Source organism: Erythranthe guttata, chromosome 10 (genome assembly GCF_056151865.1).
Source record: "Erythranthe guttata isolate IM_541 chromosome 10, IM_541, whole genome shotgun sequence".
Taxonomy (NCBI): domain Eukaryota; kingdom Viridiplantae; phylum Streptophyta; class Magnoliopsida; order Lamiales; family Phrymaceae; genus Erythranthe; species Erythranthe guttata.
In genome coordinates, this window is record NC_142542.1 from 3,375,672 (window position 1) to 3,444,589 (window position 68,918).

The 68,918-nt window shown below is 33.7% G+C and overlaps 12 protein-coding genes and 1 pseudogene across 12 annotated transcripts in view; 3 read left to right on the forward strand and 10 right to left on the reverse strand.

Annotated features, from left to right (window-relative positions):
- Positions 1 to 7,540: 7,540 nt before the first annotated feature.
- LOC105960072 (GDSL esterase/lipase At5g03610) lies at positions 7,541 to 11,141 on the reverse strand. The gene is made up of 5 exons (XM_012984241.2): positions 10,859 to 11,141; positions 10,506 to 10,739; positions 9,240 to 9,517; positions 8,135 to 8,441; positions 7,541 to 8,037 (listed from the first exon to the last, which is right to left on the reverse strand). The coding sequence occupies exons 1-5, from the start codon at positions 10,914 to 10,916 to the stop codon at positions 7,817 to 7,819; spliced, it is 1,098 nt and encodes a 365-aa protein (XP_012839695.2). The 5' UTR covers positions 10,917 to 11,141; the 3' UTR covers positions 7,541 to 7,816.
- A 2,845-nt stretch (positions 11,142 to 13,986) lies between these two features.
- Positions 13,987 to 16,437, reverse strand: LOC105960074 (GDSL esterase/lipase At5g03610). The gene is made up of 5 exons (XM_012984243.2): positions 16,246 to 16,437; positions 15,907 to 16,128; positions 14,917 to 15,197; positions 14,428 to 14,734; positions 13,987 to 14,313 (listed from the first exon to the last, which is right to left on the reverse strand). Exons 1-5 carry the CDS (start codon positions 16,295 to 16,297, stop codon positions 14,096 to 14,098), a joined length of 1,080 nt encoding a protein of 359 aa, XP_012839697.2. The 5' UTR covers positions 16,298 to 16,437; the 3' UTR covers positions 13,987 to 14,095.
- Positions 16,438 to 16,882: 445 nt separating this feature from the next.
- On the reverse strand, positions 16,883 to 20,232 carry LOC105960043 (GDSL esterase/lipase At5g03610). The gene is made up of 5 exons (XM_088824010.1): positions 20,131 to 20,232; positions 19,699 to 19,908; positions 18,308 to 18,582; positions 17,345 to 17,651; positions 16,883 to 17,220 (listed from the first exon to the last, which is right to left on the reverse strand). Exons 1-5 carry the CDS (start codon positions 20,174 to 20,176, stop codon positions 17,009 to 17,011), a joined length of 1,050 nt encoding a protein of 349 aa, XP_088680136.1. The 5' UTR covers positions 20,177 to 20,232; the 3' UTR covers positions 16,883 to 17,008.
- Positions 20,233 to 26,487: 6,255 nt separating this feature from the next.
- Positions 26,488 to 29,844, reverse strand: LOC105960075 (GDSL esterase/lipase At5g03610). Its single transcript, XM_012984244.2, has 5 exons — positions 29,767 to 29,844; positions 29,202 to 29,387; positions 27,982 to 28,256; positions 27,010 to 27,316; positions 26,488 to 26,885 (listed from the first exon to the last, which is right to left on the reverse strand). Exons 1-5 carry the CDS (start codon positions 29,810 to 29,812, stop codon positions 26,674 to 26,676), a joined length of 1,026 nt encoding a protein of 341 aa, XP_012839698.2. The 5' UTR covers positions 29,813 to 29,844; the 3' UTR covers positions 26,488 to 26,673.
- A 4,608-nt stretch (positions 29,845 to 34,452) lies between these two features.
- LOC105960076 (GDSL esterase/lipase At5g03610) lies at positions 34,453 to 37,554 on the reverse strand. Its single transcript, XM_012984245.2, has 5 exons — positions 37,466 to 37,554; positions 36,873 to 37,058; positions 35,926 to 36,200; positions 34,896 to 35,202; positions 34,453 to 34,784 (listed from the first exon to the last, which is right to left on the reverse strand). The coding sequence occupies exons 1-5, from the start codon at positions 37,509 to 37,511 to the stop codon at positions 34,573 to 34,575; spliced, it is 1,026 nt and encodes a 341-aa protein (XP_012839699.2). The 5' UTR covers positions 37,512 to 37,554; the 3' UTR covers positions 34,453 to 34,572.
- Positions 37,555 to 40,466: 2,912 nt separating this feature from the next.
- Positions 40,467 to 41,173, forward strand: LOC105960044 (uncharacterized). The gene is made up of 2 exons (XM_012984214.2): positions 40,467 to 40,744; positions 40,807 to 41,173. The coding sequence occupies exons 1-2, from the start codon at positions 40,467 to 40,469 to the stop codon at positions 41,171 to 41,173; spliced, it is 645 nt and encodes a 214-aa protein (XP_012839668.2).
- An 8-nt stretch (positions 41,174 to 41,181) lies between these two features.
- Positions 41,182 to 42,282, forward strand: LOC148767296 (uncharacterized; annotated as a pseudogene).
- A 2,457-nt stretch (positions 42,283 to 44,739) lies between these two features.
- On the reverse strand, positions 44,740 to 45,066 carry LOC105960052 (uncharacterized). The gene has a single exon (XM_012984221.2). It carries the CDS (start codon positions 45,064 to 45,066, stop codon positions 44,740 to 44,742), a length of 327 nt encoding a protein of 108 aa, XP_012839675.1.
- Positions 45,067 to 50,152: 5,086 nt separating this feature from the next.
- Positions 50,153 to 53,451, reverse strand: URH1 (uridine-ribohydrolase 1). Its single transcript, XM_012984247.2, has 9 exons — positions 53,079 to 53,451; positions 51,777 to 51,892; positions 51,623 to 51,682; positions 51,336 to 51,518; positions 51,145 to 51,249; positions 50,938 to 51,034; positions 50,741 to 50,848; positions 50,501 to 50,636; positions 50,153 to 50,392 (listed from the first exon to the last, which is right to left on the reverse strand). The coding sequence occupies exons 1-9, from the start codon at positions 53,167 to 53,169 to the stop codon at positions 50,284 to 50,286; spliced, it is 1,005 nt and encodes a 334-aa protein (XP_012839701.2). The 5' UTR covers positions 53,170 to 53,451; the 3' UTR covers positions 50,153 to 50,283.
- A 1,958-nt stretch (positions 53,452 to 55,409) lies between these two features.
- TAF12 (TBP-associated factor 12) lies at positions 55,410 to 59,465 on the reverse strand. The gene is made up of 9 exons (XM_088823745.1): positions 58,999 to 59,465; positions 58,486 to 58,641; positions 57,545 to 58,108; positions 56,456 to 56,530; positions 56,260 to 56,338; positions 56,117 to 56,181; positions 55,970 to 56,005; positions 55,620 to 55,799; positions 55,410 to 55,459 (listed from the first exon to the last, which is right to left on the reverse strand). The coding sequence occupies exons 1-8, from the start codon at positions 59,425 to 59,427 to the stop codon at positions 55,656 to 55,658; spliced, it is 1,548 nt and encodes a 515-aa protein (XP_088679871.1). The 5' UTR covers positions 59,428 to 59,465; the 3' UTR covers positions 55,410 to 55,459; positions 55,620 to 55,655.
- Positions 59,466 to 60,068: 603 nt separating this feature from the next.
- Positions 60,069 to 63,319, reverse strand: LOC105960054 (uncharacterized). The gene is made up of 11 exons (XM_088823746.1): positions 63,019 to 63,319; positions 62,533 to 62,624; positions 62,284 to 62,341; positions 61,966 to 62,157; positions 61,710 to 61,786; positions 61,517 to 61,599; positions 61,357 to 61,408; positions 61,198 to 61,266; positions 60,970 to 61,056; positions 60,424 to 60,488; positions 60,069 to 60,289 (listed from the first exon to the last, which is right to left on the reverse strand). The coding sequence occupies exons 1-11, from the start codon at positions 63,152 to 63,154 to the stop codon at positions 60,190 to 60,192; spliced, it is 1,011 nt and encodes a 336-aa protein (XP_088679872.1). The 5' UTR covers positions 63,155 to 63,319; the 3' UTR covers positions 60,069 to 60,189.
- Positions 63,320 to 65,294: 1,975 nt separating this feature from the next.
- Positions 65,295 to 66,224, forward strand: LOC105960055 (A20/AN1-like zinc finger family protein). The gene has a single exon (XM_012984225.2). The coding sequence runs from the start codon at positions 65,594 to 65,596 to the stop codon at positions 66,032 to 66,034; it is 441 nt and encodes a 146-aa protein (XP_012839679.1). The 5' UTR covers positions 65,295 to 65,593; the 3' UTR covers positions 66,035 to 66,224.
- A 463-nt stretch (positions 66,225 to 66,687) lies between these two features.
- LOC105960045 (purple acid phosphatase 22) overlaps positions 66,688 to 68,918 on the reverse strand; it is a 2,629-nt gene continuing 398 nt past the window's right edge. The window contains exons 2-5 of the mRNA XM_012984215.2: positions 68,775 to 68,918; positions 67,370 to 67,938; positions 67,142 to 67,230; positions 66,688 to 67,022 (exon numbers count right to left, since the gene is read on the reverse strand). The exon at positions 68,775 to 68,918 is cut by the window's right edge and continues 148 nt beyond it. Of these exons, the coding sequence (XP_012839669.2) occupies positions 66,803 to 67,022; positions 67,142 to 67,230; positions 67,370 to 67,938; positions 68,775 to 68,918 (1,022 nt within the window). The 3' untranslated portion in view covers positions 66,688 to 66,802. The remainder of the gene's footprint in view (positions 67,023 to 67,141; positions 67,231 to 67,369; positions 67,939 to 68,774) is intronic.

Sequence of the window (68,918 nt, forward strand, 5' to 3'; positions counted from 1 at the left end):
TTAATTTGATAGACTCCCCTAAATAAATTAAAATACTCAGTTTGCCCTTTTAGTTACAATTTAAAACCCTAACCCTTAATCTTTTCTCCCACTCCCTCCCACATTTTTCTAGCCGTCATTTCTCCCCTCTCCCACTCTCTCTCTTTTTTTTTCTCTCTCCCTAACTCTCTCTCTCTTCTCTTTATTTCTCTCTCTTCATCTCTCTCTGCCCACAGCCCTCCGCCGCCGCGGCTGCTCCCCCACCTCCTTGCGCCGCCTTGCCGCTGCTCCACTCACTTCCTTACGCTGCCGTCGTCGCTGCTCCACCACTGACTTGTCGCTGCTCCGCCACGGCCTTGTGCCGGCCGTCGTTGCTCCTCCCACCGCCTTGAACTCCGTATTAAATCATCCACTTCACCTTTTTAAGTTATGTTTTTAATTTATGAATGTCCATCCATCTTTAATTTATTTTTTTAAGCTCTGAATTCTTACTATTTCACCTTTTTTAATTGTTTTTTTTTTATGAAAACCAACTGAATTCGAAAATTTTAAATTGTGTCCGACAATGTGTAGTCAGATCTAATGGGGAATTTCAGATCTGGAACCGGTGGTGTTTGATTGTATATATTTACTGCATTTATCAAAAAAAAAAAAAACCAGATCTACTATGTTTTTGAATTTTGGAAGATCTGTGAACAATTAATATTAAAATCTTTTTCTTTGGATTAATTTAATTTTTTTATTATAAATATATGTAATTTCTTTTTGTATTTATTTGAAGATGTTTCGAAATGCCTCAAGTGTGAGAGCTTTGTTTGTCGTAGTAGAAATTTAATCAGTAGTGGTTATTTAGTCATATACAGTCATATGTAGTCATGTATAGTCATGGCTACATATAACTATACATGACTATAGGACTTGTAGTATACTATAGTCATTTGTAGTTGATTTTAGCTCAGTAAATTTATCAACAAAAAAAATCATTTTCTTTTGTATTTTTCATGTAATCTAACTCGCACGTTCTTTTTTGCTATGTAACTCGTATTTTTTGTTGCAGGTTTTGCTTTTATTATAATTTTATGACAAACAGAGAATAAGATGCGATGAAGTGCCTTGTGAAGTTGGATTCATGCTACAATAGTCTAAACTTTATGTCACTATATAATTATAGATAATTATAAATAACTACAGTCACATGTAGTAACATAGGTTTTTAGAGTCCTTAAATAACTTTATGTTTTCATAATTACCCAAGAAAAAGTCCTTAAATGTTTTCATAACAATAGTACTATTGCCTCTCCAGGGATATCTCAAAAGAAGATTTTTAGAGGTTAACATATCCCTATATATTTTTCATATGAGAGGTGTATATCAAATGAACCCTTTTATATATATATATATATATATATATATATATATATATATATATATATATATATATATGAGCATAAATACAAAGATCATCTGATCGAATCACTAATAAATATTCTTTCTCTTTTCTAAATAATTGTCCATTTTCATATTTACACAAATATTATGTAAAATCACATAAAAATAACTAAAATAACCCTTATAATTTAATATTTATAAGAGAAAGTTAATGCTTAGAGTTGAATTAATAAGGTTAGAAAGGAAGAAAAAAATACATTTGATACGGTAAAGTTATTCCATGAATTTAGAACTTGTGAACATCCCTACACCAGATGATGGCACACACATATAAGTTGAGTTAATTGCATTATGTACCCCACGTATTATATTGAATTGCTAACACATCCCTCAATTATTAATCTTAGCACATAAACCTCATGTGATCTGAAGAAAAAAAATCTTGGGGCTCATGACCATGTAATTCACGTGTGCCAACACAGACGTGAAATCTACGACTGTTCTGTAATTTTCAACTATGTTGCAAAAAAGTCCTTAAATGTTTTCATAATTACCCAAGAAAAAAACACTAGAAAATTTATAGTTATTTTAATTATAAAATTATTATAAAAATAATAATAACTCTCTCTCTCTCTCTCTCTCTCTCTCTCTCTCTCTCTCTATATATATATATATATATATATATATATATATATATATATATATATATATATATATATATATATATATATATATATATATATATATATATATATATAATTCATTGAAATTTAATAAAATAAATTACAAGATTTAAGATAGAAGATATACATTATGTAAAAGAATGAATTAATTAAATTTTTATAAACAATGGAATAGGTCAATAGAAAATATACATTTTTTTGCTAGAGTCTTCACAAATTTCATGAAAAAACAATAATATAAAATTAAGATAAGATTTTGGTGACCTTCTCACGCGTTTCTTCTTGAACCACATAATATGCGTGCTTAATGTGGTTGTACCCCAAAGGTACAACCGCAATGCTGCAAACATAATTGAGGGCAAATATGTAAATGCACTACTATATTAACGGTGTTACCTTTTTAACGTACGATTAAAAATAAGATAACCCTTATTATAGTAAGGGTGAAAGTTGGAATGGAATTTACAATTTTCGTTGATTTTGATCCCAAAAGTTCCAATTTGGGAATAACTTTTCTCATTCCAATTTTCAAAATTTCGATTTCAGATACTTTCCGAGTGTTTTGGATTGAAATTAGAATATAACAAATACTTGAATTTTTTTATTTCCAATCCGGTTTAATTTCAGAAAAGGATTGAAATTAGAATATAACAAATACTTAAAATTTTTTATTTCCAATCCGGTTTAATTTCAGAAAATCCGATTTTTTCCCAAAGAAATACACCAATGAATATTTATATACTTTTACCTTATGGGCCATGTTGGGGAGCTAAAGTATTTCATTTGCCATTTTTCATGTAAAAAAAATACCTAGTTTAGACTTTTATCATTTCGAGTGTTTAAAATTTTACATTATTTGAAAATAGGTGCGTACAATCAAAAGAAAATAGGTATCTAGTGCAATTGAAATCGTTATAGGTATTTAAAAAAATAGAATTAATCATATGAGTAGTTGTAGATTAACGATTTTATGAACGTGATATTCTTAATCTTTAGAATATATGAAAGTTTACGACTTTTTGAACAAGTTAAAACTCATGTGATTTCCAAAAATTCTGAAATTCCGAAATTTCCATATATGACTTTTGGAATTTGAATGAATTTCTAGATTTCGATATTTTTAGAATTGTAATTGGAATCCGTTTTGTACTTCTGAAAAAGCAAAATGATTTTTTTCTAAAAATATTAATTTTGATCCGATTCATCCGACTTTTATCAGTTCCGATATATGCAAGTCCTAAGAGAAATGGCCCCTTAATAAAGAAACAATTAGGTTAGATCGGACCCATTCCTCGGTGGACCTCACTTGATGACAAGAGTTGATCATATCACTAAATAAACCATTAAGCACATGTTTGATTGGCTATTATAAAATTGGTTACTTCTAGAAAAGCAAAATAGAAATAATACACAACATGACAATTATTAATTAGTAACTAACACTATGCATGCATGTGTGGTCCCCCCGAAAGAGAGATGAGTCTGTGTCAATTAATTTCATGTTCGAATTCTCTTGTTAACGGTTGCTAGATTGAGCTTGTCACACATGGTTAGCCTAATGTAGTTTACATATCTCGTATGATTTTGTAAGTTATTATATGAGAGTGTAGGTAAGTAGGCTAACTGCGGATTTTTTCATTATTACCAGGGGAAAAAAAACACTATGCATGTGTGATTATAATTAGTAGTGTAGTTAGTATATAGTTCAGTCAGTCAAATCATTATTAAAGAAAAAATATTCCCTATATATTTATGTTTATATGTTTTGATGTGTTTCTTTTATGTAATGTTGTTCTAGCTTGAATGGTAAAGTATGCTTGAATAGTAAAGTATGCAGTTAACTCTTTGGAAGGTATAGAACTTAAAACCCAACTAGTGCATTGCATATTTCTTTTTTTCTTTTTGAATATTTATGACTTTTTAAAATATTTATAGCACTATATTTTAAATATTTCTTTAAATTCTTAATTTTTATATATAATATGGTACTGCTATTTAAATACACATTTAAATTCTTTTATATATATATATATATATATATATATATATATATATATATATATATATATATATCATAAAATTTCATGTGATAGTTTACAAGATTGGCTACACATTTTGCTACTAGAAACTATAATTAATTTACAGTTTTATGAACATTTTCACCAAGTTTATGTCTAAATATTTCCTAAATTATCACAAAATTTGTAAATGATCTTTTTTATATTTGAAGTATTTACATATTTCTATTATTTAATGTGTATACTATTTATAAAAAAATAAAAATTCACGAGTGCTACCCCGCGAACCCTCGTAAACTTTTAGTCCAATCTCAAACACTCTTGGTAAAAAATCTGAATTCGCCACTGGCTACCATACTCCCACAATACTTCTAAAAAACCTAATAATTTATATAGAATTTTATTATGTTTCAAATAATATAGTATAGGGCGATTGGCAAAAATGCCCATCATATGGGACTTAAATGCATTTTGGTCCACAAAAAAAACAGTCTCTCAATTAAATCCATCCCCATGTCTTTAGTCTAAAAATACCCTCCATAATATAATTCTTATCAATTCCACCCATTATGCTCTAATTTTTTTAATATTACACATTGACCCCGGATTTAAACAAATATATCACATTAACCCCAATTTTTTTTTTCAAAAAATAATTTTTTTTTTCTGAAATGTTTTTTTTTCCGACCAGATTCCAGCGTTGACTTTTTTTTTTTTTGAATACTTTTTTTTTCCTGAAACTTTTTTTCCGGCCGGTGAACCACCGTTGACTTTTTTTTTTCTTTGAATTTTGTTTTTCTTAGACAAAAAAATATTTTAATTAATATTACTATCTTGACTACTAAACTACTGTCTCAGACACTAATATTAACGTTGGGGACAATAATATTATGAATATTATTTTCCCGAACAGTAATATTATTAATATTATTGTCTAAGATAGTTAAATACTGTTGGAGACAGTCGTTTAGCAGTCAAGACAGTAATATTAATTAAAATAATTTTTTTTAAGAAAAAAAAAAGTCAATTAACAGTTAAATTGCTGTCTCCGAGAGTTACATAACTGATGGGGACAGTAATTTAGTAGCAAAGACAATAATATTAATTAAAATATTTTTGAAGGAAAAAAAAAAAAAGTCAATTTACAGTTAAATTACTGTCTCCGACAGTTAAATAACTGTCGGATACAGTTTTTTAGCAGCCATGACAGTAATATTAATTAAAATATTTTTTTTGAGAAAAAACAAAAAAAAAAAATGTGTCAACGCCGGAGACCGCGGTCAACGGCAGTTGACCGGCAGGAAAAAAATTCTGGGGAAAAAAAATCAACGCCGGCGGTCTCCGGCGGTCAATGCCGGTCAACGGCGGCGACCGGCGGTCTCCGGTGGTGGTGGGTCAAAATTGAAATTAGGGTTAAAATTGGTTAATATGAAATTGGGCTAAATTTGGGTGTAAATCATAAAATTGGAGTTGAATTGAGTTTCATTGAATTGGGGGTAATTTTGGTATATATAAATGGATTTTCCTTATTTGCAAATAAGTTTGAATGGGGTGGATTTATTTGAAAGATAAAAAAGTTGGATGTCCCTCTTTTAATTAAGTACATTTGTCATGGGCCTATTTGCCATTTACCCTATATTATAATGATTTCTTTTTGGTCTTGAGGTCCTGAATATGAAATTATGATTCTTATGCCTCGTTTGTTTGCCAAAATAAAATTAGTCAAGATAAGATTAAATAGTCTAACAAAAAATTGTATTATCGAACCTTGGATGATCCAATAAGAAATATGCCTAGAAGACACGATAAACCATAATAACATAATATTTGCGGATCGACCCGACAAGTTATTGGGGATACAAATATAGATTTAGTTAATCATGATTAATCTTCCGAACTAAACTAGACCTAAATATAGATTTAGACTGGGTAACCGCTAATATATCATTCTTAGCTTTAATTAGTACAGGTTGATGGTGTCTGATCAGCTTTAAAAGAAAAAGGAAAGAAAAACACAATAGTGCCTAATCAATTCAAATAAAGCGTGACAGTATTAAGCAAATGGATGCATGATTGCAATTTGGAATTAATATTTATTAACTGCACAATATATATACTATACTCCTACTAACTATATATCTAGGGTAGTTAATTCGGTAAAATTGTGCCAAACTATACCGAAATTTTCAGTAGATAAAAAATTAGTATGTCAAATAATTTTCATGTTGTTAGCGATCTGAAATATACGGTTCGATTTGGTAACTAAAGAATTATCGAAATTTTTATTAAACATATTTAAAAAATTAATTTAAGTTCAACTTTTTATTACTTTAAAGAATTTAAAGTATAAATATTGATATTAGATATAAATTATGTATAAAATAATAAATAAAAATAGAGTATTTGGTAATCCCGAATTACCAAAATTTTGGAAATAAAACCCGAACAAGGAATCGAATACTTACCAATCAGTATTCGGTACACATCAATTTTTTTTATTAAGCACGGCTCAACTGATTTACCGAATCGATATATGAATACTCCTAATTATATATATTAATTCTGAATACAAAATAGCATCTAACAACGAATGAGTTAACGAAAAGATATGTTGAAACCAACTCCAAATTGTCATGGAATATTTCATTCAATATTAATATTTTATTAGGCTAATAGTTGTTATTTAAAAAAAAAATGAAATTATTTTTTTGCAAACCTCCTGAGGATTAGTATACATTTTTATTTGTACAATTTGTATATCGTTTTCTTGTTGGTATAACTTTTTGTCGCGCCACATTGACTATTAGAAATGAATTAGTAACTCATGAAGTTGGTAAACTACATGACAATAAAGCTAATACTTATTAATTAAACAATTATTCTATATTTCGCTGAATTAGTAAAATTTTACAGCGCTCAAATATATTAATTTATAAAGATTTAAACGTAAAACATTGGTAAAGCAAGTTGATTTTTAATCGGCATGAACCTTGAATTTTGGTATGTTTCATATTATTTTGAATTTGTCACATGTGATTTGTTTGGGCTGGACATATTAAACATTAATATATGGTGTGTTTCTGGAAAATTAATATCGATCGGGTGTTAGACGCAGATCCGTTCCAATCAATACGTGAATTTAACGGGCCCGACCCGTTAGACTCATTAACACTAAATAAAATATTTAATATATATATAATGAAGGAATCGCAATTAACTATATAGGTGCACTGGATAAACATACGTTCTCGTATAATAGCTTGCAAACCATACGAGAGGCGTAAAACCACACTAGACTAACAATGTGTGACAAACTCGACCTAGTGACTATTGTCAAAGGATTTCGAACCTGAATCAACTGACACATTCTTACTTGTTCCAACCGCTAGATCATCTGCTGCGCTACTATATATTAAGATCTTATATCTATGGATAATGGATCTATCTAAAGTTTAGCTTAGCATAATAGAGTTTTAAAATTAAGAACCATATTATTACAAATTCTCTTGAATCTAGTAAGATAAACAAATAGACAATAATAGCCTTTTACCATCTCTGCCTCCAATTACAACAAGAATACTACCATAACATAACAATTTTTTCAAGTCACAACAATTTAACCCAACACTAATTACTAAAAAAAAAATAACAATTTGAAAAACTAACCCGAAAAATAGGTGACGTTAAGAACACGAACATCAACGTAAAACACAAAACAGATAACTAACTAATTGAAAGAAATTAGTTTTACGAAAATTGAAATAATTGTCCAAGACTCGACTTCAAGGTCGTGTAGACAGCATGCCATCCAGCCTCGGTTGGATGTGACGAGTCCCAAAAGAATGCAGATTTCGGATCGCTACAAACTGTGTACATTTTTACACCTTTTTCGTCGACACTTCCGCAGAAGTATTCGCTGCTTATCCCCATGCAACATGGCTTCAATGGAGTCTCGAACTTCAAGTCCCCTGTTTTATAAGATCAAAACACTTTCGACTAAGTAAGAAATTGGAGTTTTCTTTTCAATAATCGAATAGAAAAAAAAAAACTCGGGAAAAATATTACCTTGAGGATTGCCTTTTTGTTCGAGCACGGTATTGAAAGAGTTGTAGAGATCAAGAATGAAAAAAGTGGAGCTATTCGTATCGTTGTTCAATTTTGCGACCGTTTGCTGCAAGAGAAGGTTGTGAAAATTGGTAGCTAAGTTCCGAGTGGCATTGCATTGCTGGTATGAAGATAACTCCGTGAATCGAGGGAGGCACCCTAACGGCTCCAAAGCTGTCACGATTACTTTCGTTGCTCCCATTTTTTGAAGTCGTTTTAGGTTTATCGACAGTTGATTGATCACGAGAGGGATGAAACTTGGCAGACCCTGAATTACACAACGGATTTTTCAGCAATTTTTTTTTTGTTAGTATAATCGATTTAATTTAGTAAGTTAATGAAAATCAGAAGTCATCAATTAAGAAAGGCAGAATTTTTTGCTAAAAGCTCTTCAATATTTTTTGCTAAAAGTTCTTCTGCAAAATGTACAAATGGCGGGGCGAGTATGCAAATTAGTTAAGCTCTCTCGAGAAATTACTCATGTAGCAAGTTCTCGATAAAAGCACGAACCAGAACCCATAAATCTTGTGGATATATGTAGGGAACAATAATACCCTTATTAACTAGGATTTGTATATGGAAAAAACACTATGTAAGTTTGATACTTGAAAATTCAATAATTTCTGAAAATAGTACGTGGCCCTGCATCATGGATATATATATATATATATATGTGTGTGTGTGTGTGTGTGTGTGTGAGAAACTAGGAAAATAACAATTATGTTGATATCATTTAATTTTGTTTTCATCATTAAATTGACAAAGAAAGTGTCAATTACTGCTGCTCTGTCCCATTGATATCCACCAGCCTCTAGTGCAGCCAAATTTATGAAGCAAAAAAACACAAAAAAAAAAAAAAAAAAAGGAAAAGAAAATCTTCCCTTAGCTTGTAACAAAAATATATCCCTATATAGTAGTTTCATCGTACGAAAAATGAACGGTGATATAATCGCAAGAAACATAAATATGATATGCTCGTGAATCGTATATAATTATATAAATCATGTTGAAGAAATAAGTAGCAGAGCCAGTGGTTATATAAGTTGAGTATAATTAATTAAGGTACCTGGATTGTGCCACCGGTGGCTAGATACGCACCGTAATCATTCCCGGCAAGAGAAAGAAGAACGACGGAAGAATGCAAATCCAATGTGGTGTAAACAGATTCATTGATCAGCTTCTCGAGGAAGTCGATTTGAGTGGTCATGTTCGGCAAAACGTTGGCCAAAGTGTCGAAAACTCCGCTCCCTCCGTAGGCGAAGTTCACCCCGTTTCGCAGCTTTTTCCCGCCAAATAATTTCATCCATCGGTAGGCTACTGGTGACTTGAGTCCCAAGAACTTGGCTGTTGTTATTAATTACATGTCAATTATTACTACAATATTTATACAATCATCAAAAGTTGGAGCGACAATTCAATTTTTACAAGGGACCTTTTCGAAAAGGAAAAAAAAAATGAAAATGACAAGTGGCAATTGGAGTTCATTATGAAATTGGAAAAAAATTCAATTTTAGCAAGCATCGTGATGATAGAGACAACACCGTTTGACGACCACTCGTTTTGTGAAATTGCATCAACTATATATATGTGGACGTGCGATATTTTGAATTGTTTCGTCTTTTCCACGATATTTTTGTATCGCCTTTAATTTTATCGGTGTATTCGACTATTATAGTTGGCCATAGTCTACAATTGAAAGGACCATTGCTTTAATATAGGGGGTGCAAAATGCAATAAAATAAAATTGGATCTTAACTAATAAGCCAAAAGTGATTATAAGAAAAGTGATAACAATAGTGTAGCAGTAGATGCAAAAGTGATTTTGCTGAATGAAATGATTCGCAGTAAAAGTTATTTCAACAATACTTATATATCTTAATCGCTTCACTAATCCCAAACATACTTAGCTTGTACACGCATATATCAAAATATTATTTTTTTAATTTTTATTTTTGTAATAAAAAAAGCTGGTTGTAAATAATAAATAATGCAAAGATTTTTCTTGAAATTGTTTTTTTCTTTTTTCTTTTTTAAATAAAATCACAAATAAAGCAAGATTTATGAATACATGCAAAAAAGCAAGAAAGCAGCACTTAACCCACCAAACGAAGAAAAAAGGAAAGCCCCATGTTTTAATTTTAAAAAAGTGTGAAAAGAAAAAAAAGATAAAGTGGACGTGGACGAATGATTTAATTTAATAAATAAAAATGCAATATTAATGGTGGCAACTGGCAAAACCAGAGAGTAGAAAAGAAGTAAAAGAAAAGAAGAAAAAAAAGGTAGTTTATTTATTTTTTGTTTTAATTAAATTGGACTTAATTTATTGATTTACCGATGTAATCAGTGAGTACACGGCCGTCGGAAAATCGGCCGGCGGGCTTCCCGGGAAAAGTGGTTCCGTACGGTTCCTTCCACGAGTTTGCTAAAGATTTTCTGACATTTCCTGTGTCTGCATACGAGTCCCCAAATACAAACAGCTTTGCTGGTCGGAAACCGTTATCATCTGTCTCCTCCTTCTCCCGGCGGTGGTGGTGGTGGGGTGAATCTTGGGCCTCCACGATTAATCCTGCAATGTTTTTTTAAGACGATATACTTCTTGTTTAAATTAAGTTCCGTATTTTGTTAATTAAAACATTAAATATATTATCGATTAAGAGAGAGAGAGTCTAGAGAGAGAGAGAGTACCTGATGAGATGAGAAAGATGCAGCAAAAGAAGAAGATAGAAAGATTGGAGGATTCCATTACAGAGAATTAATACTGCTAGCTACTACTATATTCAGTGGTGATGTTATTTATTTGTGGAGAGCAAATAATACTGTATCTATATATAATATACTTTGGGTAAGGAATGGTTTAAAATAATATTTTTTTATAAGTATCTTTCAAATGTATGAACAGAGTGATGAAAAAGGGATGAACAACAACTTGTCGTCAATATTAATTAGTTTTCTCACTAGACGGCTCCACGGTTTGGAATTTTATATATATCGATCTACTTTATGTTTTTTTTCTTTCTTTTAATTAACATTTTTAAAATAATTTTTTTTAGGAAATAAACATGAATTAGTAATTATAATGATGTCGTCAAAAAATCCAAGGTAGATTTTCTACATTATCGATTGATTAACTCATTGGATATATTGCTATTCGCGCTACAATTAGACACGGCCATGGCCGGTTCGTGCCGGTTCGCGGGTGCATCACGTCTCCGTTTCCACAACCCGAGCTATGCTTTCCTAAAATCAAACGAGAAATCCTCTCTCGAGTTCATTCCCATTTATAATCAATTCAACTGTTGGCCAAACAATCGAAAGCATTTAATACAATAAAACATAAACAGAATCAAAGAACGACAAATGGATCACAGATCTGAAAATCAAAATCAATATATACAAGGTTTCATTTCCCTAAAAAAAAATGCTCAGTTCATTACAAACATAGCATCAAAATGAAGAACACGAGAAATCATAAACTAAACGTAAAGAAAAGCTTATGAAAAACCCGAGTCGAAACCCTCATCGAAACTTCCCGCGAAGAACTGGCGAAAACCGAAGAGAAAACCGAAGAAAAGGTCGAGATATTGTCGAGATCTTCAAAAATGAATAACAGACCTTCTATTTATAGCAGGAAATCAAAGAAAAATATCTTGTCTCGAATTCTGTGCCCAGATCGCGATCTGGGCTTCTTGGATCGCGATCTGGCAGCCTTGGAAACTGCGCACCGCCTTTCCAGATCGCGATACGGGAATGGTGGATCGCGATCTGATTCTCGATCAAAAAATGTACTGTGAGACCACCCAGATCGCGATCCAGGAAGTCTGGATCGCGATCTGGGTCCTGATCAAGAAAACCTTCTGTAAGACCCCCCAGATCGCAATACAGAAAGGCTGGATCGCGATCTGGGCTTCTGCGCCATCTTCAAACACTGTTTTGACCCTTTTTTACCCCGAATTTGACAATTTTGCATTTCACAAAAAAGGTGTAGATATTGAAGTTAGCTTTCTAAGGCCACTTTAATCAGCTCAATCGGAGGTCGTATGCAAAAGTTATGCTTGAAATACGAAACAGTGCCACACCCGCGATAATGCACTTTTGCACGTGTTTGGTTTGATTTTCGGCTTCGCTTACAAAATCGTTTCGAATCGGCAAAAATAGCTTCTCCTTACCTAAAATATAAATAAAACAAGAAACGCATAATATATACAAATAAAGCCGAAACTCGGACGAACGAAGACCAAAACTTGAAGATTTGATAAGCGAAAATCGTGCAAAACGAACACTTATGGGGGGGGGGGGGGGGGGGGAATTCAAAAAATAGCAAATAACGGCCGGTTCACCGGCCGTTATTTGCTTTTTTTGGAATTTTCTTGATTTTTTTTTTTTTTAAATCCGGGTGAACCGTCGGGCTGGACCGGCAGTTCACGGTTCACCAATTCATAGAACCGGGCCCGTCCCGGGACGACGGGCCGGTTCACGGGTTCTGGGCCGGTTCCGGGCCTAAAACCGGCCCATGGGCGTGTCTAGCCACAATGATGTGGTGAGGAAATAAATATACATGATCCACGTACTTTAAGTGTGAACTAATGCCCTTGTGTACTACAAAATGCGATAGCTGTTAAGTCATCTTAAAGAATCCGTCTTTTTTTCTAAAGTTGATCGAACATTGTACTAGATATTGGACAATTTTGAACGAAAATACACATCCGGTTGTGTATAAAAAGGGTGTCTATTTCTTTTTCTCTTGTACTCAATTTACTCCCAATTTTTTTTCTTCACGTTTCTTCCCTAATTTCTTTTCACAACTTACAAATTTCACCCAAATTTTCTAAAAAAAAAAATTATATTATGATAATTATTTATAATTTCCTTTTAAATTTATGAAAATTTGCAATTTTGTTCCCAACCTAAAAATATCACCCAAAATTTATGAATTTCATTTATTCTGGATAATATTTTTAAATTCTTTTTCAATTTTTATAATTTCATTTTCAGCCCAAAAATTCTCAATTCAAAATGCTTCCCGTGGTTCTAATTCTCAAAATTCATGCATTCCATGTTACGTCCAAACACTACATGCCATATTTTTCTAGAACCACTTGTCGATGCAACTTGATTATTTACGTAATAAAGTAAAAAAATATCGGGGGTCACTTTGTCGCAATTTGCAGTACATGGACACATATAGGACATTGATGATAATACAAGGGTACAATTTGTATTTAACCCAATTATAAATAGGCAAAACGTATTTTTGTAAAAATAGTAGGAGAAAAAGAATCTGAAGTTTTGTGATTATACTTGCGTTGACCTGTTGGTGTGAAAATCTCCCAGTCTTTGTTTTGTTTTTTCGCCCCAATTAATTGATTAGAGAAAATATCCTAATTGAGTATGCTACATTAAATATACACCGACATGAGTAACCTTACCTTTGACCGGAATGTCACATTATGGAATTCCATTAATAGATACATCTTTAATTGTTTTTTTAGTTTTATTTAGAAGTTCATTAATTGATAAATATATTCACATAAATACTTTTAATATATTTTTTTCACAAAATTATCCTTAACCCCTCTTAACAACCCAGATCAAAAAATTAAATTTTAAAATCAATTTTAATTCCTTCCGGCGTTGTTGTATTGATCGACAATATATGTTACTGTGTTGATGGGTCAACACAACTGATATTTAAAAGAAAAATTTGTTATTTTTTCCCTTCTATTTGCTTGTTACCACTTACCACCGCTATTACAAGCGTAGTAACTCTGTTATATTAGTTTAGTAGAAACTATTATACTGTTGACGGGTCAACATTGCCAAAAAAAAAAGAAAATTAATGTTGTTTTGTTAACATTTGGAACATGAATGTTTCATCAGCAGAACCACTAATCAATTGAGCACAAAATAGAAACACACATTCTATTAAAACTGAAATAACTGTCCAAGGCTCGACTTCAAAATCGTGTAGACAGCATGCCATCCAGCCTCGGTTGGATGCGACGAGTCCCAAAAGAACGCAGTTTTCGGATCGCTGCAAACAGTGTACATTTTTACACCTTTTTCGTCCACACTTCCGCATGAGTATTTTTCGCTTACGCCCATGCAACATGGCTTCAATGGAGTCTCAAACTTCGAATTCCCTATTTTATATCGATCAATACATTTCCACCAAGTAAGAAATGTTGGTTCATTTTTTTAATTCTAAATATAATTATAATATAATCGAATATAAAGCACACGGAAACAAATATTACCTTGAGAATCGCCTTTTTGTTCGAGCACAGTAGTGAAAGAGTTGTAGAGATCAAGAATGAAAAAAGTGGGGCTTTTCGTTTCGTTGTTCAATTTGGCGACCGATTGCTGCAAGAGAAGGTTGTGATAGTTGACAGCTAAGTTCTGAGTGGCATTGCATTGCTGGAATGAAGATGACTGCGTGATTCGAGGGAGGCATCCCAATGGCTCCAAAGCTGTCACTATTACTTTCGCCGCTCCCATTTTTTGAAGTCGTTTTAAGTTCAACGATAGTTGATTGATCACGACAGGGATGAAAGTTTGCAGTCCCTAAGAATTTATACGTACAATCGCAAGAAACATAAAAAAATTATATTCAACGTACGTGCATAATTTAGGGATTAATTGGTAGTGATTAATTATATTATTATAGTTTGAAGTTATAATTAAGTATATATATATATATATATATATATATATATATATATATATATATATATATATGTATATACCTGGTTAGTGCCACCATTGGCTAGAAAAGCAGCGTAATCATTCCCGGCAAGAGAAACGAGAACGACGGAGGAATGCAAATCCAAAGCGGTGCAAACGGAGTTGTTTGTTAGTTTCTCTAAGAAGTCGATTTGAGTGGTCATGTTTGGCAACACGTTTCCCAATGTGTCGAACACTCCGCTCCCTCCGTATGCGAAGTTCGTCCCGTATTGCAGCTTTGCTAATTTCCCGCCAAATTTCGTCCATATGTAGGCTATTGGAGACTTGAGTCCCAAGAAATTGGCTGTGTAATACATGTCATTAATTATTATGTTATAGCATCACGAATCATGCATGATTGATAGAGACGTACGACACTTTTTGTCGACTAGTTTTGCGCAACTTGCACGCGTACGTCAACTATATATGTTGACGTACGTGTGATATATTTTTGAATTGTACGTGCGTTGTCATCGATATTAATTTTGGTATCGTTTGTATATATGTTCGGTATAATATATTCGACAATTAGCTACCCCTAATGTATAATCAAAAGGACCACTCTGAGTTTGCTTTATGTACATGGGTGCCAAATGCAATAAAATTAAACAAGGAATTAAATAATTGCATGAAAGATAGATTATATATAAGAGTACATATAGTGGATGCAAAGTGATATTACTGAATGAGATGATTCGCATGAAAAGTTGTTTATATATATATATATATATATATATATATATATATATATATATATATATATATAACCCTATATATATATAGGGTTATTATTACTATATGTTAATTTCTTAATGCAAGATTTAACATTACATGCAAAAAAGCAAGGAAGCAGCACTTAGCCCACCAAACGAAGAAAAAGGGAAGCCCCATGTTTTAAAGTTGAAACCCAAAAAGCTTATAATAAAGTGGAGAAAGTAAAAAAGATAAAGTGGACGAATGATGAGATCAAGATGCCATGTTTTTTTTTATTAAATTAATTAATTGGACTTTACCAATGTAATCAGTGAGGACACGGCCATCGGAAAATCGGCCGGCGGGCTTTCCCGGGAAAGTGGTTCCGTACGGTTCCTTCCACGAGTTTCCCAATGCTTTTCTTACGTTTCCTGTGTCTGCGTACGAGTCTCCAAACACAAACATCTTTCTTGGTCGGAAACCGTTATTGCCTGTCTCCTCCCGGCGGTGGTGGAGTGAATCTTGTGCCCCTACAATATATCCTGCAAGAAGATTTCATGAGAGAGAGAGAGAGAGAGAGAGAGAGAGAGAGAGAGAGAGAGAGAGAGAGAGAGAGAGAGAGAGAGAGAGAGAGAGAGAGAGAGAGAGAGAGAGAGTACCTGAGATGAGGAAAATGCAGCTGAAGAAGATAAGGAAATTGGAGGATTCCATTAGAGGGAATATAATGCTACTACAATATAATTACTATAAGTGGTGATGTTATATGACGAGAGGAAAGAATATTACTGTATATATATATATATATATATATATACTTTGGGTTGGAATAGGGACTTGTTACTTTAAATAATGACTATTTAAAAAACATACATCAATAATTAAATAGGGCGGTTAGAACAAATACCGATTTTTTCTCATTCAATATCATAGACTTGAATACAATGTTTTAGCATATTTTTAACAATGCTTTCTTAGGTCAGTACCATAAATTAAAAAAATATTAGCAAAGTACTAAAATACCCCTCATCATATGTTTCAATTATTCAAATTTCAGATCACATTTTTTTTTACAAAATATAATACCAAGAAAACAAAATTTATTCATGTCTTTTTTGATCTTGGAAGTCAATTTTCAAGTTTTGTTTTTTGAAATCCGTCCCCATTTTTCGACACATACAAGTCGATTTTTTTTGTTTTTTCGACATATCAGGACTCCAACTCCAAAAAACCTAATAACCTTCAAGAACCTATCCTTGTTTTCCATAGTACGGAGTCGAAAAATAGTATTTCGAATATATTTCTCAGGGTTTGAAGATTAAACGTACACTTGAATCTGGTATAGCCGTTGTTTAAACTAAAATCTAATAAACATTACCTTTATATATTAATAATAATGAATAACCAAAACATATTTAACTAAAATTAAAATAATTGTGAAAGACTCGACTTCAAAATCGTGTAGACCGCTTTCCATCCAGCCTGAGTTGGATGCGACGAGTCCCAAAAGAATGCCGATTTCGGGTTGCTACAAAGTGTGTACAATTTTGTACCATTTTCGTCCGCACTTCCGCATGAGAACTCGTTGCTTATGCCCATGCAACATGGCTTCAATGGCGTCTCAAACTTCAACTTCCCTATTTTATATCATAATACGAGCAATTATAACATTTATAAACGAGATTTTAATTGCAAAAAAAACCCAATGTACTACTGTTTTACAAATGAGACATGTCAAATGGAACTCGGAAAAAATATTACCTTTATGATTGTTTTTACGTTGGAGCACTGTAGTGAAAGATTTGTAGAGATCAAGAATGAAAAAAGTGGGGTTATTCGTTTCGTTGTTCAGTTTGGCTACCGTTTGCCGTAAGAGAAGGTTGTGAAAGTTGACATCTAAGTTCTGAGTGGCATTGCATTTCTTGAACGAAGACGACTCTGTCGTTCGAGGGAGGCACCCTAATGGCTCCAAAGCTGTCACGATTACTTTCGTTGCTCCCATTTTTTGAATTCGTTTTAGGTTCGTCGATAGTTGATTGATCACAAGAGGAATGAAACTTCGCAGGCCCTGAGAATTTATACAACAAATAATATTTTTAAGAAAAAAAGATGTAGAGTATGATAGACTTAATTCATGAATTAATTATTAGGGTTTTATTGATATAACTCACTTTTCATGGGGTTACCTACTAAAAAAAGGCATTAGATTGATCGAGTAGTGTTTTAACAATTCGATATACAGAGCTCTATAAATTAATACAGTCGATACCAACCAAATGCAAATCATTTAGAAATATTAATTAATTTAATTAGCAAAATATATGGTGTCTTTGATTTGGGACTAAGAGAAAATTTTATTTAAACGAGGTTACTTATTTATCGAGGTTCTACTGCAACACAACTAAACCCAAATAAATCTCCACAATGAAAATCCGATCAGTTCTTATTTTGATCTATTCCAGAAGAATGCGTAATCAAGACGACGAATCTGAGTCGAGCTCATTGTTTCCAAGCCTTATTTATTTATCTGAAAAATTAATTCTTGTACTAAATTGCAAAGCTTGACTGTTTTTAAATTTAATTGATAATTTTGCTATTAAAAAATGCCATAACAAGAGAGGGTCTCGTTTCTCTCGAGAACTAGGACCGGCCCTAGGTACTGAGTTAAATGTAATTAATAAACCTAATTAGTACTGAGTTATATAATTGAACCTTAAAGTGTACCTGGTTAGTGCCACCATTGGCAAGAAAAGCACCATAATCATTCCCAGCAAGAGCAACAAGAACGACGGAGGAGTGCAAATCCAAAGTCGTGTAAACCGAGTCGTTTATTAGTTTCTCGAAGAAGTCGATTTGAGTTGTCATATTAGGCAAAAAATCGCCCAGAGTGTCAAAAACCCCGCTCCCTCCGAAGGCGAAGTTCATACCGTGTCTCAATTTCTTAACTCCCAATTTCATCTGTGCGTACGCTATTGGAGACTTGATTCGCAAGAACTTGGCTACATGCATCTCATTAATATAATTAGTATCAAAAGTTTGAACAAAATAATGCAGTTTAATTATCAAGAACTTGGATAAAACACATTTTTTTTAATAAATAGATATAACAGATCGAGTTAACAAGTAGTAAAATTTGAATTTTTTTTTTCTTTTGTAATAAATAGAGTCATTCATATTAAATTGCTCAATTTAGTAAATATTTATAGATTTAGTTAAATTAGTAGATTTTAGTAGTATATTTTATATTATAAATACAACAAAATATATATATATATATATATAATAATAATAATAATAATTTGAGGATGGAGAAGATAATAAAAAATGGGGTAAAAGAAATATATATTTATATAATATAAATATATATAAATGTGCATATATTATATTAGATATCGTTTTGGGTGGTTGCACGCATATTAAGAAAATATATAAATGTGCACATATTATACTAAAAATAACATAGTAAATACTAAAATACTTCCATCATAAATTATTTTTAAATTAACTAATTAAGAGAGGTAAGAGGCAAAATTGAGATAAATACAATTAATACTTTATTGGTACTCTAAAATGATAAATAATTTTGGACAAATAAAAAAGATAAATGTACGATCAAATGGTTGGAATTATTGACTAAATTTTAATAGATGGATCCATGGTTGACTATCTAATTGTTGGCTATAACCGACTAATCACAGTGGACGGTAAGTGACTCGCTGAATGAGTTATATTCACACACAAGTAGAAAAATCAACATTAATCCTCTCAAAAGAAAAGGTCAACATTTATTAAATTGGATTTTATTTCTCTAATCCAATTATATTGCATATAAGTGGAGTAGTTAATTAGTTTATATTTATGTATGTTTTCTCGGAAAAAATAGCAAGAAAGAGACACAATATAAAAAAGGCATACACGAAATTACATAGATTAGATCTTTCACACAGATTAAAAATCATCTAGACATGTAACATTCATTAGGTGTAGCATAGAAATAACCATAAAAAAAAATAGTGATGCATGTGTGTAAATCACGACGGAGTAATTAATCGACGGCACAAACAAACGCAAGATTTTACGAGTTAGCTTATAAGTTTAATTAATAATATAATTACCGATGAAATCAGTGAGGACACGACCATCGGAGAAGCGGCCGGAGGGTTTTCTCGGGAAAGTGATTCCATACGGTTCCCTCCACGAGCTTGCTAAACCTTTATCCAGATTTCCAGTATCCGCATACGAATCTCCAAATACAAACATACGATTATATCTCTTGTCCGAATGATTATATCTCTTGTGCGAACCTTGCGCCCCTACGAGTACTCCTGCGAATTTCATTTAAGAAGATAATTCGAATTTTCAATTAAATTTTAATATTGCAATTTACAAGTATTACTTATTATAATACTTTTCGATCACGCGGTAAGTTGATGATGCATAGGCATTATATGTACATTAATTAGATTGAGAAATTAAATAGAAAGATGTGGCGATCGACCAGCGATAATCTAATTAAATTTACTTAGAATTAAAAATATATATATTACCTGAGGCGAGGAGAATGCAGCAGATGAAGAAATTGGAAGCTTCCATTAGAGAGGAAATTGTGATAAAAAGATTGCAAGCTAAGACAAAGGTTTATATATACTCTGCATAAGACATCGCACGTGCTTCTTTATTTATTTTATTTTTTTAAATAATTTAATAATAAATAGATGAAGCGTTTCCAGGGTATGAACAGTGAACAATGATGAAATTAAAGTTTGAACAAAGAATTTGTCACGTGTTATTTATGGTCCAAATTAGAAGTTCACAGTATGTGGCTTTTGATTTTCTTTCTTTTCTTTTATTTTTCTTCTTTTTTTGTTCTAGGATTTTTTTTTGCATATTTGCTGAATTAATTAAATGCATATAGACGAAAATTATTTTATAGTTATAAAATAGAAAATTGAGATAAAAGATTTTAACCTAGGATAGAAATAATATAAACTTGCAATTTTATGGTATTCTTAATGGTATCTTTAGTTTTTTCCTATTTTTTTTTCTCTATTCCTTTTAAAAGTAAGGATTTTGATATTCTAGCATAAAATTATTACGCTATGATTGGAATAAATTATAATGGATTTTGATTAATCTTGACCGGATTCAATTTCATATCGAAATAAAATTATGTTTGGATATTTTGGTTTGACCAATTTTGCTCTTTGATTTGGAATATATATTTATTTATTCTAATTCTTTTTACTATGTTAGTCTTTAGATTTTTTTTTTTTTTTTTTTTTGGTCGTTGAAATATTTTTGTTATTTTTTTATGTACTTGTTAGATCATTTGATAAATGGTTAATTGAGGAATGTGTCAAATTCATTATGTAAGGTGATATTTGTTTCGATCGATTTAACCATTTTTTACTCTTGATCAAATGATTCATTTACATATTAAGAATATTTTCAAATGCTAACATATGGCTCACCTAGGGTGGTGTAAAAAACGAGCTGGGAGAGCAAAGCAGATCAGTAGCTTGACAACTTGATGATCCTGAGGTACCTGCGATCATAGAACACATGAACTAAGCCGGGGGTTGATCCGGCGGAAACCCCTCCGACGCTCAAGTCAGACGTGCTGATAGTAGAAATAGTCCAGAGAATACATATTGTAGTATTGCTCAGTTAGTAGGATGTACCTTATAGAATGAGTTCAAATGTGTATTTATAGCTTAGTTGAGATTGTCGGGCCCAAACCTTGCTTGAAGGTGATTGGGCCTCGGTGATAGTGGTCTTCGATATTGGGCTCGTGGCCCAATAGGTAAATAATTTGTAGGCCCATTGGGTTGGGCCAATTAGGCATATCATTAAGCCCCCCACTCTCGAGTCGATGTGGGGGCCATGTTGAAATGGGTGACATATCGTGTCGAGAGTAAAAATTGTATTAGTCGATGGTGTGCGATAACGCGTTGGAGCGTGTGTCGGAGGGGCGTGAATGCGCATTGGTGCATAGCGCGACCAAGTTGTCGCGATGTAAGTTAATTGAGTCGTCGGTTTTGTCCCGCGACGATGTAGTAGCGAATTATCTCCTCGTGGGAGTTGTCTCGTCGCGGGGTAATAGTGTTGATCGAGTTATCTCCTCGTGGGAGTTGTCTCACGATAATGTAGTAGCACAGATCAAGTAATCTCCTCGTGGGAGTTGTCTCTGGGGTAATAGAGTTGATCGAGTTATGTCCTCGTGGAAGTTGTCTCACGATAATGTAGTAGCACGGAGCTAGTATTCTCCTCGTGTGAGTTGTTATTTTTCGACATTGTCAATGTTTTGACGCGTTGCTTATATGTGTTTACATATAGCCTTGTGCGTGATGTACTTGAGGAGGGGATCAGACTCTCAAGATTTTTTTTATAGGGGTCGTGCCCCTTGTTAGACCTCTTGGGTCTTAAGTATGTTTGGACCGTGGCCACATTTTAATGAATGACCCATCGAAAACAAGTAGATAAATTTGAGTAATCAAGCTGGCCAGGCTATATAGATTCTCATACTATCTCTAAGTGCTTCTAGGGTTGTAATTGTGCTAACTTGAGCTTGCGATTATATAGTGAATTTCGGGCGAGTTGTCTCCTCATGGGAGTTGTCTCACGGTGAGTAATATTATCGAGCGAGGTGGTTGCACGTGGGAGTTGCCTTGCAACAGATTTGTAGTCGAGCGAGTTGGCTCCTCGTGGGAGTTGTCTCGCTGCGGGTTGTGGTACCGAGCGAGTTGACTCCTCGTAGGAGTTGTCTCGCTGCGGGTTCGTAGTACCGAGCGAGTTGGCTCCTCGTGGGAGTTGCCTCGCTGCGGGTCGTAGGATGGAGCGAGTGGTCTCCTCGTAGGAGTTATCTCGTTGTGGGTTCGTAGACCCGAGGGAGTTGACTCCTCGTGGGAGTTGCGTCGCAACGGGTTATATGACTGAGCGAGTTATCTCTTCGTGGGAGTTGTCTTGCTGCCGGTTGTAGTACCGAGCGAGTTGGCTCCTCGTGGAAGTTGTCTCGCTACGGGTTGTTGTACCGAGCGACTTGGCTCATCGTGGGAGTTATCTCGCTGCAAATTGTGGGACGGAGCGAGTGGTCTCCTCGTGGGAGTTATCTCGCTGTGGTTATGAGACCCGAGGGAGTTGGCTCCTCGTGGGAGTTACCTCACAACGAGTTATAGGACGTAGCGAGTGGTCTCCTCGTGGGAGTTATCTTGCTATGGTTTCGTAGACCCGAGGGAGTTGGCTCCTCGTGGGAGTTGTCTCGCTGCGGGTTGTAGGACGGAACGAGTGGTCTCCTAGTAGGAGTTGTCCCGCTGTGGGTGTGAGACCTGAGGGAGTTGGCTCCTCGTGGTAGTTGTCTCGCTGCGGGGTAGTACTGAGCGAGTTGTCTCCTCGTGGGAGTTGTCTCGCAAGCCCCCCACTCTCGAGACGATGTGGGAGCCACGTCGAAAAGGGTACTGAATCGTGTCGAGAGTAGATCGGTGTTGTAGTGTTTCTTTAATCGTTGGCGTGGCGTGGAGAAATAATATTTTTTATTTATCCGTTTGATAGTGAGCGCGATTTGGTAGGCGCGTTGAAGAGCTCGCGCAATTTGGTGAAGGGCATTGAAATTCTCGTACGATTCGGTGAAGCGAGTCAAAATCTACGCGCAATTTGGTAGAGACTAGGCAAAGTTGCGCGCAATTTGGTGGGAGGACGCAGTCCAAGGGTGCCTTGGGAAGTGCGCGCGCGTGTGCGCGCTCTAATGAAGTTTTTTCTTTTTTTTTTGCCAACTGAAGCGCGCGCGCGTCAGCGCGTGTGCGCCAAGCGCGCGTGTGCGCCACGCGCGCCTCTAGTCGTTTTTTTTTTTTTTTTTTTTTTTTTTTCTTTTCTGCTGACCCGCGCGTCAGTAGCGTGTTCTCCACGCGCGCGTGCTAAGCACGCGCGCCCTTTCTTTTTTTTTTTGTTTTTTTTTTGTCCTGAGCTGCGCGCGCCCCGAGGAGAAGGTGGCGCGCGGCTTGGCTTGGAATTTTTTTTTTTTTTAATCTTCATCTTCTTGTTTCTTTTTCTCTTTTACTTCTGTTTTTTCATCTTTTTCTTTTTTCTTTTTCTTTCTTCTTCTTTTCTTTTTTTCTTCTTCTTTCTTCTTTCTTTCTTCTTCTAATTCTTCTTCTTTTACTCTCTTTTTTCTTCTTCTTGTTCTTGTATTTTTTCATCTTCTTTTTTCTTCTTCTTTCTTCTTCTCTTTTTTCATCTTCTTTTTTTTTTCTTCTATTTTTTCATCTTCTTCTTTTTTATTTTTCTTTCTTTTTTTTTTTTTTTTTTTTTTTTTTTTTTGTCTTTTTTCTTCATCTTATTCTGGGGTCTCTCGTGCGCGATTTTACCCCTCCCCCTTTTTTTTTTTTTGTTTTTTGGTGGTTGATATTCACCCCCTTGGGGATGTTCTATTTTTTGAGTAGGAAGATTATCCTCGTCTCTTGCGATGTGATGTGAACCCCCTTGGCGATGTTCTATTTTTTGAGTAGGGAGATTATCCTCGTTCCTTGAGATGGGATGTGCACCCCCTTGGGGATGTTCCATTTTTTTAGTAGGGAGATTATACCTCGTCTCTTGAGATGTGATGTGAACCCACTTGGGGTTGAAAGGTAAGGGTGATGCCCAACCTTAGGATGGGGATAACTGCCCACTGTAGGATGAGGCGCTCGAGACCTATGGTCTGAGGTGGATGCGCACGGTTGTGCCATTGGTTCGCGCGTGCGCGTCAGACCCTTTTTTCTGTTTTTTGAAGTAGGGACGTGAAACACTTGATGGGATGTGAAACCCCTTGGGGTTGAAAGGTAAGTGGATGTACCACCCTTGAGATGAGATACCCAACTTTAGGATGGGATAGCCCCCCATTTAGGATGAGGCGATCACGAACCACTGGGGTGAGATGCCCAACCTTGGCGATATATGGTGCCACTGATTCAGTGGCAGCACGAGTTGAATCTTCCGTGATCATACGCTGAAGGTCTTCTTCGGTTATTTGAACCGTTCGAGAAGTAAGTAGAAATTGATCATGTTGAGGACCCAGTGGGGCCTCACGAGGAGGAGCGTTGGCTCCTGCTGTGACGATGTATGGTGCCACTGCTTCAGTGGTAGCACAAGTTGAAGCTTCCGCGATTATACGCTGAAGGTCCCTATCGGTTATCTGAACCGTTAGAGGAGCAAGTAGAAGTTGATCTTGTTGAAGGTTCGGCGATCATATGCTGAAGGTCCTCTTCGATTATCTGAACCGTTAGAGGGAGGGCGGAAGTAGACCCCCAGAGAGTGGATGACCCATGGCGAATGAAATGTTTTGGAGGCACGGTGAACCCACAGGGAGTCGATAACCCTTAGCGAACAAAATATTTTGGGGGCAGATGTAAGCCCCCAGGGAGTCGATAACCCTTGGCGAACGGAATATTTTGGGGGCGATGTAAGCCCCCAGGGAGTCGATAACCCTTGGCGAGCGAAATATTTTGGGGGCAGATGTAAGCCCCCAGGGAGTCGATAACCCTTGGCGAGCGAAATGTTTTGGGGGTACTGTGTACCCCCAGGGAGTCGATAACCCTTGGCGAGCGAAATATTTTGGGGGCAGATGTAAGCCCCCAGGGAGTCGATGGCGGTGGTGCCATAGGTGGCTCCACATGTGGAGCAGGTGCTGGTATCGCGTTGGAAGCATTTGCTCCCATCGTAGCGATATATTGGGTCACGGCCTCTGTGACAGCGCGAGTTGAAGCTTCTGCTATCATGCGTTGAAGCGCATCCTCGGTTATTTGAACCTTTCGAGGAGCAGGGAGTGGTGGATCGGCGAGTGGTGGGTCCCGATGGGGGATCACCTGAACCTCGCGAGGCGGATCCATGGGACGTGGAGGAGGTGGCAAGCCAGAGCCTCCACGAGGTGGGAGGTCGTTAGCTGTGTCATTTTCTCTCCGAGCAAACGCCTCAGGAGGATCTTGTTGGCTACGTGATCTGGTTTGCATCGTTCCCATAGACGGCGCCAAAATGATGATGCTAATATGTAGCTCACCTAGGGTGGTTTAAAAAACGAGCTGGGAGAGCAAAGCAGATCAGTAGCTTGACAACTTGATGATCCTGAGGTACCTGCGATCATAGAACACATGAACTAAGCCGGGGGTTGATCCGGCGGAAACCCCTCCGACGCTCAAGTCATACGTGCTGATAGTAGAAATAGTCCAGAGAATACATATTGTAGTATTGCTCAGTTAATAGGACGTACCTTATAGAATGAGTTCAAATGTGTATTTATAGCTTAGTTGAGATTGTCGGGCCCAAACCTTGCTTGAAGGTGATTGGGCCTCGGTGATAGTGGTCTTCGATATTAGGCTCGTGGCCCAGTAGGTACATAATTTGTGGCCCATTGGGTTGGGCCAATTAGACATATCATTATTGTTTGGATCTATATTTTGATGAGTTAAATCCTGTGAAGACTCATGAAGAGCTCACAAAGATAATTAATCATTTGATTAAATAATATGAGATAAAAATTCTTGAGATATTGACAATCTTTGGATACTCATATAACAAGGTGGTAGATATTGACAGTCAGAAGATGGCATAACTGTCAAAACTCAAATGTCCCATGCCGAAATTAGGGAGGGTGTGGTATGTGGTCAACAATTTCAATAATGTACATTTATCCTTCGTCCAAGTTTTTGTCCCATTAGACATTTCTTAGCAAGGTTTTTTTTTTTTTTTGTTAACGAAGCAGTATCACGCTTGCAAACTTCAAATGAACCAGTGAATATGTATCATTTTCTCATTCGGTTAGGTTTTGTCCCACTGAATTTTCCTACCGAGGTTTTTCAATGAGACATATTACATAGAATATAGATAGCAGACATTCAAGTGGGAGTACATGTTATATTAAGAATTCTTGAAGATTATGAATAACCAACATTATTATCACCAATTATGTCAAGTCACAGTTACCTAAACAAAAACCCAAGATAAATTGAACCCAAAATTACATTAAAGTATGAAAATTTGGAACATGATGAATATTATTTGATCAGCAGAATCATTAGTCAATTCAGTACAATATAATACACAAAAAACATATTTTACCAAAATTAAAATAATTGCGCAAGACTCGATTTCAAAATCGTGTAGACCGCTTTCCATCCAGCCTGAGTTGGATGCGACGAGTCCCAAAAGAATGCCGATTTCGGGTCGCTGCAAAGTGTGTACAACTTTGCACCTTTTTCGTCCGCACTACCGCATGAGTATTCTCTACTTATGCCCATGCAACATGGCTTCAATGGCGTCTCGAACTTCAACTTTCCTGTTTTATATCAATACATTTCATTTACAAATTATGAGCTTGACTTTAATTGAAAAAAAAAATCCGAACTTAGAAATATAGAAGCGTCGAATAGAAAAAAAAAGTCGGAAAAAATATTAGTTACCTTTAGGATCGCCTTTTTGTTCGATCACAGTAGTGAAAGAGTTGTAGAGATCAAGAATGAAAAAAGTGGAGCTATTCGTTTCGTTGTTCAATTTGGCGACCGTTTGCTGCAAGAGAAGGTTGTGATAGTTGACAGCTAAGTTCTGAGTGGCATTGCATTGATGGAATGAAGACGACTGTGTGATTCGAGGGAGGCATCCCAACGGCTGTAAAGCTGTCACTATAACTTTCGTTGCTCCCATTTTTTGAATCCGTTTTAGGTTTATCGATAGTTGATTGATCACACTAGGTATGAAACTTTGCAGACCCTGAGAATTAATACATCAGACTTTTTAGAAAATTTTGTAGAGTACTATTATTTGGCTATCGTTAATCTGATAAACTGTTTTAAGAACTGATAAGTTGTTACGTCTTATAATTTTTAAAATTAATTTTGAAAGTGTGTCGTATAACGAGCTTATAATTTTTTTACTTATTATAAGATCTTATACAAAAATTTGGGATTATATACTTATTTTAGAAGATCTTATTATAAGCTTTGTAACCGCTTATATTTGAATTCTTAAAATCATTGAGGAAAAAATTACCAAACACTTTTTCAAAGAGCTTATAAGCTCTTAAATATCTGATAAGCTGTTTTTAACTATTTATAAACTTAGCCAACCCTAGTTTCATTTTTTATCTAATTAATTTAATTATGAACTAATTTGTACGAGTTTATTGCATTCGGGCCCCCTAAATTTTCTCTAATTGTTAAAAATGCTTCCCATCTCATTTTACTAGCAAAAAACTCCCTCATTATTCAAGTTTCTTTTAGCAAACTACCCCTAAAAACACAATCTTTAAGGGTTTAGACACTAATAATAATCATAACACATGGCATTTTTAAAGAAATTCTTCATATATAATACATGGTTAATATTACTAAATGCAATGAACTCTAATTAGTAGTGGTTTGAATATTGAAGTGTACCTGGTTAGTGCCACCATTGGCTAGAAAAGAAGCGTAATCATTGCCAGCGAGAGAAACAAGAACGACGGACGAATGCAAATCCAAAGCGGTGTAAATGGAGTCGTTTATTAGTTTCTGAAAGAAGTCGATTTGAGTGGTCATGTTTGGCAGCACATTCGCCACAGTGTCGAAAACTCCGCTCCCTCCGTAGGCGAAGTTCAAACCGTACCTCAACTTATTTGCTCCCGATTTCATCTGCGTGTGCGCTATTGGAGACTTGAGTCCCAAGAACTTGGCTGCACTTACATGCATGTCATCAGTATTACATCAAACATTAATTGAACAAATTTCGTTTAAATTATTGGGAGGCTTTTGTGTGGACAATCGATGTGGATGTATCAATTTATAAGATAGATATCATATATCACCCATTGAAGAACAACTTGGGCGTAACAAAATTGCACTATTTTTGTTTCGCGCGGGATCATTACTGCTAACATAGACGAAAATTTATAAATATTATATATAATAATAAAGATTTAAGAAATGTTAGGAGAGCCATGTCACTGAGGGCAGACCCAGGGGATTTTTCTTGGGGGCTGAAATATTGGGGTGATTTAAGAGAATATTTTTTTTGTTTTTCTAAAGTGTACAAAATTAACTAATACATAAATCAAAAAAAAGAATCGTTTAAAAAAAAATTCTTGGGGGGGGGGGGGGGGGGGGTACCCGCATGTCAACCCTCTAACTCTATGTTGTCTCTACCACTGCATGAAACTAATAGTCCGTTAGAACCCTAACGTAATAACTTATTCTATCAGAGTTTTTAACATTACTTCAGGGGTAATTGTAATTACCAGTATTATAAGGACCTTAAAATTATTTTAGCATAGCTTGAGAGTGTAGGTGTAATTTACCCATTTAAATAGTATTATTATTCATGGTTGACTATCTAGGAGAACGTATGGGTTGATTGTTGACTAGTCATAGTCGATGCAAAAGTGGCTCGGTGAATGATATGTTATTCATACATGTGGAAAAAGTCAACTAAAATTAAAAAGTGCCACGTACTATATCCAAATATATATGTTTGCATATAATGTGTGTGTGTGAGTAGTTTTTGTATATATGTTTTCTCCCAAAAATATGATGAAACATGCAAGAAAATTAAGAAATAGATACACAATGAAAAAAGTATGCATATGATGTACATAATTATGAGCTATAGTTTAATTAATTACCAATGAAATCAGTGAGGACACGACCATCGGAGAAGCGGCCGGAGGGTTTTCCCGGGAAAGTCATCCCGTACGGTACCCTCCACGAGTTTGCCAAACCTTTATTCAGATTTCCAGTATCAGCATACGAATCTCCAAATACAAACAGATGATTATATCTCTCGTGCGATTCTTGCGCCCCTACCACTCCTGCAAAGTCAGATACTTTTAGTGATATATTCACAAACAAATACCTATGTATAGTACATTCAATTTTTTAAAAAGTTTCACTTTTATATTTTTCGGTCAGGTAAGTTGATGCGTAGACATCATAACAAATTAAAACTTATGGTTCTAGATTTCTAGATAACTCGAATTTGACTTGAACTCCCGATCGACGATCGATTATTACACTCGTATTTTTTTATTAACTCATGTTTACATTATGCATATGTTATATATGTTGAGAAAGAAAAAAGGATATAGAAAGATGTGGCGATCGATAATCGAAATTTACGTCAACTATATTTATGAATATATACATATATGTAGAAATATTGAAAAGTATATTAAGAGCACAAGAGTGTACCTAAAGCAAGGAGAATGCAGCAGATGAAGAAATTGGAGGGTTCCATTAGAGAGAATATTAAGATGAATATAAAGATAAATATATAGATTGTTAGACAAATGTATGTTTATATATGCACTACTCTGCATAAGCAATCGCACGTGCTTCTTTATTTTTATTCAATTATTTAATAACAAGTAAATTAAAGTTGAGGAAATTAAAGAATGAACAAAGAACTCGTCACGCAATAGTTATGGTCAAATTTGCTGTTCTCATTAGGTGGCTTTCGAATTTCCTATTTACTTTTTTTTTTTTATTTTTTTGGGTTCTAGGATTTTAATTATTGCATTTTGCTGAATTTGTAGTAACAATAGTAAGTATTAATAAATTAAATGTATATAGTCGAAAATTATTTTGTAGATATGAAATAGACAATTGAGATAAAAGATATTAACCTATATAATTATGTGGATTAGTCTAGGATGAGATACCCCGTGTCCTGTAATTGTATTTAAGGCTGCTAACCATTGGAGCACGTTAACTTATAATAACACTTCTAACAATAATTTTATATATTGGTAAGACACAATGTAAAGTAATACTAATAAATATAAGTATTTAAATAATGTTAAATAGCATATTAAATGCGACATTCATTATTAATAAATAATGTTAAATAAATTATTAACAAATTTAATATAACAAAGTTTAAAAACATATAAAGAAATGTGGTTCAATATCCACAAATATCTAATAAACCCCACCTATTGAAAAATATAACGAATACTTGCTCCAAAAAGGCGAAATCCCTCGCCCCCAGGGCCCCCATCCCTTGGTCCGACAAGGATTGATGGAGAAATGTAAATCGTGGTAACTCAACGGCCCGATAAGGTAGCGGACCCGGACCTGGTGCCCACAAGGAACCAATCTCATTGGAGTTGAAATTCCCACAGTGCGGCTGCCAGGATTCGATCCTAGGACCTTGCTCCAACTTACCACCTCCGGAACCAGTTGAGCTACACCCATACGGGCAAATATAACGAATACTTAATTAAATATAGATAAATGCATGACTTAATACAAATTCACTTTTAGGCTATTAAATTGATAGTGTGACAAATTCTAATAAAAAATAAAATAAGATGTTTATTTAAAAAAAGAAATGATTATAACTTATTTCTACTTTGTTTTCTTTCTTTAAAATAAAACTATATACTCAAAATACTATATTGTGGTTTTTCTTTTAATATTTAGTTTAATAAATAGTAAAATTTGAATTGATTAAGCTCAAATCCCTTCAGTCAGTAAACGAATATGTCTAATTGGGTCAACTCAATGGGCCTACAATTTCTTTACCTATTGGGCCACCGGCCCAATATTAAAGACCACATCCGATGCCCCACTTTCAAATAAGGTTTGGGTCCGACAATTACAATCGAGTAACTTCAGCCCAACCAACTTGGTATAAATTAAATAAAGATGACAATTCATTTCTTACGGTACGTTCATTATTGGAGCTATACAACTGCTCGTATTCTATCTACGACTTTTGCTATCCACACATCTGACTTGCTCGTGTTCTCTGATCGCAGGTATCTCAAAATCATCAAACTCGTAAGCTAGTGATTCACCTAGCTCTTCCAGTTCATCCTACTTCAACTACTCAAGGTGATCTATCTCTAGCATCATCATTCCCTCCGCGCTACCAAACCGCATCGAGACAACTCCAACGAGGAGCCAAGTCGCTAGGTATAATAATAATAATAATAATAATAATAATAATAATAATAATAATAATAATAATAATAATAATAATAATAATAATAATAATAATAATAATAATAATAATAATAATAATAATAATAATAATAATAATAATAATAATAATAATAATAATAATAATAATAATAATAATAATAATAATAATAATAATAATAATAACAATAATAATAACAATAACAATAAATAACAATAACAATAACAATAATAATAACAATAACAATAATAATAATAATAACAATAATAATAATAATAATAATAATAATAATAATAATAATAATAATAATAATAATAATAATAATAATAATAATAATAATAATAATAATAATAATAATAATAATAATAATAATAATAATAATAATAATAATAATAATAATAATACTAATAATAATGATAATAGTAATAATAATGATAATAATAATAATAATAATAATAATAATAATAATAATAATAATACTAAATATAATAATAATAGTAATAATAGTAATAATAATAATAATAATAATAATAATAATAATAATAATAATAATAATAATAATAATAATAATAATAATAATAATAATAATAATAATAATAATAATAATAATAATAATAATAATAATAATAATAATAATAATAATAATAATAATAATAATAATAATAATAATAATAATAATAATAATAATAATAATAATAATAATAATAATAATAATAATAATAATAATAATAATAATAATAATAATAATAATAATAATAATAATAATAATAATAATAATAATAATAATAATAATAATAATAATAATAATAATAATAATAATAATAATAATAATAATAATAATAATAATAATAATAATAATAATAATAATAATAATAATAATAATAATAATAATAATAATAATAATAATAATAATAATAATAATAATAATAATAATAATAATAATAATAATAATAATAATAATAATAATAATAATAATAATAATAATAATAATAATAATAATAATAATAATAATAATAATAATAATAATAATAATAATAATAATAATAATAATAATAATAATAATAATAATAATAATAATAATAATAATAATAATAATAATAATAATAATAATAATAATAATAATAATAATAATAATAATAATAATAATAATAATAATAATAATAATAATAATAATAATAATAATAATAATAATAATAATAATAATAATAATAATAATAATAATAATTGATATGCCTAATTGGGCCGACCCAATGGGCCTACAATTTCCTTACATACTGGGCCACGAGCCCAATATCGAAGACCACAATCACCGAGGCACAATCACCTTCAAATAAGGTTTGGGCCCAACAATCTCATTTAAGCTATAAATAAAGGTTTGAACTCAATCCTCAAGGTACGTCCTATTAACTGAGCAATACTACTAATTGTATTCTCGGGACTATTTCTATGATCAACACGTCTGACTTGAGCGTCGGAGGGGTTTCCGCCGGATGAACCCCCGACTTAGTTCATGTGTTCTATGATCGCAGGTACCTCAGGATCATCAAGTTGTCAAGCTACTGATCTGCTTTGCTCTCCCAGCTCATTTTCTACACCACCCTAGGTGAGCTAAACTTTAGCATCATCAATATTTTATATTATAAATACAACAATATATATATATATATATTTATATATAATAATAATAATAATAATAATAATAATAATAATAATAATAATTTGAGGATGGAGAAGATAATAAAAAATGGGGTAAAAAAACAAATATATTCATATAATACTCCCTTCGTTCCGTCTCATTTAGTTCCGTGTTATATTAAATATCGTTTTGGGTGGTTGCACGCATATTAAGAAAATATATAAATGTGCACATATTATACCAAAAATAACATAGTAAATACTAAAATACTTCCATCATAAATTATTTTTAAATTAACTAATTAAGAGAGGTAAGAGGCAAAATTGAGATAAATACAATTAATACTTTATTGGTACTCTAAAATGATAAATAATTTTGGACAAATAAAAAAAGATAAATGTACGATCAAATGGTTGGAATTATTGACTAAATTTTAATAGATGGATCCATGGTTGACTATCTAACTGTTGGCTATAACCGACTAATCATAGTGGACGACAAGTGACTCGCTGAATGAGTTATTTTCACACACAAGTAGAAAAATCAACATTAATCCTCTCAAAAGAAAAGGTCAACATTTATTAAATTGGATTTTATTTCTCTAATCCAATTATATTGCATATAAGTGGAGTAGTTAATTAGTTTATATTTATGTATGTTTTTCTCCTAAAAGATGGCAAGAAAGAGACACAATATAAAAAAGGCATACACGAAATTACATAGATTAGATCTTTCACACAGATTAAAAATCATCTAAACATGTAACATTCATTAGGTGTAGCATAGAAATAACCATGAAAAAGTAGCGATGCATGTGTGTAACATTCACCAAGATAATTAATCATTTGATTAAATAATCTGAGATAAAAATTCTTGAGATATTGACAATCTTTGGATACTCAAATAACAAGGTGGTTGATTTATACATCGGAATCCTGCAACTACATCAGAAGACGGCATAATTGTCAAATGTCTCATGCCGAAAATAGGGAGGCTGTGGTCAACAATTCCAATAATGTACATTTTTTTGCCCAAATTTTTGTTCCTTTACGCATTTCTTAGTAAGATCGTTTTTTAACGAAACAGTGTCACGCTTGCAAACTTCAAATGGACCAATGGATATGTATTATTTTCTCATTCGGTTAGGTTTTGTCCCGCTGAATTTTCCTACCAAGGTTTTCTAATGAAACATATTACATAGATAGCAGACATCCAAGTGGGAGTACGTGTTAAGAATTGTTTAAGGTTATTGATAACCAACATTATTATCACCAATTATGTCAAGTCACAGTTACTTAAATAAAAACCCAAGATATATTGAACCCAATAATTACATTAAAGTGTGAAAAATTGGAACATGATGAATATTATTTGATCAGCATAATCATTAAACAATTCAGTACAATTTAATACACAAAAACATATTCTACTAAAATTAAAATAATTGCGCAAGACTCGATTTCAAAATCGTGTAGACCGCTTTCCATCCAGCCTGAGTTGGATGCGACGAGTCCCAAAAGAATGCCGATTTCGGGTCGCTACAAAGTGTGTACAGTTTTGCACCTTTTTCGTCCGTACTACCGCATGAGTATTCTCTACTTATGCCCATGCAACATGGCATCAGTGGTGTCTCGAACTTCAACTTTCCTGTTTTATATCAATACATTTCATTTACAAATGAACTTGACTTTAATTGCAAAAAAAAAATCCGAACTTAGAATAAATATAGAAGCGTCGAATAGAAAAAATATTAGTTACCTTTAGGATTGCCTTTTTGTTCGATCACAGTAGTGAAAGAGTTGTAGAGATCGAGAATGAAAAAAGTGGAACTATTCGTTTCGTTGTTCAATTTTGCGACCGATTGCTGCAAGAGAAGGTTGTGAAAGTTGACAGCTAAGTTCTGAGTGGCCTTGCATTGATGGAATGAAGATGACTGTGTGATTCGAGGGAGGCAACCCAACGGCTGCAAAGCTGTCACTATAACTTTCGTTGCTCCCATTTTTTGAATCCGTTTTAGGTTTATCGATAGTTGATTGATCACACGAGGGATGAAACTTTGCAAACCCTGAGAATTAATACATCACACTTTTCAGAAAATTTTGTAGAGTACTATTATGGCTACCTTAAATTTGATAAGCTGTTTTAGGAGTTGATAAGTTGTTACGTCTTATTTTTAAAATTAATTTTTTAAAGTGTTTCGTATAATGAACTTATAAATTTTTTAAGATCTTAAATAAAAATATGCGATTGGATTATTTTTTAGAAGATCTTATAAGCTCCGCAATAGCTAATTTTTTAAGACAATTCTTAAAATCGTTCAGGAAAAAATTACCAAAGACTTTTTAGAGAGCTTATAAGCTCTTAAACATCTTATAGGCTGTTTTTAACAATTTATAAACTTAGCCAACCCTACTTTCATTTTTTATCTAATTAGTTTATGAATTAATTTGTCGGGGTTTTTATTGCATTCGGCACCCCTAATTTTTTTCTAATTGTTAAAAATGCTCTTTAATGTCATTTTACTAGCAAAAACTCCCTCATAATTCAAGTTTCTTTAATTTTAGCAAAATACCCCTAAAAACACAATCTTTAGGGGTTTAGACACTAATAATAATAATCATAACACAGGGCATTCGTTTAAGCAATTCCACACACACACATATATATATATATATATATATATATATATATATATATATATATATATATATATATATATATAATACATGGGTAATATTACTAAATGCAATGAACTCTAATTAGTAGTGGTTTGAATATTGAAGTGTACCTGGTTAGTGCCACCATTGGCTAGAAAAGAAGCGTAATCATTGCCGGCAAGAGAAACGAGAACGAAAGAGGAATGCAAATCCAAAGCGGTGTAAACGGAGTCGTTTATTAATTTCTGAAAGAAGTCGATTTGAGTGGTCATGTTTGGCAGCACATTCGCCACGGTGTCGAAAACTCCGCTCCCTCCGTACGCAAAGTTCAAACCGTACCTCAACTTATTTGCTCCCAATTTCATCTGCGCGTGCGCTATTGGAGACTTGAGTCCCAAGAACTTGGCTGCACTTACATGCATTTTCATCAGTATTACATCAAACATCAATTGAACAAATTTCATTTAAATTAATTGACCCAAATCATTTTTAATTTATATGGAGCAGCGAATTTTTTTTAGAATTAGTTAAGCCAAAAATGGTTACCATAGAATATTTAATTAGTCTATTATTTATTTATTATATATTTTATTTAGTATGTAGTTATTGAGTCACGTGGGAGTACTTTTAGTTAGCTATTTAAATAGGTGGAAGTGTTACGTTTAAGGGAAGGAGAGAAACAATAAAGAATAGTTTTCTTACGTTTGATTAAGAATTTTTATGATACCCGGCCAAGAGATCGTATCATAGTATTTTATATTATAATAGAAAATATATTAGATTTACATTTAAGGATGTAGAAAGAAAACAATTGGGTCAAAAATTACATATTTTATATAATATTATTACAACAAACTACTTTTAATTTATCCCACTAAATTTTAACAGGTCGATCCATGGTTGACTATTTAGAAGAACGTATGTGTTTTGGTTGTTGACTAGTCATATACGTGTAGAAAAAGTCAACATTAGTTAAACAGTGCCACTATATCCAAATATACATATGTTTGCATATAATATGTGTGTGTGTGTCTGGAATAATTAATTTCTATATATGAGGGTTTAGTTAATTAATTACCAATGAAATCGGTGAGGACACGGCCATCGGAGAAGCGGCCGGAGGGTTTTCCCGGGAAAGTGATTCCGTACGGTACCCTCCACGAATTCGCTAAACCTTTATTCAGATTTCCCGTATCGGCATACGAATCTCCAAATACAAACAGATGGTTATATCTCTCGTGCGATTCTTGCGCCCCTACCACTCCTGCAAAGTTGGTTACATATTTTTAGTCATAATTCGTAAAACAATTATCTTTGCATGTTAACTTTTAATTGCAATACATAAAGTTTCATTTTTTTTATATTAATTTTTCGATCAGGTAAGTTGATTCGTACACTTATGGTTCAAGATTTCTAGATAACTCGAATCGATCATTACACTCGTAAATTATTATTATTACTCGTGTCTACATTATATGTACATTAGGTTGAGAAAGAAAAAAATATATATAGAAAGATGTGGCGATCGATAATCTAATTAAATTTACTTAGAATTAAAAGTATATATATATATATATATATATATATATATATATATATATATATATATATATATATATATATATATATATATATATATATATATATATAAAGAAAGAGGACTGTGTGTACCTAAGGCGAGGAGAATGCAGCAGATGAAGAAATTGGAAGGTTCCATTAGAGAGAATATTAAGTTCGGATGAAGATAAATAGATTGTTGGACAAATGTATGTTTATATATACACTATGAACAAATATTTTTATTTTTATTCAATTAAAGTTTGAACAAATTAAAGAACTTGTCACGCGTTATTTATGGTCAAATTTCCGGTTCTCACTAGGTGGCTTTTGAATTTATTATTATTATTATTAAAAATAAAAATTATTTCTAGGATTTTAATTATTGCATTTGATGAATTTGTAGGAACAATAGTAAGTATTATTAAATTAAATGTATATAGACGAAAATTATTTTGTAGTTATAAAATAGACAATTGGGATAAAAGGTTTTAACCTGGGATAGTTATGTACCTATGTTGACTTGTTAATGGGGAAGTCTTCTACTAGCCTGTGAATAAAAAAATACAAGGAAAAATATTATTGGTGAATAGGCTTTCCTTTGACTAATTAAAATTAAATTGTCGAATTTCTTGGACGAAGTCGTGGAATTAAATTAAGTTGAAACAATCTCAGGATTAATTAAATCTATATAAATTAATAAAGTTGGTATTAGCAACAAATTATTAATTTAACAGAATATTAAATTATCGAATTAATAATTAGCTTGTTTTCATCAAGTCGGGACAGGAGCAAGGGCGGACCCATGTGTGGGTGAGGGGGCTCCCGCCCCTGCACAATTTTTTTTCTTTTACCAATTTTTTATTAATTATTTTTATTTATTTTCGTATTTATCTATTTAGTTATAATAGACTTTGCTCCTCCTAAGATTTAAATTTTGTACATTTTAGCCCTTGAAAAATATTTTTTTCCTTCTCTTAACTCACACTCATATTTTAGCCACCCACCATAAAGTCTCAAGTTTCGACCCGAAGGGGAGAATTTAATATTTTAAGGGAAAATATTAACTTACTGATTGTCGAATATTAATATATCGAAGTTCTGTTGTATATCAAATTTGTTAAGTTGTATTTAAAATATAATAAAAATCAAATGGTTGCTTTATACATAATTTCAAGCAGTTTGAAGTTCTAAGGATACACCTGTAATAAAATAAAAAAATATATCAATTCCGATTTTAGCGTGGACCAAAATCAAAACCAAGTCAAATGGTTTTAGTTTAGCAATTTATGTGAATTCTATGTATTCTTTAATTCAACCACACGTGTCAACTCGGTCTAAAATAAAATAAAATAAATGTAAATCAGCATATGAAACGCCATGTTCACAAGGGGGAATTTTATCATCGAGTCAAAAATCCAAATACGTGTACCGACGCGCCATTGATATTTTCTTAATTTTCTTGAAAGAAATTTCGTAGAAAATAAAGTATGTGCAGTGATACTAACACCAAAGTAAAAGGAAATTTAATTAAGAACAATTTGTACGCATGCCGATTTAGGTGGTGAGCACGACGTCTAACGGCGTGAGTTCAGTCCCTCGTGTCAACAATCTCTAGATCGAATTCATCGGACATCGTTTATTGGTTACGATTATCATGTAGTTTGCAGGTTATTGTAAGAGATGAATGTAATTCATCCACAGTATAGGGGTTCTCCGCTCTAGGGATCAGGGGCGAGTCCACCCTTGGGCAAGGGTGGACTCAAGCCCACTCTCACTTGAAAATATTTTCACCATATTATATCCTATTTTTTAATTAGTTCACCCAACTTTAATTGATTAGCCCACCCATCAAAGCCCAAGCTAATTATTTGTTCAGCCCTCTTCATTCTAATTTTTTATCTACTGCGTTACTTTTGTTCAGTCGATTCTTTTGCGTTCTGTCCAATTTTACTTCTGCCCGATTCTGATTCCGTTGAGTAATAGAGTTCCCTTATTCTCCTTCCTATTCTAAGATCGAGTTTCAATATATTTCAATTGATTAAGGTTTTCTCTCATCTCAATTTAGCATCAATATCAATAATAATATTATTATGTGAATTTTAGACCTATTTATCTTTACGGTTTATAAATTTATTAGTACCCTTTGACTCATTGTTGTATTTTCATTTCTTTGATTTGTACAAATATATGTATGTTTAGTCTTAGTGTTTAAAATAAAGAGTTGAAATTCAAATTTTTTGTGTTATAGATTTACAGGAGGTCTGACACATTTTGCCATTACTCTAATTAATTATTTATTTTTGTATCATCATAGTAGATGAGCTTTATAGATTTACATATATATAAATATGTGATATAATATATATGTATATCTTCTGATAAAAAATGTAGTTCAATAAATTTGATTAACAGTAAGTCAGTAAGTAATACTAGAGATACAACAATTTTGTTTCACATTTGTTATGACAGAATTTATATTTTTAGTTCTATAATATGATGTTACTTTTTTCATTGAGTGTTATGTTGATTTTGATTAATGCATTTTATTTTAAATTATCAAACAGTTATGCTGAGATTTTTTAAAAGAAAGTTGCCTCCCGTCCATGAAGATGACGATTCTTCATCCAATAAAACACTAACGGAGATCAACTTAGAAGATTTTCCTGCAGATCCTGGTCAAAGACCTGGTATTTTACAGTATAATATTAATGATCGAGATCGAGTTCGTAGAGCATATTTACAAAAGGGCCCTTGCCAACCTCATAGCCACGATTTCCCTCTAAAAAAATTTGGCAACCAAAATAGAAAGTTTAATAAAGTTTGGTTCACCAAATATAGTACTTGGTTGGAGTAAAGTGTATCCAAAGATACTGCTTACTGTTTATGTTGTTCTCTTTACAAACCGGATATTGGAGGTCAATCGGGTGGTGATCATTTTGTTACTGAAGGATTTACTAATTGGAAAAGAAATGACAAATTGTCGATTCATGTAGAGGGTCTTAATAGTGCACACAATAAAGCTTGGGGGAAATGTGCAGATTTGATAAATCAAAATCAACAAATTGAGACAATTGTTTGCAAGCAGTCTGATAAAGAAAATGGTAAATATAAAATGCGTTTGAATACTTCAATTGAGGTGGCTCGATATCCCTCAACACAGGGATTGGCATTTCGTGGTCATGATGAAAGTGAAAGTTCGGCTAATCCAGGAAATTTTATTGCACTAAACCACAAGATGATATGTTCGGATATTCAAAAAGAGATTGTAAATGTATTTGCAATGGAAGTTCTAAGAGCAATTATAAGTGATATTGGTGATTCGACGTTTTTTCTTATGGTTGAAGAAGCACGAGATATATCAATGAAGGAGCAAATGGCCTTAGTGGTAAGGTATGTCGACTTGGTAGTGTGATTGAACGATTTCTTGGAGTTGAACATGTTACTGATACTAGTGCTTTGACACTTAAAGCAACGATTGATGATTTTTTACCTCGATATGGTTTGAGTATCTCCAAATTACGAGGTCAAGGTTATGATGGAGCTAGTAATATGAAAGGTCAATTTAATGGCCTAAAGACACTTATCTTGAATGAGAACCCTTGTGCATATTATATTCATTGCTTTGCTCATCAGCTACAATTAGCTTTAGTAGCGGTTGCTAGGAAGCATAATCATATTTCTTCACTTTTTGATTTTTCCACAAGAGTGTTGAATGTTGTTGGTTCATTATGTAAACGTCGTGATTTGCTAAGGGAGAAGCAATCTGAAAATATAATCGAGGCACCTGATATGGGGATATTTCAAGTGGGCGAGGTTTAAATCAAGAAATGAATCTCAAGCGAGCAGGTTACATTATTTTAAGCTTCAATATTTTCTTCTTCATTTTTATGAATGTGGCATCACTTATCTTTCTTTCTTTTTTTCTTTGTATATATGTAGGTGATACACGTTCGAGCTCTCATTACAACACTTTGTTGAGTTTGATCAATATGTTTGATGCGGTAATTGACATACTTCAAATTATTGGTCGTGATGCTTCAAGTACAAGTCATCGGACAGAATCACAAGACATTGTTGATAGGCTTTTGTCGTTTGATTTTATAATGAGGCTTTTTTTGATGAAAAAGATATTGGGCATCACAAATGAGCTATCTCAAGTACTTCAAAGGAAAGATCAAGATATTGTGAACGCAATGAAATTAGTTCAAGTGTCAAAAATTCAAATTCAATCCTTTCGAGATAGTGGATGGAGTTCTTTATTTGATTGTGTAACCACTTTTTGTAAGAAACACGGGGTTGATGTTCCTCAAATGGAAGCTAAATATATTGCTCGAGGGTGAAGAAGAAGAAATGACAAATCTACATCATTATAAGATTGAGACATTTTACACTATTGTGGATATGCTACTTGGAGAACTATGCTCGATTCTGTGATTCAACTATGGAATTGCTTATGTGCATTGCTTGCCTTGATCCATCTAATTCATTCTCTCATTTTGACAAGGAAAAATTACTTCGTCTTGTTGAATTCTATCCACAAGACTTCACAGAGCACGAGAAGTGTAAGCTTGGTGATCAATTGGATAACTACGTTATTGATATGCGCGTAAGTAGTGAATTTTCTGGTTTGAAAGGAATTAGTGATCTTGCACGCAAAATGGTTGAAACTAAGAGAAACAAGGTGTATCCTTTGGTTTATTTGATTTTGACATTGGCATTAACGTTGCCGGTTGCTACTGCTACTGTCGAGAGAGCATTTTCAGCTATGAATATCATAAAGAGTAGATTGCGAAGTCGGATGAATGATGAATGGTTGAGTGATTCTTTGCTTATCTTTATTGAAAGAGATCGATATCTCCGTCAAAATTGATAATGATACAATTATGAATAGTTTTCAAAAAATGAAAACTCGAAAAGGCCAATTGTAATTTGTAAAGAGGTTACTTGATTATATTTTGAAATGCTACTTTTGAGAGTTTAAATTACGTTATTTTAAATAAATTTAATATTTATTCACTTATTTTGCTCTAGTTTATGCAAAAATGTCTAAAAAAAAAATTTCGGGGGCGCTGCCTCCGGACCCCCAATATACTTAAGCCCCCCCTTAAAACATTTATGGCCTCCCCACTGCTAGGGACGTAAGCAAGTCGAACTGGCTCGTGAGATCGATCAGTTAGGTTGATAAAAGATCGACTTTGAGTTCTAATTTATTTTAGCCGAGCTTTCTGTCGGGCTCGAACTCGCGCCATGAGCTCACGAGCTGACTTGCGAGATTTTTAATTTTTATTAAATATACAATAAAAAATACGTATAAAAATTGAAAAAAGGGATTTTAATTAGTTCATTTTTAATTTTGTAATTTTATTATAGCATAAACAATTTACAATGAAAAAAAAAAATAAAACAATGAAGTATTGGGCACGAGCTCGACAAACTTGACTTTGGCTTGAGCTCAAAAATAAAAGTTCGATGAGCTCGAGCTCGAAGTCGCCAAAATAGAATCGAGCTCGAACTTGCCAAATTAGAATCGAACTCGATCGAGCTCGAAAAATCTCTTCAGGCCGGCTCGTTTACATATGTATCCCTTGCCAACACTTACGATCAATATTGAACTCATCGCGGCTTATTCAATGCGGTTTACATGCAGTTTGCGAGTTATCGCATGAAAACGATCGAGGTAATTTATCAACAACACATTTCTTCGGGTTCTTTTGTTTAAAAAAACAAATTGTAAAGTGTAAACATACACTTTGAAGAGTGAAACTATGTAGTCATCAATGGCCTATATTCTTGCACCTTATGCGATGACCATTTTAGTGGAATCATGTCGAGTGAATTTTACTACCTCTATGAAATTCGTAACTGCGTGATTCTCCCATATCATAAAAAAATAGAAAAAACCTCTCTATGCTTGTTAGAGAAACTCCAACCCACAAATATCAAAATTAATTATCAAATATTTATTTAATATTTTATATTTTGGTTTGATACCTAAAAAAATTTATTTGTTCCAACCATAGTTATCAAATAGCTCCTAATTAAAAATAAATAATGTGATTATATATTTTAATTAACACATGTTATTTTCTAATTGGTTATTTAGGTGGTTAAGTTGTTTAACTTCCAATTGGTATTATTTTTTCGGGATGTATTTTTAATCCCAAAAATTAAAATATCAAAATAGAAACTCATTTGATAACTCCATTGGAGTAGAGAATTTCTAAATTGAATTATCAAAATGGTAGTTAAGGGTTTTGATACCCCGTTTAATAACTCCATTGGAGTTGCTCTTAGTCAAAGGTAAAAACCATCGGAGCTGATCGTGTGGCTCACTTGCCGCATTTGCGATTTTATATTCCCTTTTTCTTATAAAATGACAAAAATACCCCTTGGATTTTTTGCAATAAAAAAGTCCAGCCCTTAAACATGTAGTTTTTAAAGTTAAGAAACTAAATTGATTTTTTTTTAAATGCAGGGGTAAAATTGCAATTTTTCAGAACTTAATTAAAATCCTAAACCTTGTCCCCTATTTTCTTTCCTCGTCTTTCTCTTTTTTTCTCCGAAATTTCTGAACATGGAGAATTGCAAGGACTAACTTAGGAAGGCCGACGGAGAGAGAGGGGTTGAGTAATGTTTGTGTTTGTGGGCGGCTGAATTGGGGTGGTTGTGGGCGGTGGATTTGCAGAAGCTGGTGTTGCAGCGTCGGAAGTGTAGGACGGAAGGTCATGGGTCGGAGGTGAGTAAAAGATCCCCTCTATCGTCGAAGGTGAACGAAGTGCGAGGCAGTGGTGGTGGAGCAAAAGCGGCTAAATTATGGGTTTTGGTAGGGTGTAGTAGGGGTGGAAATCGGTATGAAATTTTCGAATTCCGTCAATTCTCCGAAAATATACGAATTTGGAACCGTAATTTTCATTTCGATCATGAGAATTGATTGATCATTGTTCTTTTCCATCTTATTTTTTATTAGGAATTCAAATCACCGATTCTTCCCCCCCAAGTAACGGAAAATATATATATACATACCAATTGAGGACAACTTTGCCAACAAATTAACCTACTTTAATTCTGGAGACCAATTCCCAAAATGAATACCCTATACATTATATATTTGTCTCTTTTTTTTCCTTTTAATTTTTTTTGGAGGGTTCAGATATTCCTCTTACTTTGGCTGCTATAGCCTAATAAAAATGTAGCTTACTGTAAAAAAAAAATTGGAAGAAGTTTCGAAAGTACTACAATAAATAATACTCTCAAATAATTTGTGACGAGAGAGAGAGCGCGCGCGCAAATACAAGAAAATGCACTAATTAATACGAATTATATATAGATTGTCTTCTAATTTCCTTGTAGAGAAAACCCGGAAGAAAATTAACGAGTACTAGTCTCTAGGGCCGGTTGTTGAAAGGCGTGATCTTGATAACCAAACCCGGGAAAACATCGTCCGGGTCGTGGATATGCGGGTTCTCCTCAACGATCCACGGGTCGCCGCACTTTTCGCTAATGGTGTGCAGCGTCTCGCCCTCGCGCACAACGTAGATTTCGTCGCACGCCCTCTCCGTAACATAATGCAAATTATTATTACTCGTGGCCGTCGTGAATTCTCCGCAATCGCAGGGCTCGCAGTAGCTCAGGACCAGCATCAGAGACAACAGCAACGCGGCGTACCATGAAACTGCTTCTGCCAAAACTGTCGACGAGTTCGCTCGGGACATAATTTATGATTAATGTTTATTGTCTTTGTTTTTGTTTTTCGTTTTTGTTTCTTGTTTGGAGTGAATAAGATTGTAAGGTAGGGTGGTGGGTATTTGTAGGAAGGAGAGATTAAAGAGTAGTAGAGCAAATTTGTTTGATTTTTTTTTTTAATTAATGGCTTTGGTTTATTTGTTCTTAAGTTGTTGGAGTGGGTGTAATATAATTGTAATAATAATGCAGTTGATACAATTAGTATGTAGTGAGGGAGTTGAAACGGTTCTTGATTTCTCTAAGTTATTGGGGTTTGGTAACTGTCAACATAACCACATTTAAATTAAATGAGAGGGAAAAAACGGATTTTGTGTAGTAGGTCTTTGTTATGGGATTATTTGTATTCAATATAACTTAGCAATTCTCTTCGTGAAATGCACGGGATAACATTGCAAAAAGGAAGAGTATTTAAATATATGATAATTATTTTATATTAAAGAAATATATTAAACAATATTATAATAATCAGTTGTGAAATTTAAATTACCAAAACAGCATCAAAAATGTTAAATTATGGGGGCAAAACAATTAAAATAAAAGAAATACACATTGGTGTGTCTTTGAGCTAGAGAAATTTTGCAAAGAAATTTTGTAAAACTAAGAAAAAATTATCCCAGTGGATTAGGATGCTTAGCCTATTTGCAATTACAGCCAAAAAAGCCCAGAAAATAGGAGATGGAAATAAAATTACAAATATGGCATTAAGATTTCTTAAATTGCCATAGTATTTCTTAGTTTTATATATAAAGAAAGTAGCTTTTTCTTCTCATTTGTTCTTGTTTTTAGGTGTTGTTTCTCATCCAAAGAAACAAGTACTTATTATCCTTTATTTTTTAGCCATTTAAAAAATTGAGTATTTCAATCTTATAATGTATTAATTATAAATAAGCATTCAAGATTTTCGATTGATAATATTATTTTCTGCATGGGCGAGCATAGAGATTGTCGGGTGTAATTTACACTTCATATGCATATGATTTTTGCTGGTAAATGCACAGGAACGAGATTTACGCAATACAAATATGTAGTTCCGAGTTTTTCTTTATCAAAAAAAGAGAGGAAAAAAACTAATGGCATCGCAAACACATCCATCCTTCTAACTATTACAATATAAAAAGAGCCTATAAATATATATTATATGAAATGAACAAATATACTTATAATTTTAGAGAATAATAAAAAGCATTTCTAAAGAAATAAAAAGAGGAAATAACTTTTGCCCCTATAAGACCAAACTTTGTCGGCTAAATTGGTTTAACTGCTTTATTAATTGGTCTGACGAAAATATATTGACATTTGACTTCTGCTTCATTATGCAATAAAAAAGAGACAATGCTTTGACTTCATAGGTATTCCATATATTGTGGGCATCAAAAAAAAAAATTAATTTTTTTTTTCATATATATTAAGTATTATGGACCATGGTTATCGGATCGTAAAAATATCTCGTATCGTTTTGCTCCACGTCTCGTATCGTATCGTTATCGTACCGTATCGTAAGATATTTAACCAACTATTAAAATAGTAAAAAATATATCTACATTATAAACATACTATAAATATGTAAAATTTAATATAACTACTTATTTCAAAATAGGTATAAATTCAAGTTTCAACATCATATTATAAAATATGACAAAAATCATATATGTTCATCAAATAACATCATTTAAGAGGGTGTTTGGCTAGGCTTATAAGATGTTAGAACGAGCTTATAAGATGTTTAAGAGCTATTCCAGTGTGTTAGGTAATTTTTTTTCAAAAAATCTTAAAAAATCAAAATATTATATGCTACTCGAGAGCAAATAAGATTTTTTTTTAAAGTACCTTTACCCCACCTATTTATTTAAGATCTTATAATGAGTAAAATAGCTTGTAAGATCACTATCCAAACACTTGAAAAAAATAATTTTAAAAGTAAGACGTAACAACTTATCAGCTCTTAAAACAGCTTATCAGATGTAAATAAGCTTAGCCAAATTCTCCCTAAGTTCAAATCCGAATACCTAATTTCTAAAATATTCGATATCCCATAATTTTGAATATCAGTGTCACTTAAATCGTCCTCATCTACCAATTTTAAACGATTGCATTCATCATCATCAATCGCAAAATCCAGCTAAAAAACGCCTCGAATTGGTCTTGAATCGCAAGAATCTATAGCAATTGAATTAGGGTTGTAATATTGTGAGGATTGATGAAGAAAATGAAGAGAAATGTGTGAATTAGGGTTGGGATATTGAAGAAATCTGTTCTAAACCATTTTTTAGAGCAGTTGACTGCATTTCTTGTTTTTTTTCTTCGTTTTTTTCATTTTTTTAAATATCGTAAATATCGTATCGTACCGTGATACAGCGATACGATACGATATCTCGCGATATTTAACGGTATTTATCAATAGGCGATACATAACCCGAGTCGTATCGTTTTGATTGGAACCATACCGTATCGCGATATATATCGCGGTATATCGCGAGATTAACTACCATGTTATGGACATCATTTTATTTAGGGTAAATTACAACCACCCCTGATGTATAGTCAATTTACGAAAATCCCCTCATATTTGGGTAATTACAACCACCCCTCAACTATAAATCTTCTTAAACGTCTACCCTTGCGGTTTCAAATTTAGTGGAATCTTCGAGATTATATGGAATATTATCACTTTTGTACTCGTTTTATCTCATTCGAACTCTACATTTTGAAGCAAAATGATCATAATATGTGTTTTTTGGCTTGTATATATATCAGGTGCATCAGAAACTTTATTTTTACACAAGACGAGTACAAACTAGAGCACATTCCACAATATCTAGATGATTATGTTGAAGTTGATACCATAAAGGTGGATGTGTAAGAAAAAATCATAATTGAGGGATAGATGTAATTATTCAAACAAAAGGGGTTTTTTCATAAATTGACCATACCTCAAGGGGAGGTTGTAATTTACCCTTTTATTTATGAATTTGAAATGGAAGCCGTCAAAGGAGGTTTACTTAATTAATTCATTTGAAATACATTATGTGTAGCTAAAAGCTACAATATCATTAAACAGTTCAAATTATTCTTCTTCAAAATTTGGTTATAACTTATAAGCTGGAGAATTGGGATGTGGTCAGCTTGTACAGTTAGCTGTGGAGGGAAGAATTAAATGATTAATCACAAATTACTATCAGCATGCAATATAATTGTTGGATCTTTGGTTTCTCATTTGATTTTTCTTTTTATGAATAAGTGACACGTAATACTAATTATCGATTATTTTTTATAATCCGGCGGATATATAGGTTTCTGCGCGACTAATTCTGGAAGCAGACGGTCTTCTCACGATTATTCGTTATATAGATTATTGTAATTATTGCCAGTATAGTTGCAATGGAAAAAATGTGTAGTCAATATCGCGATATGTATCGTGATACAATATGATTTATATGGAAACAATACAACTCGTCATATGTATAGATTATAATGAAATACCACTAAATTATTTAAATATTGCTCGATACCGCAATAAGATATGATATTTGATACGATACGGTCATAATTTTATTTGTTTTAAGGGTGATTTGTGCGATTTTCAGCATATTTATAGCGTAATTTGGACGATTGTTAAACACGTTTAGGGGTGATTTGTGCGACTTTCAATATATTTTGAGGCAATTAATTTGTGAAATTTTCAGCACATTTTGTTTATAACAATCGTGTTTGCTTTTTTTCTTTTTCTTTTCTAATTAAGGTAAAACCACAAAAAAAATATTTATAATAAAAGCAATTTATATTAGCAAATGTAATAAAACTGAAACTAGCATTTTTAAAAACTATGACTTTTGTCCTAGTCGATAATTTAATGTTGAAACTTAAATTTAGATCTATTTAGTATGAATAGGTTGACTTTAAAATGTTAAGTTTTACATTTTGATCATATTATTATGTGATATATATTTTGTACTATTTTTAATAGTTAATCAAATATCTTACGTTACATAGTCATATATTCCGATATGATAACAATGGAAAAACTAAGGCTGCGGCTATATGCAATACTCATTTGACTTGTGCAAGACCAAATTAAAGAAAGATTCCAAAAGATTCTATTTTATTAAGATGAAATGACAAGTATGCCCATAAATTAAATTGGCTTTTTTTTTTCTCATGTAAGACCAAATACAAATAATGAGAAAAAAACAAAAATCGACACCAAGGTGTCGAAAAACTATGCTACAAATCGACACTTAAGCGTCGAATTTCATAGGTAAAAATCGACATTGACATGTCGAATTTGTAGCACAAATTCAAATGTCGAATTTTATACCTCAAAATCGACATCTAAATGTCGAATTTTATACCTCAAAATCGACATCTAAATGTCGATTTTTACCTGTAAAATTCGACCTGTACATGTCGAATTCGTTTGCGTGGGATTGTTTTTGGAAAATCGATATTCTAGCTAAAAAAACCCATAAATGCATACATTCTTGGGTTCTTCCATCGTAGAATCCTCTATTTTGATGTCTTCTGACTCCATACTTGCCATCTTTGTAAGATTTGTTGAGTTTTGATGATTTGAATTTCTAGGTTTTGTGGGTTAATGGAGGAGGAAGGAGAAAGGTCTTGTGAGTTTTGGAAGATGGAGAAGATGATAGTTGGTCTTGTGGTTTTGTGGTCTTGTGATAGGGTTTTTTGTGTTTTTGAATTTTTGGTCTTGCATATTTGGAATTTTTTATTTTTTTAATAAATAAGGGTATTATAGTATTTATACATTGAAAATTTTAATTTGGTCTTGCACAAGTGGAATTAGTCTTGCATATAGCCGCAGCCAAAAACTAATTGATACTTGACATTCTAGTCAGGCACAATATTTTTTAAGGGTAAATTAAACTTTAATCACCTTATAATATTGTTTAAGGGGTAAATTAAGATGTCAACCCAAACTGAATAAAGGGTATGTATATTTAACTTCACCAAAATATCATAACTATCATCTGAATTTAAAGCTCAAAGACATATTGCACATAACAAAAGAATGCTTTTGAATCATACTAAAAATATTAGCCAACTTTAATTTATTGATAATAGTTACCGGATAGTGTTCGTATGTAGCAAACACACATTAAATAGAATTCCAGAAATCTCCAATAATCATAAAATGAATTTACAGAGTACAGTTAATAATTGAATAAAAATCACAACTTCATTAGAATTTCACTAACATAGTTAAGAACTTCTTCAACGTTAACTGTCCATGCTATCGAAACTGGAGAAAATCCCGACCACGGGTTGCTCGAATTCCATCTGCATTCAATCATTTCCGAACCCAATTAATAAGATCATTTCACTGATTAAAAAAAATTAAATCGAAACATTTATTAAAAAAAAAAAAAAAAAGAGAGAGAAAATTACTTCTTTAGCCCTTGGTCCATCAATGTATGTCCCTCACAGATGCCCTGTGTCTCGACCCTCACAACTCCTTTCTTGAAAGTGAATAAATCCGGCCTCACTAATGCAACGAAGCTGACCGGATCGTGAAGGAATATTCCTGATTAATTAATCATCAATTAAGTAAGATAAATTACGTCCCAATAATGAATGTCGCGTATTTCTTTTATTTAAAAAAACAAAATTAAATTAACAGTTGATTACCGTAGACACCATCGGATTTGACATGCCAGTCGCGATAAAATTTGCACATGTCGCATATAATCTGCGCGTGTCTTCCTTTTGACTTCCTTAGCTCGTCTAGGTGTTTGTCTGAGGAAAAAATATTCAAAATTCGTATCAATAATTTAATTTACGGAAAACATATATTAGATGATTTTTTTTAGAGAATAATTTGTAACCTGTCATTTTGACTTGCGTTGTGATATTTATGCCGACGACGTCAATATTTGCACCGGACGTGAATACAATGTCTGCAGCTTCAGGGTCCCCGTATATCTGCCGGTAATTTTAACTCAAAATTAAATGGCATAGTTCTAAAGGAAAACACCGAATAAAAAGCTCAATTAAACATTTTTATAGAAAATATAAATAAGCCATTTTCGTACATTTGCTTCAGCGGCAGGATTAACGTTTCCCAAGGCAAAGAAAGCTCCACCGAGTACAACGATCCTCTTCACCTTGCTCGCAAACGAAGAATCCCTCTTTATAGCCTAAAAACCAAGAAACGAGATATATATTTCGAAATGCTTTATAAATTGCAAAATCGTTAATTAAAAACGAATAAAAAAAAACTTACCAGAGCAATATTCGTTAGAGGGCCTAGTGCAAGTACAGAAACTTCACCGGGAAATTCGGATACTTTATCGACAAGAAATTCAGATGCGGATTTATCGGATTTCTTTGATTTGGGAGGTGGGAAAGAGATATTTCCCAGTCCATTTGAACCATGAACAAAATCGGCAACACGTGGCTCTCCTCTCTGTATATAATTTAAATATTAACTTTATATTCTGCTGCAAAAAAATAATGAAAATTCTGGGATATTCTTCTTTTTTATTTTTTATTTTTTATTTTTTTTATTACCTTTAATGGTTCGGGGCTACCCTGTGCGACAGGAATATCCGGACGTCCAGCAATCTCACACTATCCTTTTTTTCGCATCAAAAAAAAAATTGATCACGAATATATACTTGGCAAAAACGAAAAAATTGGAATTTGCGTAAATGAGAACACGTACAAGAAACAATGCGTTCTGTGTGGCGTCTTCGGTAGTGACATTGCCGAATATGGTAGTTAACCCTAATATATCAAGACCCGAGGACTGAAATGCCATTAATATTGCCATGCTATCATCTGCATATCAATAAGATAAAAGATTCTTTAAATCCCACAAAAAAAAAAAAAAAGTCGGGACACTAAGGAACATTCCGAAGAATCGGACTTTTACTAAATTGAGTATGAACTCTCTAAATATAAACTCTAATGTGCAGAAGAGATAGCCTGCCTTCTTCTAAGAACTAACACAAATCTTGTTTTCGTATACTTCGGCATGCATATCAATCACCTCACCGAATATCTAAAAACTTCACTTGTAACCTTTCCTAGAGTTAGACGAAGTGAAAAAATAGACCTGCTCGATTTTTGCAAGCAAAATCGAGTATAATTTCATACCTTTAGGCCCCGTTTGGTTGCCAAGATAAGCCATGATTAACTAAATAGTTGGACTTAATTTGATGTTTGGTATCCCCAATAAATTGCCGGGTCGACCTGCCAAAATCATATAATCATAGCTTATCTTAGCTTATCTTGCCTTCTAATGAGTTTTTTTGTTGGACGTTGCAAGTTCCAATAAAATAATTGGGTTTCATTAGATTTATTTTTATCTTTTTTTGGCTAATCTTATCTTGCCAACCAAACGGGGCCTTATAATGTCATACCTTTCAATGCGAGATGCGCAGTATATATTTTTTTCGCATAAGATCTGTAAATCGAAGTTTTATATTCATCTAACTGAAATCTTTCCTGAAGCCTCGTTTGGTTGCTACGATAAGATTATATAATCTAATAAAAGCTAAATTATTTTGTCAGACCCAAGAACGTCCAACAAAAAACCTTCCCCAAAAGTAATATAAGGCATGATAACTTAATATTTGATGGTCGACCCAACAATAACATAATATTTGCAGGTCGACCCGACAATAACATAATATTATATTTGCAGGTCAACCTGACAAGTTATCGGCAATACCAAACATCAAACAAAGTTCAATTATTCAGTTATTTTAAAATAACAAGTAATCTTCCCAACCAAACGAGGCCCAAGTGTACCAACTACACAGAAATGCACCTAGTTTCGTATAGATTTTCGATCTCGACCATATGTAAACTCAACTTAAGTCTTCTTGATGATCACTCACTCTCATCATTAAATCAACCACAATTACCTAATTCCCAAATTTATATAAAAAAAAAAAAATAATAAAAAAAAAGACAGTAATCCATGATTAAAGAAAAAAAAAAGGTTGATCCATGTTCTTACCAATGCCGGGATCGGTATCAATAATGATCTTTTCACAATTGTCGGAACCCACCACCACCCCATCGATCTTACCGCCGTGAACAATCGACATCGCAACTTTATCTCCGACAGAGATTCCAGGTTAAAGAGCCAAAAAAAAACACTTTTAAAGGGTCCCAGAATTCGATACAAAATCCCAGAATAATTCGGTATCTATATAGATACAGAATATAAATATATAGATACAGAATGTGAAGAAAGAGAAGATAAGAAGAGTTGCAGTTTGGAGAGGACAGCCAACTCTGACTCGGAGTCTGGGGATTAGCTGCCCCTCTTTACCTTAATTAATTCACTCACTTTTTAAAAAATATATATAATCAAATAAATAAATGGAGAATTAAATAATATATATATATATATATATATATATATATAATAGGAGCCTTATTCGTATCGCCCCCCACCAGCCATAGATTCTTTCTTTCTTTCTTTGTGTGGTGGGTTGTATAATTAACTATTAATAGGTTCTCTAATTAGTTTCTTTTTACCTAACTAAACGAAGGCAACGGGTCGGTTCTGGGTCGGGTTTATCTAAACCTAAGACCTGTCCCACGAAAAATATATAAATCCAAGACCCGTCTCAACCCGTTTTAGTTTAGACTCAGATCCCAATCCAGACCCTAACTAAACAGTTATGACCCGTCAGACTCGCTGGACCAGTTTACATACAAAAAGTTTAATAACTTTCATACTCCCTCATTCTCTCAATAGTTGTCACTTTTGTTAGTTGCACACATATTAAGAAACTCAATAGATATGCATAGATAGTAGCAAAAATATAGTAAATCACTAAAATGCCCATGCCATTAATTGATTTTTAAATAATTATATTTCAATTAATTATAAGTGAGGAAGGGCAAAATTGAAAGATTGTAATTAATTATTCATTGGAATAGTAAAATGACAAATAATTTGAAATATGAAAAAATGGCAAAAGTGACAAATATTAAGGGAAGGAGGGAGTAACATTTTGCTTGTATATTGTTACGAAATAATCTCAATACTAAAATACAATATTTAAAAAAAAATCTCTACAAATATATAACATGAACAGTACAATTACAATTAATTATATTTAACTTCGATAATAAGTAAAAAAATTCAAAATGCAAGACAATTAGCGGTGGTCGACAAGTGATAAATATAAATCATGAGAAATGAGATTCGAGAAATAAAACAGTGAAAATAGATAAATGAGAGCCGTAACCCGACCCAGAACCATCCCATTGTAGAAACTTAAACCCATTACCTGACCCAAAACCATTTAGCTGACCTAGACCCGTCTCAAACGGGTCGGTTCCGGGTCCAAGACCCGCCAAACCCGTACCCATTGCCATCCCTAATTAAGCGGCATTACTCATAAGCTAATCGGATTTTCTGAATCTTCTTGATTTGAGATCCTCTTTGTACCCCGAAGTAAAACAAAACAAAAAAAAAAGGAAAAAGAAAATAGGATCATAAGAATGTTATGTTGATTCTTTTCAAATAAATATACCTCTCTTAGCAATTCTATGTTGGTTATTTCTATGATACACTCGGTGAAGGTTACATCAGCTGTATCTTTACTGTTAATCTACACACACCAATGTAAGTGTCTGCGTGTTTGTAAGTATATAAATGATAAAGATCTATTTAGTGCATTTCACCCGGTGTAGCTTAGTACAACAAGGGATGACCTAGTAATTGGAGCAAGTAAACGTTTGTCAATTGACGTATTTCATATGTCTTTACCAAACGGTCGAAAGTTGGAGGTAAAGTGTATTTGTCCCGGTTAAATACAAAATATATTTCGCAATATTCAAATTATTGCAACGGCCAAATTATGTTGACATGACGCAATAAAATATACCATAGAAATAAGCTGCCTCATTTCGTTAAAAATAAGATCATTTTTAACCCATTTAAAATGTGACACCAAAAAGTATGGTAGCTCCCCTTCAATATTTCGCTTTACTACTTTCATTAAAAATATATATATAACCATAATTGGGTGAATACACTTTGGGTTAAGACCATATTCTTGAAAAATCACAGCAACGACATTCACCAATAAGTAACATAAAAGTAAACTTTTTAGACCGAAGTATATGTATGTATGCATGCAAGCTCCAAATATAGCAAAATGAACAAAAATTACATGAGTTTCTAGTACATTCTACAACAAGTTAGAAAGATCTTGCTATATCCGAAACATGTAACGGAGAAATTTCCCAAGTGTAATGACCCGATAATTCTAGGCATTGTATTCTACGGAAAATGGTCCTACTTGGACATTCCAATTTACTGCCTTCGTTTTTTCAATTTTATATACATTTTTTTCATTTACTTCTCTTCAAACTGACCTGCACAAAAGAAAAAGGAACTGCATTTGAACTTAGAGTGATAGGACTAATAGACAATGACTCCGAAAAAAGAACTGCATTTGAACATAGAATATGTTTACTTCATTCAACAGCTATATATACAAATAAGACAATGTAGCAAAAAGAGGGGGGAAATTACCGGAAAAAATAGAAAGTCAAGGGTACATTTGGTATTTCATGCAGCTTCGCGTATTTTGGGATTTGGGGGAGAGCCAATGGTAAGTGCAGGTCCTTTTGCGAGATGACCTTTCGCATTCCCACCAGAGGGCCCACCTGGGTTCTTACTCGCCATTTCAGCCGCCAACATCGACTTCTGGACCTGCCCACAGAACAAATAACCCACATTAACCTCCTTACAAAAATTCATGGAATAAAACATTCGTATTTGTTTTACTATTTTTACTGTTAATGTAATAACTACAGTGCAGTTGATTCAAACAAAACAATGATTTTCATCCAATAGAAGGGTAAATGGAGAAGAAAACTTACAGCAGCAAGGCTCTCCCGGTGAATTTCACTTACAATCTGCAAACCGTAACAAATATAAGAAATTTTGTACAGGGAAAATACTCGACAAGAAAGAAAATAAATCAAGACTCTTGCAGAAAAATAATCCATGAAAAAACAAAAGCTTACAGGTTTTTTGTAAAACTTAATCTCGTCGCCGCCGTACCCAGGAAGAGTCATGTTCCAGTTTCTTTCTGTTTCAAGTTACGAGTAGAGGTTTAATTAAGCAACATATTTGCAATAACTAACAAAAGAAACTCGAATAAACTAACCAAGATGTAGAAGTATGTCCTTCGCTTCTAAAGTGGAGGATTTTCGATGCTTGGCCAAATTACATCCAAATGTTGTAATCTGGTGATGTGAAATTTAGAGCAGAATCAAATGTTCGTACATTGTTTAAGATCAGTGTGTGTGTGTGTGTGTGTGTGTTTGTCGGACACATTCAAATATCTACCATTTCTGACTTACTGAGTCCACAAAATCCTCTGCAATGTCGACAAGAATGTCTTCAACCTCAGGATCTAATTTTTCAGATGGATCGATCTGGTAAAACAAAAGGAGATCAAACGAATTAATGATGCATATTTCATAATAGAATAAGATCATAAACATGCTCAAATAAGGAATCAGAAAAGCACCTTGTATCCATGAAACCGGACATTTGAAATATAAAATAATCAAACAGCCATTAGGCTTTGTTATATTCAAAAGGCAATAGGAATGTAGAGGTGGGGACAAATACATGCAACCTTGTTTAAATGAAATAACCAACCAGCCAATAGACTTTGTTATATGCAAAGAGCAATAGGAATGTAGAGGTGGGAACAAGTACAGGTACCCTTGTTTTATTAGAGGGTAAAACGGAAAGGTGGTTAAATGGAAGCGTGCCAAACTGCCTCCTAGTTCACTTTTTCTTTTCTTTCCACTCAACGATCGAGGTACTACGGAGCAATTAAAATATTTGTGCTATGTTCACACTATTTGTCTCTTCTTGCCCTGTTTGCACATAGAATATTTGTCTAGCAAATTAAGAAAGTGTTGAGCTAGGGAAGTCTGGGAAAGTTTTTATTCAATTATAACTACCACCCTTTTGATTTTCTAATCTGAATGACCTCAACATCTCAATCATATACCATCGACATCAACAATCTGAATTCCAAAACCAACACTAACTGATACCTATTATTATTCCAGAAGTAATATTTCATCAGCCAAACTTAAACGAATTGATGCCCACTTTCATTTTTTTTTTTTTGAAGTTTTAACTAACTCAGTTGAAAAACATAGTTCAAAAGCATGAAACAATCTGTTAGCTAAAACACCAGCACAAACAAAAGGTTTAAAGTTTCGGACATTTACATGCACGCAATAAATAACAAAAATGAGAGCAACTGACAACACAAGTAGCCCCCAGACAAGGAACGTAACAAAATTTACACATGCAAGCTGCAAATAATTTTCAATCTTACATGGAAAGAGCCAAAGCACAGGAATTATCAAGGAACCCAAATAATCCACAGAATCGACAAAACTTGAAAATAAGGCAAACATCTTCACCTGGTTTACAAGCTCCTGAATACTCCGCTTGCTTATAATCCTACTAGAAGATTCTTCAGCGTCTGCATTGACCGTTTTACTAGGGGCTCCAAGCTGGGACCCACCACCAGATTGTGTCAATCCAAGAGGTGGTCTTTGACTTGCCAATCCTGCACCCCTCGTAATCTGTTGTTGATTCGCCATCTGCTGTTGATGGGTAATGGACCTGGGAGCTCCATTGACTGGCCTGTAAAGCTCCATTGGCTGGCCTGAACCTGAACCCAAACCTGAGGATTGCAGTGACTGTTGCCCAGAACTGATTGGCTGTTGTTGGTTAGTGGGAATGTTCGGGTGATTCTGCAGAGGAACATGAGATCTTTGCTGAAATGGCTGAGAGCTCGGTTGAGGTCGAGGTGATGGGGATGGAATGGGAGGTCTTCCTTGGGTTCCAGAAGATAACCATGGTTGGGTTTGGGTTTGGGTTTGGCCTTGGGTCTGGGTTTGTGGGCTTTGAGAACTACTAGGTGATGGTGACGCGGGAGACCCCAAAGTGGAAACTCTAAGCATGCCGTGTCCTTGAAAATTCTGATTAGAACAATGATAAATAAACATAATAAGCCAAATCTAAACAAAGATTAAAAAAATTCAAGAATGAGAAGAAATAATTGCATTTTTCCAACTATAAAAAGGTTCATGTACACTCTGTGGCAAAGCAAAAGCAATACTCGTTTCAACTTAAAACTAAATCTCGCTTGAATATTGCCTTGTTGAAGGAGTTGATCAAGTGTTAACATTGCATATGCTTTCCTACTTGTTGAAGTTTTAAACTACAACACATTCAGAGGTCATAACCTTCAAGGCTCTTTATAAAACATAATCTTGATAGAAAAGAAAATTGACATGATTAATGCATAAGTTTGTTTTACTTTCATTACAAATTTCATATCGAATAAGTTAGCAACCTGAGAAGACGGAGGCTGACTACTTGTGGCAGTCTGTGGTGGTCTTAGAGATGGCTGTGAAGGCCTCAACTGATGGGAAGGTACCCCCGTTGGACGCATTGAAGATGATGTACCGAGTGTACCAGTCATTCCCATTCCTTGAATTGGCTGCCTTATCTTCGATTAGAAAAAAAAAATTAAAAATTAGAGAAACGGCAACTCCATAAGCGCATAAACGAAATTGCAAAACATATAAAAGGAAGTTATTCAATCACTAGCTTATATTTCCTTGGAGAACGAATTATACACTAGCTTAATTCTGAATTTTACTTGAAACGTCCAAAATGATAAAGAACATATCAAAATGAATTTGGCATTTAAATAGAAATGCAAAATTTCTCCAGTGCCCCCTTTTTGGTGAATTTAACCTAGCTGTTACATAAACGTTACTGAAAATTGAGTTTCACACCTGCAGACGAATAGGTTACACGGTAATGAGAATTTAAAAATGGAAGAAAATAAATTGAAATTAACCTGGGATTGCTGACCGTACGATGGGGGAGTGAGTGAAGAAAATGACGCGGGCGGAGGGGAAGGAGCCGAGGGGTTGTGTGCGGGGACTCCAATGGCCATTCCGCCGCGAGGCGGCTGCGGCGCGGAAATCGAGGATGGCGGTGGGGCCGAGGAAGAGGGGAGGGGGGAGGGCGGAAGAGAGAAGTGGGAGTACGGCGGTTGTTGCCACGGTCGGGTATTGAACGGCGGCCTTGTTTGGGATGTTGTAGATTGCTGCTGGGATTGGGGTGTAGTTGTAGGGTTAGAATTTGGGAATGAAGTGGTGGTTGATGGCGGTGGGAGTGAAGAGGATGAGGTGGAGACGGCGGAGGAAGTGGCGGCGGGCGGTGGTTGGGGGTTTTGGAGGGGTGGGTGCTGCTCGGTGGGTTGAGTAGAGGGGGTTTGTTCCATCGGGTCGGCACAGAATATTGTGGTGGGGGGAATTTACTCCGTTCTGCCGGCTATAAATACAATTATTTTTTAATTATTGTTTATTAGTCCCTAAAATGAACTTTTTAGGCTCATTTTATTGTCTTAATTAATTAATTATATTTTAAGCTAAAAAATTTGTTATGGAGAAATAAAATTGAATTTGGATTTGATTATTTATCGTATGTGTGTCATAAAAAGAAGGATAAATTACGGCCAGACCCCTGAGATAAGGTTAATTTACGGAAAAAAAAACTCGTTACGTTTGAGTAATTACAATTACCTCTCAATTATGTATTGCTCAATGCTACACTCAGATAAAATTGCTATGATTTTGCCTCCTCGTCTAGAGTTTGTTCAATGTTACACTCGATAAGTTCTATATACCGTATTGGCTAATGTATACAATATGTATAGATTCATATATATTTTCGGACGTTTACATGGATGTATTTACGTACGATTGGGCGTAAATTAAATATGAAAAACTACAAAGTCTATTTTCTACTCATACACCATGTACAAAGTCCTCTGTAATTTGTTCTATGCTACACCTGTAAACATCGACGGAATATATCCCATCATACACACATCTTCGTGTATGTATATGTACACCACACGTGTGAAGTACATAAATTAAAATTTTATTTCAATATTTCATATCATATACAATCATCTACGTCGTATTTCAATTGTATACTAAAAAATATGAAATAATTGAGCTATGAATTACAGAAATTAATATTATTTATTGGGATTTCCAGGAATGGAATTTTCTTCATCAATGAGACTATATTCTGGACTCAGACTTTCATCCTCAGCCTCAGGGGCTGGCTTCTCCTCTCTGTAGTAGTGTAGTAGCACATACGAAGTACCAACAACATTAATTCGATCAATAATTAATATATATATATTTCGACGAAATTAATAATTAAAAAAAACATTCGTTTAAAAAAAATGGGTCGAAAACAGACTTACGTTCTTGAATATATTAAAATCCCAACAACAACAAGCAGAAAAGCCAAATAGTATAACCAATCAACCTGCAATTCGGAGTTATGTATATAGGTGAGATTTATTCAACAGTAATTTGTTAGTTGTTACTACTAAACAAGGTTTAAATTATAATTAAAACGGTAAATAGCATTTGACCCCCCCTGTAGTTGCAAGCTTTTGCATATCACCCTCTTGTGCTCGTAATATCAGCACATAACCCTTTGTGGTTGATAAGGGTAGCTTCCGATAGTTTTTCTGTCAAAATTAACTGCGCGTCTCAAACGTCAAAATACTATATTTTGCAAATGACCCCCTTTACATACATTTTCCCTTTAATTATTGCAAATGACCGAAACCCTGGAAGATTGACACGCGCACTTAAGTTTGACGAAAAAACTAACAGAAGATACATCTATCAACCACAAGGGGGGGTTATGTGCTGATATTATGAGCACAATGGAGTCCTCTGCAAAAGCTTGTAACAACAGGGGGTTAAGTGCTATTTACCCTAATTAAAAACATTAATACCTTCTGGTCATAGATGAATGTTCTAATTGCAACTGCCCACATATCAGATGTTAGAAGTGAAAGATTAAACATTGTTGCTCCACTCATCTGTGACAAAAACAAACTAACCTTTTCTTCAGACAACAATTCTAATATTTTTTTATTATTTATTAAAATTATTTTTAATTCCGATTTCCGATTTCGGGTTTCCATTTGCATTTAAGGAAAGTGTCGTAAAATGAAACTAACCTTGAGAGAAAAAGGAGCAAGTGTATAGAACATAAAGCCTGCCACCGCATAACCAGCATAGCTAGATATCTGAAAACGAAATACGCAGATTATCGTAATAAAAATTAATTGAAAAAATAATCATAATTAATTTTTCTCATTATTTTTCTTTCTACTTACGAGTCCAGTAGACCACTTTGCAGAGACGAGGGTCTTCCGCTCCAGCACAATACTTAATACAAGGTAAAGGAAACATCACCGCGTAAAATAAAACTCGATATAGCAATTGAAAGACAAAAAACATTAAATAAAAATTCTCTGTTACGAAAAAAAAGGATACATTTCGGGCGCACTGACGAGCATTCCAAACAGACCAATCATTGCTATTACTTCCGTAAGATTTTTCCTCTTGACACAAAATTCCTGTTTCATAAAATAAATGCAGTCGAATATATATTCTTCACTGCATAAGTATTATTCGAAAGCATAGCTTAATCAAGAAACGACGAGTCTTAACAAGTTAATTTATTTACCTCACCAACATTGCTCATTGCGTAAAAAAGCGAGCCTGCAATGACGAGAAAATCGCCCAAAAGAGGATTCGAACCACCTGAAAAGAAAATGTCAAATATTTAAAAACATTTTTATATATATAACTGAAAAAGAATGTGTAATTACAAGTGGGGGGCCATGGCCCCCAATGTTTCTCAAGAACCTATTATTTTTTATAGGGATTGCGAGAAGAAAAAAAATCGATGGCTCGATAAAAAGAGTCAAAAATATTGTCACCTCCACCACCGACACCGGAATCAGAAAGAAGGACCAAACCGAGGCCTAACACACAGACAGCTGCCCCGAAAAACTGCCAAAGGGAATACTTTGTGCCCAAGAAAATCCGTGTAAGTATGATCGACCATCCTATTGTCCAACAATCAAGAATCGCCACACTCGTAATCGACGTAAACTGGTACGCTTTATTTACTGCAATTAATTATCGATAGATTTATGGAAGTTTTGATTTGGATTTATCGGAAACTGCAGCAACTTAGATATATTCATATAAGATATACCAAAGGTAAATGGGAGGCGAAATTAAATACTCGTTACCAAGGTAATTGCCATGGACATCGACAAAGCCTAGGAGAAGATACCAATACCAAGGAACCTGCAAAAAATTTCCACCTTATTCAAACATCAATACATCGAATCAATTCTCGACTACTACGGCAACATATGCCGATTTTCTTCGGAAAAAAATTTGCCAAATCCATAATTATTTTTTGCATTTTAATTTTTACCCATTTCGAAATGTTTGATTCAAGCATGAAATAACTAAATTCAAAATGGTGGGGTTACCAGCAATTTCTGGCGGCGGTACAGCATAACACTTCCGTACACAACAGCTAGAAACAAGTATGTCGAAAACGATAGAGAAATCGGCGCATCCACTGCATAAACATAAAACCCCTCCATTCAATTCAAGATCACAGAAACTTCCAATTCTTGAAATTAATTTAATCTTTGAAAAAAACAAAAGGCCAGTATAGAATCCAAAAACATAGTACAGAACAAAAACAAGAAAGAATTTCAAGATTGGGGAAAAAAAGATATCCACTGCATAAATATAAAAACCCCTAAATTCAATCAAGATCACAGAAACATCCAATTCTTGAAATTAATTTAATCTCTGAAAAAACCAAAAGGGTCAGTGTAGAAACATTACAACATTCAAATTCACATAAATATACACATGTCCAATTATAGAAACCAAAACATAGTTCAGAACAAAACAAGAAAGAATTTCAAGATAATTAATTATATTAGAGCAGCAAAATACCGTACCTTGAGCGGAAGCTAAAGAAGCGGTGAAGGCAACCATTGCCAAGGAGAAAGAAACAAACTGCCCTAAACCCAGTTCGAGAATTGTCCGGCGAAGCCCATCGCTCTTCCACCACCAGCTGCCGCTGCCGCTGCTCATGGCTGCCTACTGGTTGATTGATTACTCAAAGTTGCTCTTACATTTGTCATATTATATTACACGATTTTGTGGGGTGAGTAGCACATGTTGTCCTTTGTTTAAACTAACGGTCAAACCTTGAAAGTTAGTTTTTCTCGGTTGGAAGATACAAATCTTGATGGAGGTGGGTTCGATTCCATCTTGGGTTGTACTATATTTATTATGTTTGGCCCTTCTTTAGAGTGTCATATTTCTTGTACCATTTTCTTGGAGAGATGCTCTGGGGAAAATTAAGGTTTTTTTTTTTCTTTTTTCTTTTTCTTGTTTCTGAAAGAGTAATTTAATTTAAGTTTTGTTTAACTATTTTGACATATTCAGTGGTTGTTGAAAGTTTTATTGAATATTATGATGTGGTTTATTTTTAATTATTTTCTTTTAAACTGAAATTCAATAGTTATTAGTTTTACTTTTATCGACGTGGATGTTCTTTTTTGGAAAATTATGAAATTTTCAAAAAATTTCAGCTAAATTTTGAAATTTTATAACTTATGATGTGATTTTCGATTTCTTTTCCGAAATTCCGAAAATTCCGGGCCTTTTAGAATAGGAATTGGAGTTGATTTTGTACTTTCGAAAACTTTAGGATTTTTTCTGAAAAAGCTAATGCCGATCCTATCCATCACGTTTTTACTCCTAGTCACCACTATTACATTATATATTGACTAAATACTAGATGTTAATAAGATGTTCGGTGGACAAAATTCATACTTACTCAAAATCATACCATTGTTAGATTATATATTGACTAAATACTAGAGGTTAATAAGATGTTCTATTGACAAAATTCATACTTACTCAAAATCATAAAGAACCTAAAGCCCTTAATTGAAGGCTACTATTTTATTAAATTCTAGCCCTAATCCTTGTGGGAGTAATTTTGTAGGGGTGACTAAACATTGTTAACACACTAATATTACTATCTTGGCCTGCAATATTATTGTCCAAGATAAGAATATTGTCGTTAACACATTAATAATACTAACTTGGCATGCAATATTACTGTTTCAGACATGAATATTGTAGTTTTATCTACTACTGAATCAGAATATATTGTTACAACCGAGGCCTTAAAAGAAGTTATTTGGCTTAAAGGGATTCTAATGGAAATTGATTTTCTTAAAGGTGAAGTAGTTGTCTATTCAGACAGCCAATCATGTATTCAACTTTGTAAATACCCGGTGTTTCACAATAGAACTCGACACATTGATATTAAGTTTCATTTTATTCGAGATGTAGTTGAAAAATGTATAATTATACTTGAAAATATTTCACCCGAATTTAATCCTGCAGATATGGGTACTAATGCTTGCCGATTGAGAAATTTCGGTTGTGTTTAAATGATATGAATTTCGACTCAGAAAGGTAAATTTACTTTGTGTATTTCATTTTTGTTTAATAATTTTATAGTTTAAATTTATTTTATGCAAATAAGTTGTGTACTAACTTTGTGTGTTGAGTGCAGGTACTTTTAAAACGACAATGATGATCTCGTATTCCAAAAATTTGTCCTGATGACTCATTTGATAAAGATAAAGATTATTGAATTTGGCCCAAATAATTAATTAATAGGCCCAGCAACTAATCCACTAAGTAGCCCACTGCACATAGAAGTCAGCCCAATAACTTAAGATAACCCCATCATTTGGACTAGATTCGGGCAGTGGGCGATTGCTACCAATTGGGTTAGCAAGAATAAGAATATAACAAAAACTTGATGTACATTATAACATCGATAAATTTTAATTTTTCTGATTCCAATTCAGCGTTAACATACTAAATTATCAATTTCATAATTCAATATTTCGTTAAATTAATAAACTCTTATACACAATTTTCTTTTTCTGGTGTCCACCTCTAATGAAAATTGATTAATTGTATCCACCTAACCCACCCACCCCCAACCCCCCAACCCCACCCCTAATTTGCGAACTTTGCTCCACACACATACAAAGCCGCTTGGACCACTCGTTCTCCACCACGCGTCCATTTGCAAGAACCAGTCTTATTGAAACTTGACACGCCACAAAAAAAATCATAATCAACTTTAATTTGTCTCCTTCATATATATTTTTTAAATATTTAAATAAAATTTACAAAAACAAAAAAAAAACTGAATATTAGAAAAAGAAAATGGAAACAGAAAAATAATAAGAATAATTAATTAAAAATCCTCCCTTTTGGCTCCATACAGCCTGTCGTCCCTCCTCTCAATTCTAATGATTTATCAATTCTTAATATTAAATTCCATATAAACAAACTTTTGTCTTGTTTCTTCGATCCTTCCTTTCTCTCTCTATCTTAATTATTCTTTCTATACATGAAAATATCCCCCTTTCGTCATTCGGAAATTTCTGCTACTTTTTTCCATAACCTTTTTCTAATTTTTCCCTTTTTTTTTCTATGGCGGAGGAGCATGGATTTGATCAAGCATCCGACGGCGGCCACCGCTTGTGCGTTAACAACTGCGGCTTTTTCGGCAGCTCCGCCACCCAGAATATGTGTTCCAAATGTTACAGGGACGTTTCCCTCCACAAATCTGCCGATCCTTCTCCCTTATTCTCCCCCGTCCCGTTGACCGCCGCGCCGCCGTCGGCGGCGGCCGCGGCGGCGCAGCCGATCACGGCGGCGGAGGTGGTGGCGCCGCCGACGGCGAGCAGGTGCTGCACGTGCAGGAAGAAGGTGGGGTTGACGGGGTTCAGGTGCAGGTGCGGAACGACCTTCTGTGGGACCCACAGGTACCCCGAGAATCACGGCTGCACCTTTGATTTCAAGGCCGTTGGGAAGGAGGCCATCGCGAAGGCTAATCCGTTGATCAAAGCCGACAAGCTGAACAGGATTTGATCACAGCCGTCGGTTTGATGAATGATGATTGATGAACGGTGACGGCGGTGGGCGGTGGTTATTAGGAAACGTAGGGGAGCGTGTGTGAATTCGATTGTGTATAATTTGTATTATGGTTTCTTAAATTAATTAATATAATTAATTACTTTTATTTCGTCAACTCTGCTATTAATATAAAATTATTCATGTATATGGGCCTTGTTCGTAGTAGCACATCTTGCTTGGTATTATTGGTATTTCTATTGGCCCAAAAACAAATTGAAATGAAAATTTCGGTTTTGGAACAATGTTTTTCGATTCGAATTTAGAAATATATATGAGATTTCAACTTCCGATCCTAAGTTAAGTTCCGAAAATAATTCCGATTTGTTTCCGAATTTTGCACTTAGAGTAACAATACTATTATGTATTTTATATATTTTAGGCGACAAAATATTGGAAATTTCCTAATTCTTCGATTTTGATGTGAACTTTTTCAATTTTGGAACAAGTTATTTTTTCCAATTCCCGAAATTCCGATTTTCGAATTTTCAAATTCTCTCTGGAACAAAATTGTTGGAACTTGTTCTTTTACTTAAGGAAAGTATATTTCTTTTTTTTTTCCAAAAAGGCTAAATCATGGAACGCAAAGTTAGCATTTCTAGAGACGAATCTGAATTTTCATTTTGGCCAAAGATTGTATTTGGATTCATACTCTTCCTCAGTCTCCGTAATACACGTTATTATTATTCCATTATAAAGATCTAGCATCGAATTTATGACCAAGACTTAGGATTCTTCATTTTGAGATTTGGACGGAACCCTAATCGGCTTGCAGGCTTTGGAGGCGGCCAAGCTTTCGAGCCATAACTCATCGGCCACGACTGAGCCGGTGTCGTTGTTGCGGTGCCAAGACCAATGAGCATGCGTGCTATTGAATACCCTCAACCGCGCATGTCCGAAGCTTGGTTCCCTGTAAACCGATATCGAAGGTCTCGGATTTTCGAACCTAATTAACCAATATTCACACACCACCAACAAAATTAGCAAACACAATTTAAAAAAAATAAATAATATATATTTAAAAAAAATATACTATACATTTAAAAAAGTATAATTAGTACTTACGAATTAGCAAGCCCTTCTCTGTTTCCTCCATCACCAATGGTCACATGCACAGGACCACACACATCAGCCTTGTTATTGTAAACCCTAGTCTGCATTAATTAATTAACCAAAAAAAATTCAACCAAAAAAAATTTAAAAAAAATTAATTATTCGAATCATATATATTACTTCAAATTAAAAAAAAAAAAATTAACGAGGTCACAATAATTTTTTTTTATTTGTACTTACGAATCTCTCGTACGCATGAACATGCCCCGTAAAAACCGCATCGACTCGCGCCTTGTACAACACCTCCTCCATGGCCACCCTCATGGCTTCTCCCTCGCCCCTATGCGCAAAGTTAGAATTGTACCACGGCGCATGCAACAACGCAAACACCCACGGCGTCCTCCTCCTATCGATGCTCGCCACGTCAGCTTTCAGCCACCTGTACTGGTCCGAGCCGATATAGAAGTCCGCGTAGGACCCGAGCATGATGATGTGGGCCCCGGCCACTTCGAACGAGTAGTACAAGTTCGATGTGGACTTACTCGCTCGGTAGGGCATTAGCCACCTCGTGTTGTAGGCCATGAAAGCGTTGCGGTAAACGACTGGGAGGGTTTCGACCTCGTGGTTACCCTGAGTGACCATCCATGGCCTAGTGCTCGCGTAGGGCTCGACCAGGCGGCCGAACGAGTCCCATAGCGGTTGATCCATGTCGGCGTAGGATAGGTCTCCCGGGAGAAGAAGTACGTCGTAGTCACGTGCACCGATGTGGGATAAGGTTGATACTGTCCATTCTGTTTGACCTAGGTCTCCTGTAATAGAGTAAGGGCTCTTTCGGTTACCACTATTAGGTTCTACTGACTAAATATAGTAGGGACTAATAACATGTTCAGTTGATGAGATTCGTATTTATTCAAAACCGCTACAATAATTAATGATCGCTACTGCATGCTACGAACAATTTCATTAATTTTGTAGCACCCCCACCCCCACACCCGACGATTAAATTTGTAAGGGGTGACTTAAGAGAATTTTATTAAGTGGTTTTAAACTCAATACTACCAAAATTTAACTAATTTAATACGAGAACTAGTCCAATGAACCGAACGTGTTACTATCTAAATAATTAATTAGTCATTAGAAAATTAATCCAATCTTGTGTATAATCGAAGCTAATTTAATATTTGTAATCGAATGATGCATAAGTGTTAGAGATATAAATATCAAATGATTCACTTAGTAAATATTTAAACTTTTAATTGAGCTGATCATTCAACAACTTGAAACAACAATTCTTGACTGATTGGAAAGTAAAAAAGAAGTTATTGAATTAAGCTAACGAGAGTGATTTGAAATTAATAGCAATTGCTAAAAAAAATATTCAAAATAAGAGCTAATTAAGTAGTTGAAATTAAATTAATTGTATAATATATTCACCCAAACCAAATTCAATATTAAATCCCTTTGCTATATATAAACTGTGAAATCCCCACATCTAATTATTTCAATTCAAATAAAATCTTAGTGATATGATGAACCCCATCCCATTTTCCAAAGAAGGCAAATCAATCGGATGCAAGAATTAAAATTGAAAAAAACAAATTAACAAAATAAAATGTTAACACCAACCGGCCACCACTTCACTTACCGGCAACAGCGAATTCGACGGGAAAAGCCGACGGCGGCGTACGGAAATGGAACTCCGGCCCAGAGCCGCCGCATCTGTAGTAATAAGTGGTGGCTGGATCCAACGGCCCAATTCTCACGTGGTGAATTTGTCCTGACTTGTAAA

Bases quoted from the DNA above. Each gene is read 5' to 3' on its own strand.
- TAF12 (XM_088823745.1), bottom strand. From the start codon at position 59,427: ATGGAACAAACCCCCTCTACTCAACCCACCGAGCAGCACCCACCCCTC. The intron at 56,531-57,544 runs GTGAAGATGTTT...TTGTTTTACCAG, and splicing joins TTCAGGAGCTTGTAAACCAG to ATCGATCCATCTGAAAAATT. The intron at 55,800-55,969 runs GTAAGTTTTCTT...TTCTGTGGGCAG, and splicing joins ACCGGGAGAGCCTTGCTGCT to GTCCAGAAGTCGATGTTGGC.
- LOC105960074 (XM_012984243.2), bottom strand. From the start codon at position 16,297: ATGGAATCCTCCAATTTCCTTATCTTCTTCAGCTGCATTTTCCTCATC. The intron at 15,198-15,906 runs GTAAAGTCCAAT...TGTATTACACAG, and splicing joins TGTCCTCACTGATTACATTG to CCAATTTCTTGGGACTCAAG. The intron at 14,314-14,427 runs GTAATATTTGTT...GATATAAAATAG, and splicing joins ACAAAAAGGCGATTCTCAAG to GGAATTCGAAGTTTGAGACT.
- LOC105960076 (XM_012984245.2), bottom strand. From the start codon at position 37,511: ATGGAACCTTCCAATTTCTTCATCTGCTGCATTCTCCTCGCCTTAG. The intron at 37,059-37,465 runs GTACACACAGTC...CCAACTTTGCAG, and splicing joins CTGCATTCTCCTCGCCTTAG to GAGTGGTAGGGGCGCAAGAA. The intron at 36,201-36,872 runs GTAATTAATTAA...ATGTAAGTGCAG, and splicing joins TGTCCTCACCGATTTCATTG to CCAAGTTCTTGGGACTCAAG.
- LOC105960044 (XM_012984214.2), top strand. From the start codon at position 40,467: ATGCGTTTGAATACTTCAATTGAGGTGGCTCGATATCCCTCAACACAG. The intron at 40,745-40,806 runs GTATGTCGACTT...TACTGATACTAG, and splicing joins CAAATGGCCTTAGTGGTAAG to TGCTTTGACACTTAAAGCAA.
- LOC105960075 (XM_012984244.2), bottom strand. From the start codon at position 29,812: ATGGAACCCTCCAATTTCTTCATCTGCTGCATTCTCCTTGCTTTAG. The intron at 29,388-29,766 runs GTACACTCTTGT...CTGACTTTGCAG, and splicing joins CTGCATTCTCCTTGCTTTAG to GAGTGGTAGGGGCGCAAGAA. The intron at 26,886-27,009 runs GTAACTAATATT...GATATAAAACAG, and splicing joins ACAAAAAGGCGATCCTAAAG to GAAAGTTGAAGTTCGAGACG.
- LOC105960054 (XM_088823746.1), bottom strand. From the start codon at position 63,154: ATGAGCAGCGGCAGCGGCAGCTGGTGGTGGAAGAGCGATGGGCTTCGC. The intron at 61,787-61,965 runs GTGACAATATTT...TTTTCTTTTCAG, and splicing joins TTCCGGTGTCGGTGGTGGAG to GTGGTTCGAATCCTCTTTTG. The intron at 60,290-60,423 runs GTAAGTCTGTTT...ACACTACTACAG, and splicing joins ATTTTAATATATTCAAGAAC to AGAGGAGAAGCCAGCCCCTG.
- URH1 (XM_012984247.2), bottom strand. From the start codon at position 53,169: ATGTCGATTGTTCACGGCGGTAAGATCGATGGGGTGGTGGTGGGTTCC. The intron at 51,893-53,078 runs GTAAGAACATGG...ATTGATATGCAG, and splicing joins TGATACCGATCCCGGCATTG to ATGATAGCATGGCAATATTA. The intron at 50,393-50,500 runs GTAATTTTCTCT...GATTGAATGCAG, and splicing joins ATGGACCAAGGGCTAAAGAA to ATGGAATTCGAGCAACCCGT.
- LOC105960052 (XM_012984221.2), bottom strand. From the start codon at position 45,066: ATGTCCCGAGCGAACTCGTCGACAGTTTTGGCAGAAGCAGTTTCATGG.
- LOC105960043 (XM_088824010.1), bottom strand. From the start codon at position 20,176: ATGGAAGCTTCCAATTTCTTCATCTGCTGCATTCTCCTCGCCTCAG. The intron at 18,583-19,698 runs GTAATTATATTA...AGATGCATGTAG, and splicing joins TGTCCTCACTGATTTCATCG to CCAAGTTCTTGCGAATCAAG. The intron at 17,652-18,307 runs GTACACTTTAAG...ATAAATTCTCAG, and splicing joins CCAATGGTGGCACTAACCAG to GGCCTGCGAAGTTTCATTCC.
- LOC105960055 (XM_012984225.2), top strand. From the start codon at position 65,594: ATGGCGGAGGAGCATGGATTTGATCAAGCATCCGACGGCGGCCACCGC.
- LOC105960072 (XM_012984241.2), bottom strand. From the start codon at position 10,916: ATGGAATCCTCCAATCTTTCTATCTTCTTCTTTTGCTGCATCTTTCTC. The intron at 10,740-10,858 runs GTACTCTCTCTC...AAAACATTGCAG, and splicing joins CATCTTTCTCATCTCATCAG to GATTAATCGTGGAGGCCCAA. The intron at 8,038-8,134 runs GTAATATTTTTC...CTTATAAAACAG, and splicing joins ACAAAAAGGCAATCCTCAAG to GGGACTTGAAGTTCGAGACT.